The sequence below is a fragment of the Saccoglossus kowalevskii genome, chromosome 13 (assembly GCF_978046115.1).
Source record: "Saccoglossus kowalevskii chromosome 13, keSacKowa6.1, whole genome shotgun sequence".
Classification (NCBI taxonomy): Eukaryota; Metazoa; Hemichordata; class Enteropneusta; family Harrimaniidae; genus Saccoglossus; species Saccoglossus kowalevskii.
The window spans coordinates 13471137-13543225 of NC_140653.1; the positions used below are offsets into that span (position 1 = coordinate 13471137).

General features: G+C 34.9%; 1 protein-coding gene across 1 annotated transcript; it reads left to right on the forward strand.

Annotated features, from left to right (window-relative positions):
- The first annotated feature begins 30836 nt into the window (after positions 1-30836).
- LOC100367256 (somatostatin receptor type 4-like) lies at positions 30837-31877 on the forward strand. Its single transcript, XM_002732748.3, has one exon. The coding sequence runs from the start codon at positions 30837-30839 to the stop codon at positions 31875-31877; it is 1041 nt and encodes a 346-aa protein (XP_002732794.1).
- The last annotated feature ends 40212 nt before the right edge of the window (positions 31878-72089 follow it).

Below are 72089 nucleotides of genomic sequence, written 5' to 3' on the forward strand. Positions count from 1 at the left end.
AGGGTTGTCATAAATACATATTATCGATATCAATTCGATTTGTATAACTCATGGAAGCCCATATTAAAATAAATGGTTTGTGTAATTTATTGGACCGACCTTCCGCTGAAACTGTGAGTTCATTAGCAACAAGAAAAGCCTTCAATACATTTGTTTTCTTCCCAGAACATCACATATAGCAAGTGAACTATACAAGTAAATTTATGGATGAGACAGTATTAGCTTGAATATGCAAGGATTCGCTTTAATTAAATTTGAATGGAACGGACTTGAAATAAATACAATTTTAACTTTAGATGACATTGTGTAGTGAGAATAAGCACAATCTAAACAAACATATGTATTTCATCTACAAATGCAGTTGGTGATATGATTCCCAAGAATGAACGTCTACAATGCGGGGAATAATTCCAGTATTCATACCACGTCTGTGACATTAGTTATTTCATGTACTTTTACATTTACACACATGTTGAATTACTAACTTGTATCATGTGATTGTATCTGTGATTAGACACAAATAATTAGCAACAGTCTGAATTAGAATACAAAATGATTCTGTTTTTGGAAGGGTTATTTGCCTCAAAATTAACAATATTGAATGAACGAGTATCCCATTCAACATTGCCAGGTTTTGAAATTTCAAGATCGCGTTTTGTCTCCATATAAGCATCCACTGAATATCATTGAACAGAAAAAAAGTCCCAGTACATCACAATGTCGTTGTTCCATGTGCTAGGCATACTGAATAGCCACATACTACTAGAAACTATAAATAGATTTCAAAATTTAAATATGGACTGTTTATCTACTTACCAATTGTTGTTGTTAAATAACCGCAATCGTAATGAACCTTTCATTAATTCACTTCCTTATATAATCAAGTCACAACACAACATACCTAGTCAAGAATGTGTACTATACTATACCAATCCTGTTGACTGAATTTGCCTGAAACAGGTGGTTATTTCCAACTCCCAGAGAGTCTCGTACAATACCAAAACCAATATGAACATACCATATTTTTGTTGTAAATGTTACATATTCATTTTCGAATATTTATTTTTATGTACCTGTTTTGCAAGTCGTTCAGTAAAGCACAACAATATTTAATACATCCGAACAACCTTTTAAGAAAGTGGATGTTATGCTTTTATATGTCTAATATGTACAATATAATCGGCACAACTAGGTAATCAAATAATAAATATAAAATATTTATAATAATTTAATGAACAATAATGTAACACCTTAAATTGACAGCGTTGTGGCTCCTTTTTAAATATAACGACCTTCGTTTTCTCAGCGTTAATTATGAATTTCCACTCATTACAGAATCCTACATCAATTAGACGCTGTGAAAGAACCACAGAGTCGGTAAACATAATTATATCGTCAACATATAACAGATTAGAAACGTCGTACATTTCTTGGGTTAACTGTACTCCCTATAAAACAACCTTTGATAAATAAACAAGCTTTCGAACAGTGTACTATTTCACACCAATATTATAGTAAAAAATAGTTAGAAATATCCCTTTCTAGTATAACACATGACTTTAAATCTGTGTACAATGACACACCATGAAGTTCACTGATTTGAACTTTATCAAACTTGTGTTACTGTGTACTACACTAAAACGTTCTCGATACAAATCTCTATGTAAGAATCGGATTTATCACTTTTTTTATGAAATGGTACGATGCTACATCGTGACCAATCAGCTGAATATATAGTTGAACAACGCCCTTAATAAATCGATTACATTATTTATTACAAAATCGACCCAATCTCTGAATGAGATGTTATCACTTTTCCTATACCTAAACTGATCATAGAACACATTTGATCAACTGTTTTTATACATACATAACAACGTGTTGGCATGGATAATTTGATTGACATTATATACCTTTAAATACAATTCGAGAATGTCTACATGGTAGTGGTGATTCATCCTGATTTGTTTTTTCGAAATTCTTAGCCGTCTGAATACCAACAGAATAAAAAATAATAATTTCCGTGTTATTCGCTCCAGGATTTAACGTTGATATTATTGACGCAAATGTTATGTACGATATCTGATTTTTAACTCTCACGAGGTATTAGTATGTACATTGCGTTGTCAATAATTATATGACATGGTTCTTTGGAAATTCAGGCATTGAATTCCCCATCAAGCAAAATTTCTGTTTAATCGTTAATTTCAGCAGTAAAATCAGCTAATATATTTTCAAGAACTGAGATCTTATTGTTTTCTACTGCATAACAAAAAAATGTATCATGCATGGCTATATTAGCACCTGCTATAATTTCATTATAATTACCTACACTAACTTTCAAGTCCTGTCTGTCTGTTGCTCCATAATTGCATTCTGAAAAATTGAAGTTTGAAATTTACAAATTTGCAAGAGCTTAATTTAATTACAGCACATTTCATTTATAAGCTGAAACATACTAACTAAATAACTCAAAACGTGGCTGTATGTAAATAATAAAAGGTATCATTTTATTAAAATGTCGGAATTTCAAGTGATATAGATATATTTATTTTATTATATTTGTCTACAAAATCACTGCACAACTTGAGTTTACAGTTGGTCGGGGAAGTTTGAGATTAAAGGCTCCTAAAGGTTTGTTTTGTTCCTTTTATAAAACTTGCACACTATGTTAGCGTCTTGCTTATCTACAGAATACAATCTGGTATTGTTACAAGTGTGCCTATCCTCTTGTAACACTGTTCTAAACAATGTGTTCGCCACACAGCCACGCATTCCCATGTATGTACAACTTCTGTCACTATTCTCCGAGATATAAAACCACCGGGACGCTACATAGTGCAATGAAATTGAATGAAAACTTTTTGTCACATAACAAAGCACTCTGTAACTATAGATTTATAATAAAAGTATAAAGATAAGCATGGTTATATATATACGTTATTATAGTACCGAATTATAATTACATAATTACAGTAATATAAGAAAGAACTAAAAAAAAACTATATCCAGTGCATTGGGCCATGTAAGGAAGAATGTTCTTACACAAGATTTATGTTACACTATAAAAGTTCAGTCTATGACCGTGTTGCGAAATATTAAGATGGTATATTGTAGCAATAAGCTAATGGAATCATTCCTGTCATATTAAAAGCACTCAAGTATGTACAGCCGGAAACGATGCAAATGATCCTGTCTACAAGTGAAAAAGTTAAAAGATGTTCCAGCGGATCAGCTGGCGGTTTTTCAAAGCAGACAATGGTTTACCTATAGCAATATATTATTGCAGTCTTGACATGTTATCTCGAATGGATGTTAACATTCTATAGAAGTCCTTGTAGTGGGGCTTTACCGTATACATACAATGTTAATTTACACTATATATTTATTCATAATGACAGACTTATTTCAAGCGAGAAACCAAATAATCGCTCGAAGAACCATTTTCAGTGTTTCTTCGTTGGATATCTCACGAATTTGTATTTTATGCATTCATTTTCCCCAGTTAGTTTCCAGTCTACGAAAACTGTAATTAAACCGATATAACTTCAGCAAATCGTTCGCGTACGCCTAACAAATTCCGATTTTTTGTTGACAGGCAATGCCAAATTGGCGACACCTTGTCACTGCACGCTGAACACTTGAAGTTGAAATTCAATCTCCATCGTGTCTCAGTGTTATGAATTTACAGCATAGTATTTTCATTTTGCCTACACGGGGAACGTTATAAAATCAATCGCAATCTAAGCAGTTAACTTCTTCAAATCTTCGCTACTTCAATGCAATTACAGTAGATTGATTTTATATATTGAGATATTCTAAACATACAAGTGGGACATACTGGAGTACTCAAAAGTGGCTGTACGTAAACAATGGAAAGTAAATTTTAGTTCAAATATTTATGCCTAATTGTGATGTTTATGGTGGGGGTAATCGTCATTTCAATATAAGTTTCTACAAGATCGATCTGCCGTCCACAACTTGAGTGTTACAGTTTGCCATATAAGTTCTCTAAAAAGTTTCTAAATTTTTTGCTTCATTTCAAACTCTTACACTATTATATTAGTGTCGTGTTTAACTATGTACTACAATCATACGATCAAGCCTATCCCTGTAAGTATAATCTTCGGTCAGCATTCCCCGAGTTTAAGAAAAATAATTGATGTAAAAACACCTGGACGCTCTTTCTAGATAATACATCTCCTAGATACTATGTAGAACAAAACTTTTGGCCACACAAAACGAGTCTACCCAGTTATAATAATATAATGGTAAGCATAAATATATACTAGAGATGCAAATTATGTATAGCAATGTAATGTAAGAAAGTACTACAACAACAGCAGTATCCAGTAGTATATTTAATCCTGAAAAGGAGGGATGTTTTATGCATGGTTTTGGAATATATATAAACGTTCAGCCAATAACCGCATTTGCACAAAGTTGAATGATATATTGAATCGATACTATAATGGAAACTTTTCAGTTTTATTAATGGGGAACTGATACTATAAATGGGGCCAAGATGGCCACCGCAATTAGTATGCTAATCCGAGCCAAGCCGCTCACACCATGGCGAAACGTCCCGCGACAAGTAACAATCATGAGTTTAAAATGGCGGCTAATGTATGCAAAATGCCTGTAAATGTAATGTAAAATGTAAACCCCCTAGATGTGTATTCAATCTACAAGGCCTGTTGGTCTACAGACAGCATTATCGTTACGCAATTTGTCTAACCAAGCGATTTTTAAAACCAGACAATGATGAATTAATACGAGAGATGTATTAAATGAATTAATACGTCATTTTATCTCGAGTCGAACTTTAAATCCAAGGAAAGTCCTTGTAATACATAAAATAAAAAAGAAATATAATTATGTATAGTGACGGATTTATTTCAAGTGTAAAACCAATTGAACACTTTTTTTTTTTCATTTTTTATCTCGCCAATTTGTATTGTATTCTTTCTGTTATTGGACAGTGCTATCCGCGTCATTGAATACGTGATTGATTAATAGGACCCCGGGTACGAGGACGGTAATTAAACTAAAAATCTTTGGCGACTGCCTAGCAGATACCGATTTTAGTTTTATGTGGAATGGCAAATTGTTGAGTATGTGTTAATGTATTCTAATATAATTCTAAGTCAAAATGCGATCCCCGTCGTTTTTCAGCGATTGCTAAATCTACAGTATAGTATTCCCATTTTGTCTACACAGATACCGCTTTAAAATATTTGCATTATAAACTGTTGAAATAAACAAACCTCCACGACCTCAACGCAATAAAGGTGTATTCCTTTTATCATGTTAAAAAACAAGTAGAACATACTAAATCACTCAAGAGGTGGCTGTACGTATATAATAGAAAGCATAAATTTACTTTAAAAATCGATACCAGAATTTCCATGTAATTTACGATAATTTCCTTTCGTTTGTGAATGTATGTTTTGTAGGATTAAGCTAAGGAGGCAGATGTGTAACACAGAACAATTGAACAAATAATCACAGATAGACTAGCTAATAAAGTTCGTAAATCCTATAACAATTTATTGTGTAAAAACGCGTTTTTCTTCTCAATAACACTACATGCCGAAAGAAACGTATCAACATTTAGGTCATCCACAGTATATGCTTAAAATATGTTTACCTAGTTGAGCAATAATAGATAAAAGCCATGTACCAATTACTATAACTAATTAACCCGTATTATTTATAGACGCTAACACAGATCATTTAATATCACTAATTGCAACTTCTAGACAATAGTATGCCTTTGTTAGAAGTTGTTAAAACATAGTTATAAAGTTCTGCTTATATCAACTGATTATCATTTGTTGAGTATTTTGTGTAATGCGATTTGCATAATTGTCTAATAATGGTAGTTAACAGTGAACTTGCTTAGTTACGCCAATAAAGTCTCTTTGTAACGCGTATTTATATTATTCGACAATTGTAATTTATATTGTATTGCATTTCTGCTGACACTGCACATTTGTAGGCAACATAACAAACCTAACTTTCCCGACACTCAAGTGAGTTAAAATAAACAACAACTTCGTCTCTTGCTCACACCTGTCATTATATCGCTACATAAGGGATTGCGAACACTAGCTTATGTTTGATTTGCAGTATGTTTGTGAACATAGTATTTAGACAATACATGTTAAGCGACGATTAAGAAGATTAGGTGACATACTCCACATCTGTAGACATATATCTCTGGTTATGAAGCCAGATGGCTGGTGCGAACTATTTAAGTTTAGTATTATTTAGTGTCACATGGTCTTTTGAATCTGCTCCAAATCTGAGCCGTATAAATGACAATTGAGCGTTTATGGTTATATATAATGGATGAAACAAATATTTTATTTACATTGTAATCATTATGTAAATATTTTTGTGTTAACTTGTGATCGGCCACGGTTAGACATTTATACTGTTCCGATTCCAGTGTCAGGCTGAGGACTATGATTATTGTGCCCACTAGTCGAAATACAGAATAATGAAGCCACCTCACACTTTCAGCACTATTCGAAATTGTGTAATTTTAAAGAAAAACAAAACTCACGAAGACATTAAACACATTAAGTGTTTTTTCGGAAATGGATTATATTACAACACTACTTTTTTCAAATTAAACATTTTCACTGTTTTGGGGTAACATATTTATTAAAGTATTTATAAGCGTGTTCGCACTTTAAAAAAACACTTGTATTGTTAATAATATGCATAATTATGAAAAATAGTTTTCTAATGAAAACACCATTATTAAAAATGTGCAATACTACAAGACCTTTAAAAGTGCTTTTACTGAACACACGTTGTGTAAAGTGCCCCCACCAGTAACACGTATTAAAAAGTGTTCAAAAGTACATGGTAGACACACAGGCAAAATATATTAATATATAAACTTATCACTTCCACATAAACTTCAATTTAAACAATGTTGGATGAAAAACACGAAAGTGTACCAAAATTTACGATGTAGTTATTTTCCTTGCTGACAATTTATCACACGTATCATTTCTTTTCCTAACATACATACTTACATACCAGAACAGAACTCTTCTTCGGTTTCAGAGTCTGTATTTGTTGGAGTTCATTCAGTGAGTAGAGTACTATTCAGATGGGTCACTTTACTGCTGTGTGAAGTCATGACTTTTCTGATAAGTCAGTGGTAATGTATATAAATATATATAAATATATATATGGTAATATATATAAATATTATTTTCCGCTGAAACTTTAGGTTACTTGGCGTTAAGAAATGTATTCAATGCATTGTTTTGTTCTGCTAAAACATCATATAATTTTAAGCGAAAGTATTAAAGTTTTTGCAATAACGATTAAGGCAGTCAAGTTAGAATATACATGAATTCTCGTTGATGCAATTTGAATGAAGTAATAACTACAATTTTAAATTCAGATAACAATAGGTTTTGGCAATAAGCACAATCTATTATTCTAGACAAATAGATGCAGTTCATCTACAACTGCAGTGGCTGATGGGATTCTCAATAATGAGCATCTGCAATGCGGAGAATTATTCCAGTATTTGATGCGTATTCGTACCACGTCTGTGACAGTAGTTATCTTAAGCACTTTTACATTTACATGCATGTTGAATTACTGACATGTAAATGATAATTGTATCTGAAACTAGCCACAAATATTTATCAGTTAGAATTAGAATATAAAGTAATCCTGTTTCTTGAATGGTTATTCGGCTTCTCTGTATTAACAATATTAAACATGTATTACGTTAAAAGCAGTGTGTACATAATTGGAAATATATATTCTCAAAACACAATGTGTCTACCGAGATAAAATAACATTTATTGTGTTTCTGCATCATTTAAGACTATTCACGACAGCATAACCAACAGTGGCACAATCGAGTATTTTATTCATCATTGATAGGGTTCGGAATTAGAATGTCTATAATAACAACCGCTGAATATTGTTGTATATGAATACGTCCTAGTACATAACAATGTCATTATTTCTTATGCTAGGTATACTAAATTTACACATACTACTGGGCAATTTATGCCATGGGAATGTGGTTGGCGTTATTGAGTGCCGATATAATGTATAAACAACGGAAATCATTTATATCTACCAAATCAATTGTAGCTTTCAAATGCTGTTGTTAAATAACCGGAATCGAAATAAACCAATCACTTTCTGATTTAGTCTCCACACAACATGTCTATTCACGGATAAGTACGCCTCGTGCATTCAGGAAAAAATCCAAGCAGCCTCAATATAGACAGTTATATCAAACTGCTATATCCCACAGATATTAGTGACGAAAGATTAGTGTTACAGTTTAAAAGCGTAACTAAACAGCATTTGCAGAAATGTTCGAAAATGTATTTGTTTGTTAAATTATTACAGATTCTTAATTCATCTCAACAAATTTGAATATACCAGTCCTTAAATTGATTGTTTATTGTTATCTCCATGAGAATCCCGCACAATATCAAACCCACATGAACATACTTTATTTTGTTGTTGTAAACGTTACATCTTCATGAAGCGTGTACATATTTTCATGTGCCTTTTTTGTGCCTCTGTTGTCAAGTAGTTCAGTACAATCAATAGTTAATACATCTGGACAACATATGAACAAAAGTGAATCTTCTTACACATTCTTAATAAACTGCTATTCCACTTGAACATATATATTGTCCATAATCTCAGATGTCTAACCTGCACCATATAGGCATCAAAATTAGGCATTCAAATAACTTTAAAAAAAACATTATAATTTAATCGCCACCTTTTTAGCGTTGTGACTCCTCTTCTATACAACTTTCATTTTCTCAGCGTTAATTCTGAGTTTCCACTCATTACAGAATCGTACTTCAATTAGAACAACAGAGTCAGCAAATATTTTTATATTTGTCCACATATAACAGAATAAAGTTCTTGGGTTAACAGCACTCTTTCAAAACCAAAACACAAACTAAAAAGGCCAAAAACAGGATTTTGAACAGTGTACTCTGTCACACCAATATTATACTGAAAATATTCAGAAATACCTTTCTTTAGTTTAACACATCCGTGTACATAGATCTTACAACATTTTTAATATTTCCAGAAATACTGACACCATGAAGTTCACCGTGTCGAAAGCTTTAGCACAGTTTAAAAAATTCCAATGCACCTTTCTTTGGCAAGTAAGAATGAATTATTGTGTAAAACACTAAAATGTTCACGTTTCCTCCAGAAACCTCCTTGGACGTACGTCAATCATATAGTACACTAGTACACTCAGTCTATTTATACAGACTGTTTAAATTAAGTGTACATTAGCCGTTTATACTATGAATATCAACAGACTCATAGATAGTAAAACTATGTCTGATACTTTACTCCAGCGTTTAACGTTGACGTCTTATTATTGTGTTAATATAGTTCACAATACATACTCTATCTCATTTATAACTAAGATACGTTGCGTTGTAAATTATTATATGATCTGGTTCTTTGACAATTCTGGCATTCAAAAACGTGCCCATGTCATCTCCAAAAACAACAATAATAATAATAATAATAAACATTACTATAACCATAAATTATTTAATGAAAGAAACTGCTACGAAAATATAAACATAAATAAAGGTATACTCTTACGCATGGTTTTGTGTAACATTATCAAAGTTCAGTCAATAACCGCGTTGCAAAATATTGGGATGATATATTGTAGCAATAACCTAATTGAATCATTCCTATTTTGTTAAGTGCACTTATGATATGATAAACCTATACAGCCGAGAACGATCCAACGAATCTTTCAAGCTAGAAACAAATTCGAGGGACATTACTACAGATCAGCTTGCGGTTTTTCTAAGCAGACAATGATATACCGAAAGCAATATATTACTGGGGTCTCGACCTTATTTATCTCGATTTAAACTTTAGATCCCATTGAAGTCCTCGTAGGCTTTACCGTATACATAGAATTTTAAACATAACTACATATTTATTTATAGTGACAGAATAATTTCGAGCGTAAAACCAAATGATCGCTCGAAGAAGCATTTTCAGTTTTCATTCGTTAGTAATCTCGCCAATTTGTATTAGATGCATTCAGTTTCAGGGAAGCCGTACTCGTGTAATTGAATACGTGACTGTCGAATGGTTCCCAGTGTACGAAGACGCCAATTAAACGGAGATAACTTTAGCTAATTTTTCACGTACGTCTACCGATGTATTTTGATGCCAAATTATCATCTGTGTGTAACTGCATTCTGAACACTCGAATTTGGAATGCGTTCACCATCGTGTCTCAACGATTTCCGGATTTACAGTATAATCTAAGTTGTTAAAATATACAAATGTCTACGAACTCAACACAATTACAGTTGTTCCGTCTTTGACGCTAAAATGCACTCAAAATACATATTGAAAAATATAAATTTATTTAAAAGATCGATACCAGAATTTCCATGTAATTTAGGGTTATGATCATATAATATAAATATTCACGCAATCTGCACTGTATACCTTGAGTTTTAGTTAGTCAGAGAAGTTCAAACTTGAAAGCTCCTTTCGTGTCGTTCAGTTTCTTATGAAACGTTTACACTAGGTTGATGTCTTGCTTATCAAAAAAAGACTACGAAATCGGGTATTGTTGCTAGTGTATTTGTTCGATTATAACAATATATTATACATTATGTTGGCTACACAATTAAGCCTAACCATACGTTTAACATTTCCGCAATCATGCCCTAAGGCGAAAAAATGCAACATCAACAACATCTGGACGATCTTCTACAGATACACACACCTTGTATATATATAGCGTGCAGAAATCAACTTCTGGTAAATAACAAGGTAAACAGATATAATATATGTAACTGGCACTGTTATATGTGAGAAAGTAAAACAAAATTAAACAAATTTATTGACTCCTGGAAAAAGGGAATTTCTTTAACATTTTGTGTCACAATATTCGAGTCAGAAGTGACCGCATTTGATGATATAAATAACCTAATAGAATCATTCCAGTTTTGTTAAGTGTACTCATGATTCGACAAACCTGGGCATCGTATATAGCGAATATACCATGCAAAAGGAAGGTTTAAAAAGCGTTCCAGCAGCTCAGCTAGGGGTTTTCAAGCCAGACAAAGATATATTCTTAAATATTATCTTGTATTGGCCTTTTTGTTATAAGTGTGTTACAAATTGGTTAATTTAGTAATTTCATTCAATTACATTCTTTGATGCACCGTCTTAAATGAGATAATTACTCACTACTTTATATCATATTATTGTTCAATTAAAAGTACTGAACTAAACACCCATAAACGCCACCGCCGACAAAAGATGCTAAACATATAACAAACTCCCCTAGAAACAAATTTTATGAATAGCACCTAACAAAGAAATCAACCAAGAATCATGACAACAGGTGAAATTTTATTACGTAAAAGATATTATACCATACCAGCATTCAACCAACGGTGTCATGCATTTACAAACCATTATAAAAAGAGTTGAAACAGAGCCAATCATAATATTTTAACGATACATCAGTTAAAGCAATTGTTTATTTGAGAACAAATTTTATTACAGATGTGCTTTAAATAAAAAAATTAATAATTCCACTCAGTGAATGCATGAAATGATAAATCGTTTATAGGGGACCCTTGTGATTAGTATTGACCAAATGCGAAGTATTCATGCAAGTTTAGGAACAGCTTTTTGAATCCAGTGTACGTCACTCGTGCACAGCAGTCTTTTGTGTTTTATAGCATCCCGAAAGGAACATCACACTGTAAGTATTTATTCAGTCTTTGGGATTGATGTTCTGCGGTTATCTGCTAACTCTAGAATATATAGAATATATTACGAGCCTAGACATTCGATTGATACGGTGCTAGGGTAAATATTGCATCATAACGTATTGATATATTCATACAATTTGTATAAACAAAAGACACAAAAAATACGAACGAGAGCTGAAAGACTGTAGTTAGAATAGCAGGGAAGGCATAACTATGAAATTCAAAATGAAACATATTTGGATTACATTTCAATGAGCCAGACACAGTACAAACAGTGTTTTATTGTACGAAGTACTGTACAATGTTACAATTTTGACAAAAACATTTCATACAATTGTGTAATCGCATTTTGTCAAATTGCTTCAGTCGTCGACTATGAACCGTATGTTTCTACCACCTTTTGTGATTTTGACTGATATATGGCGTATTGCCACATGTGTAAGATACACTCACTCTTTTCAAAATATTTGACATGCTATATGTTTTGTTGTTCTTCCGTTAACTGAATATGTCATGTGTGTGTATCCATATTATTACTAATATAACAAGGCATTGATAACATCTAATACTATTTCCACTTACGTGATGTAAACTTGATATTGCCCATCCATATATTGCAAACCAGAATATAGATTAGGCTTAAATCATGTGATAGCAGCGTGTATCATACTGAACTAATCAACTAAGTTTTAATTATATCTATTGCATTGCTCAATCCATTTCAAAGTATTCACTTCTCTCATGGCAACAGAATTCTCTTTTGAAAGACGGTGAGTCCTCACAGAGAGACGGTCCCTATGACCATCATCACATCACATCTTATCCTCTGCTACAAATCGTAGAATGCAAAAATATTTGATTGATAGATGATACATTATATTAGACATACATCTTGAACAAAAAACTATGTCTGTGTACAAAAATCCATTATTTTTTTTAAATATATATATTTCATTTTGTTGAACATTATTCCGCAAGGTTGTACATCATGTTTGTTTGTTTTGTTAACACTGTATGGCGCTATACATATTATCACTCCTCCGACATGAGTTGAGCTAGTAAAGCAACAAATTAACAACCGTCGAGTGACATCACTCCTCAGCTATGTTTAATAGTTATTTAGGACTACGATTACCAAATATTATCTTCTATATCTCACATATCAAGACGTTTTGTCGTTCGAATCGTATCATCCAACATGCGAGGTATGGATTCTACTCTAAGCTGCAAGCTTCCCCAAATTCATTAGATTCCTGATTGTGATCACCAAGATTGACATAACCAATCAGCTTCACAGTTGTCTTGTCATGTCGGCTTTTCGTGTTCTTTTATAGTGAACAGGACAACATGTGGTCTGTGCATACCTATTATCTGTGTTGTTTGCTTTGCATTGCTCCAGGCTGACAAGTTGTAGTCTGCAGAAGTTCTTATTACGAGCTAACTTGTCCCACTAAATACCATTCATTTCTCTTCTAAGTCTGTCATACTGTTGCGCGAAGCCATGTATGAATGTACTTCACAATTTCATCTTCTCGAGACTACATTTCTCAAATATCGATGTGCTTGATTAACACACTTTATCGGCTGTTTTGTGTGTCAATCAGCTTTTAAACTGTACTGATGAATTTTGCACTGCATTTGCCGCCTCTCTATAATATTGGTCTCTAGACTACGTTTATACCTTCTCCAATTACACCTTCTCTGGAAAGACGTGTATTCTTTCGCATATTTTCCAGTACAGACTTCCACATTTCAAAGTCGGTAATAAAAAGTCAAATATAGGTTTGATTTTAACCGGCTTAAAACCATCCAACTTTGTTGTTGACTCATTCTGTCAATTATTGTTCATTAATATCATAATCAAATGAGGTAACATTCCATCAAATTCTAATTTATGTCTGTGTTTTAAGTACCCTTTGCCCGCAGTCATTGTTAAAAACATGTTTAGCATAAAACAAAATCAATTGAATAGCAATTCTCGTAAACATTATTAATAGCTATTGTAGTTTACTAAGAAAAGAGGCAATTTTCCCGGTCGCTGGCATCTAGTTTCAAAATGTAGTAAAATAATAATATTTAGTTAAGTAAAAGCGTATGAAATAAATATTAGAGACAGATGCTGAACATTAATATGAATTTTGACAATGATATTATTTTCCAAAATAAATTATATGAAAATTTTGTTAAATTAGTTTGGTTACTCTCAAGTCAATAATTGTTATAAGTAAGTGGTAATATATCTGTTCTATTTTTATAGAAGAACCTTTCCAAATAAAAAAAAAAATTCTATAATTTAAAAATATAAGAGGTAGTCACTAAACCATGTACTTTCACACTCAAGCAAGAGAATAGACATGTTGGTGAACTAGCCTTGCACTGTGAGTGTTTTATTGTTTACACTAAAGTTTTTTTCACAAATAAAAAAAAAGAACTGCAGACCACACTTCTTTATATTTATTAATGGGCAAGCCATGTTTCCACATACAAAAATACACATAATATATTTCTATTTAATTTATTTTATTTAAAAAAAAAATATTTTAGAGGCATAACAATACAACGACTAGATTTGGTGTCACAATTTGCTCCCAATTCATACTGGAATATTGCCAGCAATAATTAATAAAGCTTGTTCAGAAAAACATTTATTCCCGACATCATATTCAATGGCTAGTTCTCAGGATCTACAACAGTAAATAAATAAACAGAAATCATTTTGATGCGTGGTTTTTAGACGACACTGCCATATCGCACAGATATTCAACACCACCATATCCAATTTGGATTTGGCCATACCATTTCAAGCTGCAGGGTGTCTAAACAATGACTCAACAAACAATAAACACATCTTCCACCCACCACACACATTTTAGCCACAATTGAACAAACAAGAAAGCAACAAATATCATGCTGCATCTTGAAAACAACGAGATACCGCATTACAGCCAGTCATTACAAACATGACATGCTCCACCCCCCCAGTACACCCTACAGCATTAATGGTTCCTATACTCATTTGCATCTATGTACAACAAGCTTAGCCAATAGATGCACCTGACTCATCAAACTTTTGACCAACCACTCATTCTAAATATTGTTGAGTGAGGGCGCTATTTACTAATGAGAGGAATCTTTTAAATAAATTAAACAGATATACATAATATTTATTTTATTGGTGATTGGGTTTACCTTTTAACTCTTCCGCTGATACTATGGGTCACATCAGCATCAAGAAGTGCCTTTAATGCATTGTTTAATTCTGCAAAAAACATCATATAAAGTATGTTAACAATTGATATATTTGAAGTACATGCAATGGCGAATACGCAGTCAAGTTTGAATATGAATGAATATAAGGTTATTACAAAGATACCTCAAAATATGCACGAAGAAAGTACAGCTGGAGTATTGACCGACGCGCAGCAATCAACGTTGCAATCAATATATAATTGTACCTACGATACGACACAAATAATAATCAGAATTAGAATACACAGTGACGTTTGTTTAAATTAAAATGAAGTTTTATGGAATGGTTATTTTCTTCTCTATATTAAAGATTTTCAACATATGTATTACGTTAAAAAGCAGTGTGTATATATTATGAAATAATGCAATTTAATCTGAATTCCTCAAAACACAGTGTGTCCACCGAGACAAAAACATATTTATTCTGTCTGTACAATATTTCAGTATATTATCGACAGCATAGCCAACAGTGGCACAATTGAATGTACGAGTATCTTATTATTATTGTTCTAGCGTGGATCCAAATGATTGCTCAAATTTTACAAATTTGTATTAGTTTTTTTTTCAGGTATTTACTTTAAAAAAAACCGACATCAGAATTCCCATGTAATTTATGACAAAACAGTATTTGGGTCAGTATTTTAGTTTCGTTCAGTTTCCTGCAAACCTTTAACACTTAGTTAGTGTCTTGCTAATTCCCACAATACGATCTAGTATTGTTGTCAGTGTATTTGAACAATTAAGCCTACCCATGCATTTAACACTTCTGCTATCACTCTCTGAGAACAAAACACGTGGTATATAACACCTGGAATTCCTTTTCAAAATACACATCAAAGAAACACAAACTTTTTAGGGAAAATACCCGGATATAGAAGTTACTATATCTGATAAATGTATATTTATATCTATCTATGTAAGAAAGTACTAAACGTACTGGGCTTATATACGACATGTCACAGTATATGGTTCAGTTATTCACTACATTTGATGATCTGTTGAGGAAATAACCCAATAGAATCATTCCTGGTTTGTTAAATGTTAACGCAGCAAATCTACCAAGGAACATAGAGATTTAAATGATGTTCAAGCTCAACTGGCAGGTTTTCGAACTCGATAATATACCCTGAAGCACCATAATACTCATTCGATGAATACAATTAAAACACTTTTATGGGCATTTTGGTTCACTTCATGAAATAAGTGTCTTCCAAATTAGTTCTTTGATGCACCGCCTTAAATGAGATAATTACTCACTAATTTGTATCATATTAATGTTTAATTAAAACTACTAAATTAGACACCTGTTAGGAAGTTGTTAGGAGTTTTTTTATGCATATTTACATTTCCAGCGATATTCACTGTCGCATCTCCAATGTGAAAGTTCGTGATATGTCGCCAGCTGAATTAGTTTCCTTTGTCATGGTATATGTTTAGCGAATCGATTGTTCAGTACCAGCTCTCATTGACTACGTTACCCGTATCATTATATAACATTAGTAGCTGAGACAATGAGCACATTAATTAGTCACAGCAGGTGGTCGTCTAATCATTTCCACCGGCTTTGAACTTGGGAAACTGATATAGCTTAATTGATCTCAATCGCCAAGGATAGTAACAGCGGTTTTTTATTTCATAATTAATGCCAACCAAACATGGTAACCAACATCCGAGTTGTATTGTCTTCATTTATCTTAATTGCCAATTATTGTAACAGTGGTTTCCTTTTCATTAATTAGCGCTAATCAAATATTGTAATTAATATTCGAAGTGTATTGTTTTTAATTACAAACACTGGCTAAAGTGCAGCTGGCGCATGATAGAAGTTAACCCTTAAAAGAGTACACACAACGAGTGGAACTGGGCTTCGGGCAGCATACTGAGGGCAAGGAAGCGGAGGCAGAGAGTAGCAAGCATTACGACCCGGTCGCTCAAGCTAAACTGCAGAATTAAACCGTTTCTTTCTCACTCCTGGTCCGAAACAGAACTCACACCAACCCAATCCGACTCGAAACCATCACCCCGACACACCCATAACCGTCGCTGACAAATGATACGGACAAATATAACAAATAAAACACAACTCCCTAGAAATACACAAGACCAAGAAATATACAACACTAATTAGCAACATGACTTTACAGTCAAGAGAGCAGGTGTTTATTTGATACGTGAGATCAATTTTAATACGCGAGAGGTAGAGGTAGTCCATGTAAAACCAACGGTGTCATATATTTACAAACCATGATAGGAAGGTTTTAAACGGAGCCAATCACAATATTTTAGTTTAAATAGTTATTCTTTTCAGTCAACGAGGTCGATCGGGAATTAGATGCATAACATGAGACATCGTTTTGTGGCTATCTAACTATCCATCTTATTACTACTATAACAAGGCAAGGCATTTTTAAAATCTAGTACTTGTTATTTCAACTTACTTGATGTGAACTAGATAGTATCCATCCATCTATTACAAACTAGCATGTAGATTAGGCTTAAAACATGTGATGGCAGAATGTATCTTGCTTCTTTATCTATTGCCTTGTCAATCCATTTCATAGTATTCACCACTCTCATGGCAACACGTCTCTTTTGAAAGACGATGACTCCCCCCAGGGAAACGGACACTATGACATCTCATCACACATCTTATCTTTTGCTGATGAAAGTTAGTTTATACCTCTGATTGAAATAAAATATAATAAATATTAGATCATATGGAATGCAACAAATATTGATTGTGGCTAATACTAGTATATTATATTATATTAGATATACATCTTAATACGTCCAAACAAAAAGATAAATTCTTTGGCATACATACATCCATTATTGTCTTTTTAATATATTTATATACTGTCACATATTGTTTATGGTACTGTGTACAATATACAGTTATACAGGTTGTTGAACCTAATTTCTAAAGGTCATACTTCATGTTTTTTTTTTCCGTAAACACTGGATGGCGCTATACCCAATACTACTCTTTCGAAATCCGTTGAGCTAGTAAAACGGCTGCAAACGAGTAACACGACTCCTTAACCTCAACTAACTGAATTCCTTTTTTATTAAGCAATAACTTTGGAGACAATAAATGTGCGCATAGTTTTATTGAAGAGATTTTGAAGTAAATACTTGTTTTAATGTAGTTTGAAACACTATAGACGTATGTATGATGTTTTATCGGACGTTTGAATTTAAGCGGTTTGTTAAGATTGTATCGAATCGAAATCATTATATCTGCTTTAATTTAAACCGACATTATAACTATAAATGGACTATAAATGGAACCCTAAACAATAGGGATTAGTTCGTTACGCGTCCTGCTGCTGTACACAGCTCCGGTAATTGTTCAGTAAATTGATTTTTTCGGTGTACTTTCGGCCAATATGTCGAACCAAAAATGCATAGGTGTGACTATGAATATACTAGCCTTGATGTGACGTTACGATTGTGGTCCCAAATAGCGTGTACCTCATGATGAGTTGGCTAACTTGTCCAAACATTTAGTTAGTTTATAATCCAAATCTGCTTATCCATGTAGTGGATTCAGTGAAAACAAAGGAGTCTCAGTCAGGACAAGACTCTGAGAGCAAGAAAATACATTTATTTCCACAGCTTGTAAAACACTAGAAATATTCACGTGTCCGGAATATCGACCGTTCTTTTCTGCGGTCATTTTGCTTTTCCATTCAGTGTAACTTTTATTTGCGTTGAAAATAAAAACAAGAGTTTTCCGTTTCATAAATGAGCATGTATTTATTTTATGTTCGATTAAAATCTGTTGTGAACCAAAATGAAGGCTAGTTTACAGTGGTGAATACTGGGTTCCGGCCGATCGACAACCGGCTAGTGTCCCCCTAGTGTAACGTTACAGTAAATGTACTTTTGGGTAGATTGACGGCGGGTCTGCGCTGCGTCAGTATCACTGTCATATGCTCATTGAATTCGAATATGAACGACATGATTTTGTTTTCTATTACTCGTCATATAAGTCTGTCTGTATGTTTGATGTGTCAGACAAAATGGTGGTGAGATATTTTGACGAGTTCAGTTATTTGAATCCATAATAAATTATCATGAATCTTATTATTTATTTGATATTAGTCTACACCGTATTGTAATATTTGTGACTATGAATATACTAGCCATGGAATCGGTGGTGGTGCTGGTATATGGTTCGATATATTTTCATGTTTATTGACTAGCTAATAATATTTCGAACGAGATGCTGGTCACCTAGCTGGAAAACAATTCGATAAAAGGTCGCGAGTACCACGATTTTATGCGATATGATAAAATCCTCTGGAGAATCCCTCTTCGGAGTCGTGGATTATTTGAAAATAGCATTTTAACATTGTGTTTTATTCATGAGAGTGTCTGCATAAACCTTTGCCTATAGCATTCTGGTGTAAAAACAAATGTTTCAACTGTATGACTCTTTACCGTGGATATCATAACATGTAGTGGGAATATACGTTTCAACGTTTTATTTTGGCGCATTACCTGTGGTTTTGTTTCTCCCGGGGCAAGCCACTTTTCGTCTCGTTGACTTCGTGTCTGACATACTTGTGATTGCATTGAAATGCGTTTCCATGTCAAGTTGCGTGCATACCCAAATGAGGCATTGTGACACCCATGTTGAAAAAAAAAATCTGACGAAGTGACATTCGGACAAAAAATAAATCCAGCAAAAGTCAAATCGATTGAGTTGGCAGTTACTTACGACTTCCCCTTGAATGCATTTTTTTCTCAAATACATGTCAGAACATGGATATATTTGACATCGGTGAGGATGTTTTGAAAGAAAATAATAAACGTGTTAGAAAAAAAAATAGAAAATAATAACGGCGTGGCACTGTTTACTGCAAACTGCACTTAGGTTTGCTTTATAATCACAAAAATTTCATCACTCATACATGATTTTTATTATAACTCGTTTATACAAGTACGCTATATTGGTTCTTTTATACTGCTAAAATGAGTCGTGCAGCCGAGAAAAAGCTTGCACACAATTTATAACCTATCCACAGACAGTCGAAATAATAAATGGGTGATGTATGGGTCCCACAGTCGCGCGTATCCCGAGTTGTTCGGGGATCACTTGATGATATTTACGTACGCCCTAGAAAAAATATTAGTTACTTGTTGGGCGTACGTAAATATCATCAAGTGACTATATAACCCCAAACAATTTGGGATACGCGTGACTGTGCTATTACACTCAGTATACAAAATAAAGAAAATAAGAAAGGTACCGACTTCGACATACTACAGGCATGTCACAAATTATCCAATTTTCATTTCCCGGGACTCCGTTGTACTATAAACGGAAGTCATAATATTCTTATATCGATCGCTATTTTATTTGTGAACAAATTACAAGTACCGATATTCTGCCAAACTTTGAAAATGACGTCCGCTATCGATTTTGCCAACTCTTGCCATCATATGAGATATATTATGAATATTTCTATTGGCTGAAATTTGCGGTTCCGTGAACTTTAGATGCACAAGATGTTGGCAAGGACATTATTCGTCTTTATCGTGGTGATCGATTTATTACCATTTATATTTTTACTGACTACCGTTACCCAGATCCGGACTATATATGATCGTAGATATTTGTTTTTTTCGATATTGGCCATTTCCCCTTTGGTTCTAACCGTCATTTCGCCTGTTTGTCAATTTACCATGTATTGTTTGAAAGCAGTTTATTCATGTCAATATCGCAATGAGAGTGATGATTTATTGCGAATTCCCTCACAAAGGGTTTTCAACTTGTAGTTTTTACGCAGTTCATGTAATAAATATGCCTGAATACAAATCTCCATGCTCCATTTTTTAAATATTTGAATGTGTACTGCGTCTTCCGTGGTGAAAAACAACGATACAATGTAAGCGAGTAGCTTATTCAGCTGCGTTTACGTCTCTTGTCCGCACTGATTGTGAATTTATATGCGTGTCATCCCCACAGAAATCACACCATGTGAACACCAACCAACCACGAACACAGTTGTTATCATGCCGACATGTAAATTGAGTATGATGCGAATTTTCCTCCTTTTCACCGGCAAGTAAGTCGATTATTTTTGAGGGAGTTTATGTTCTATTTCGGTCATTTTTTTTTGTTTTCGTCTATGCCAGAAAATAAACAACGACGGAAGCGTGCGTTCGGACTTGAGGACTCGTCGAAATACGAATTTAAATACAGTTTAATCTGCTTTCCGGCCTGAGTAACGCATGATATTTCATCGATATCGTACACTACAATGTCACTCAATTTATGACTTGATTGCTCCGGGCGAATTCTGTAACAAGCGAATATAACCCGGAACCACGGTCACTAAAAAAGACCGTGTCGAAACTATAACGTCTACAATGTAACCACAGTGACTCAACCGTGATGTAATGGATCTGAGTTCGCTATATTGAATAATCTGTTTGTAAATGTACCCAGAGGATTACGATGTTCTGTAAACACACTGTGCTGATAACGAGAAACTAATTAACACTAGACATTATGCATAGCCACTCCCCAATAAACGAGGATTATCTTGTGATAATCAAGACATGGGCCTTTAAGAAAATGTTAACAGTGATTTGCACCTTCCTTTTTTAGACATGGGTCACTCACTCAATAGAAAAGGGATTGTCAATTTCAAATTACAGTGCATAAACATCCAATGCACTGAGAATAATTATCTTAAAAAATGAAATTGATATTGTCTGGCATTTACCGGTTTTACTTTATAGTGCATTTTCGCCATAGTATATATGTGTGTGTCTCCCTCAACAATATTTGCTTCAAAATGTGCGCTGATACTGCATATGCTGACATATTTGCTGGCAACATAAACCAACCACACAGTGACGAACGAAAATAATATTTGAATTAAACTCTCGCGCACAAAAAATAAAATAAAGAACAACTTTTTCTTATTATTTTAATTCCAAAACAACTGATCCCTTGCTCTCACCTGTCGAAATTGTGTTTCACAAAACAATAACAATAGAAACATCGGCTGAAAAACCGTTTTAGGAAATAATTCCGAGCGGGAATTTTACATTACTACAGAAAGGATAACGGACACAAGTTAATAATGTTTGATTTGCAGTATACTTGTAAATATAGTTAAGTAGATAATAAATTTTAAGCGAAGATGGAAGCAGAAAGTTTAGATGACATATTCCTTATTTTTGGACATACATATCAAATGGATGTGCACAGTTTAAAAGAATTATGCTCAAAGTTATGGTGTAAGATGAGAAATCCACCCTGGCTTGTCTGAAATGAACAGGAACTAATAACATAAATATACTATACAACACAATTTAAACACCTGGATGATATTTACAAATATATTTAATCCAGTGTCTAAAAATTGAAAAATGCTTTGTCTAGTGTTAAACACGCAGTAGGATATGGAGACATCAGTAGTTACGGTATTAAGGCAGTAAAACAGTAAACCGTTCTGACAAACAATACAAAGATCTTGTGACAGCAGTGTTTACATCTTCAAATATGTCACTGGCTCCATAACAGTAACCTAACAAATATTTAAGTTTAGTATAAAAATGTATCACATGGTCTTTTTGTTCAAAATCTCAGGTATATACATTACAATGAATCTTTTGAAATATAACAAATAAATTATACCAGCAGACTAAAAAAGAGCCCACATGTACTTCTCTATTAATGGCTCAAGGAAATTTAGTTTTTACATTGTAATACAATTGTAATAATAAAATACCGTTGTAAGAACATCAGTGCAGAGGTGACATATATGCCACACGTGTTGTGTAATTCCAATATACGTTTTTACTAATTTATTCTTGCCATTAATGTAACTGGGGGTGTATTTCTCCTATCATCTTGGTATTGGTTAATCATTGAATAGATTGATTAACTCAAATCTCTTACCGAGAAGAGCATTGTGAATACTATTGGCATATTATATATTTTAAAAGTCATGTCTAACTCAAGTTTTATGCAAGATGTATAAATCGGCGCTAATAGCGGTATGATATGAAAGATACCGCAATGAATGCCTGTGAAGATAGAAAAACAAAAACTTAACAAAACGTATAGTTAAAAGCTGTCACAGACGGCAACTGGTTTTGGATGAGTGACAGGCCTTGTTGGCGTTATTATAATGAAAATATAATGGGTAAATTGCGCTACCTACAGAGAGGTATTCCAGCTACTGCTTATTATCAACCCTAATCTGAGCCCACAGTCAATGCTACCTGCCATCTCTTTGAGTTACCGAAGACGAAGTCACTGACTCTTGTGTTACCGAAGGCGAAGTCATTGACTCTTGCGTTTACGAAAGTCATTGACACCGTACCTTTAACACACTAGCAAATAATATGCAAGACGAAGCCGAGCCGAGTAGACTACTTCGAAGAGACATTTGACTGCAAAAAATCGGTGATTTTCACATATTGCTGCTCAATCATTTCAATTGTTGTGCTATTATATGCACAGGTAGTTTGTAATGTTGTATTTTACCTTGAATATTTTTTACTGGTTTAGCTATAAAGTTATTGCAATTTCTCCCTTGCACATTATCACTGTATGTGATTGAACGATGATCGTTAGAAGGGGACGCAAAACAGTTATCAGACATTAAGCATGGTGTATGCAAGTATAGGAGATGCAGACGTTGTTCTGGCTTCATGGATTCTACTCTACTCATTGCATGCTAATATTACCAGAATATACACAGCAAATCGGTTTCTCAGTTGCATTGTCACATAAGTGTCAGCTTTTCAGTGTCATTTTATCTTGTATAGTACAACATGTCTGAGCTCACGCTCAATGTCGCTCTAAAATTTTGAAACTATTTGTGAATTGATGAAGAAAGTTAAGTCGTATAAGATCTTTTGTCTTACAGGGCCCCAAAATCAGAAGTAGGACGTCTATTAAATACTTCCTCATTTAGTTTATGCATGTTTAAATATTAATTTGTATCTTGTGAATAGCCACAAATGATTAACAATCAGAATTAGAATAAAAAGTAATGATATTTTATGGAAGTGTTATTTCACTTATCTTCATTACCTGAATTGAGCATGTATTATGTTAAAGGCAGTGTGTCATATTTGTGCATTTCTGTTTGTGTATTATGTAAGTATATTCTCCACAGCATGATCATGAATAGAAAAACTGAATGAACGAGCATTCCATTCACCGTAGCTAGGGTTCGGAATTAAAAGTCCATGTGTTGTTTCTATATTGAATACCACTGAATATAATGTAGGAGTACGTACATTATAATGTCATTATTCCTTGTGCTGAATATCCACACACTTAAGCAGTCGTATATCTATTTAATTCTTTTAAAATATTCCTCTCATTAGTAAATAGCACCCTCACAAGAATTAGAATGAGTGGTTGGTGAAAAGTTTGATGAGTCAGGTGCATCTATCTATATATGCAAATGAGTATAGGAACCATTCATGCTGTAGGGTGTACTGAGAGGGGTGGAGGATTTCATGTTTGTAATGACTAGTTGTAATGTGCTATCTCGTAGTTTTCAGGATGTAGCTTGATATTAGTTGCTTTCTTGGTTGTTCAATTATTTGTGGTGGGTGGAAGATGTGTTTATTCGTTGTTGAGTCATTGTTTAGACACCCTGCAGCTTGAAATGGTATGGTTCAAATCAAGTTATGGTGGTGTCTTCTAAAAACATTGCATCACAATTATTTATGTTTATTTATTACTGTTGTAGATCCTGTAAACTAGCCACTGAATATGATGTCGGGAATAAATGGTCTTCTAAACAAGCTTTATTAATTATTGCTGGCAATATTCAAATATGAATTGGGAGCAAACTGTGACACCAAATCTGGTAGTTGTATTGTTATGCTTCTAAAATATTTTTTTAAATGTCTTGAAACAGATGTAAATATAAGGATGTGGATTGTAAAATATTAAGATGAAATGGTGTCTAAGAAATTAATTTGTATATGGTAAATTTATTTTAAAGAATTCAGTGAAAATATTATAAAATAAAATAAATTAAATATAAATATTATGTGTATTTTCGTATGTGGAAACTTGGCTGGCCCACTCAAAATATAAAGATGTGAGGTCTGCTGTTCTTTGTTTTTATATTTTTTCATTTGTGTAAAAACTGGTATTTCACAGACTGCAAACAATAAAACACTCACAGTGCAAGACTAGTTCACCAACATGTCTCTTCTCTTGCTTGAGCGTGAAAGTACATGGTTTAGTGACTACCTCTTATGTTTTTAAATATTAGAATTTCATTTATTTGGAAAGGTTTTTCTATAAAAAGAGAACAGATATATATATCTACTCTTGCGTTATCGATTGTAATTTTTGATTTTTTTGTTAAATAGGTGAAATAAACCGTTCAGTCATGCACTATTTATTTCCAACTCCCTTGGAATACCATAATGAACCAATAGGATATTTTATGTTTGTTGCCAACGTTACATCTGTGTGTAACTATTGCTATGTGCATGTTTCGCAGATCGTTTCCAGAAGTGCATTCAATATTTATAGTACATCTAGACAAACTTGTTAACAAAAGTGGATGTTCTGCCACAATCCCAATAAACTGCTTTAGTTGATTTATTTTACTTTACACTTAAACATATTGTCTATAATCTCAGATGTCTATCTTCTAGAATATAATCGGCGATCAAATGACTTAAATATACATCATAATTTAATGTTATTCCTGTTCTATATACAACTGTTTCACAATAATATTATAATCAAAATAGTCAGGAATACTTTTGTCTATTTTAACACATTATAAACCTCACACTTGAATCTTACAACATTTTTCATTTTTCAAGATATACTGAAACTCTGAAGTTTCAGAAACAGACACTCGCGATGTACTCGTGTTGAATGCTTTAGCAAACTCCACGAGAATACAATACACTTTCTTTTTATTTTTTGTATAAGTAAATTTCAGTTATTGCGTATTACGCTAAATATTCTCGGCGAAAATCTGTCCAAAAACATCATCAATCAAATAAAGCACCCTCAGCACATTTATCTATTTTGTTTAAATTAGTACAACAATATATCTAATAGTGTGATCCCAATCTCTCATTCAATTTGAGGTTCATCATTCTTCTTATACATACTGATCCTAGACCATATTTGGCCACTGTCAACAGCAATTTCATCCTGATTTGTTTTCTCTACGTATAAATGCCGTTCATTATCTGAATATCGGTAGAATCAATCAGAATATAAAGTGTTGTCTAATGTTTTCAATTTAACGTTATTGACCCAGGCGTTTAACTTTCACGTTTTATTCTGTGAAGTTATTGACGCAGTCTGTCTAATCAAGAAGAATTGAGATGTACGTTACTTTGTCAATAATTATACGACCCTTCTTTAGCATTTCTGACATTGAATTCCTCATAAAGTAGCATTTCTGTATTGTTCAATTTTGAAACATATTTTCAAGAACTTATTGTTTTCTACTACATAGACAATAACCTCAATGCAACTACGGCGAATTTCATTTATACGAAAACTAAAACACTCAAAACTTTTTTATTTCAATTATCGATGCCTGGATTTACATGTAATTTTCGATAAAATTATTTTAAATATCTACACAATCTGAACTGCACTATATTTAGTTTTAATTTTTTTTTTAAACTTTCAGACTTAGTTAGTTAGTGTCTTGTTCGTCTACGGAATACAGTATGGCATAGTAGCTATAGATTCGAATTATGTATAACAATGTAAGAAAGTATACAACTATATCTAAAAAAATATCGAATCGTAAAAGAAGGGATGCTCTTATGCACGGTTTTGAGTACTAGTTTAGAAGTTCAGTTAATGTCCGCGTTTCAAAATTTTACGATGATATATTGTAGCACTAACTTAATGAATCACATGGTATGTTAAGAAGAGGAGTCGAAAGACGTTCCTGCTGATTAGTTAGCAATTTTCTCAAAGCAGGCAATGATATACCTGAAACAATATTTTACCATTGTCTAAAAATGTTATCTCGAGGCGAACTTTAAATCTCACGGAAGTCTTCGCACCGCCTTAAATGAAATAATTACGCATTACTGGTAGACTATTGTTAAAACTAGGGACCCAGAAATTCCGGCGACGAATGATACTAAAATTTAACTAGCACAACTCTTCCAGAAAAATGCTTTATTATTTGGCGCCCAATATTAAAAAATATTAGGAAAGTCCAGATTAATTGTGGAACGGTCAATGTTGCCCTTCCCTTAATTATCGTCCAAGGAAAATGTTCGGCAGTATTGTCAATCTCTGGAACTCGCACATGTAACCCGATGATAATTGCTTTTGTCTAAAGATAATGGTGTATAATACATAATACAAAATAATCGTATTTTTATAATAAATACAACAACAACTGTTATCCAATTGATAATAATTCGAAAGTTAATATTGTGTTGTTATAATACAACAATCAATTTGAAGCCCACTCTAAAATCTACATTCCCCCATATAAAAAAAAATAATTCGGAAAATTCACTGAATTAACCATTTTACAAGATCCTTGGTTTGATAGTTAAATTAATTTACATGATTCAAGTGTTCGTGTTAATTTCTGAAGTAGCGCTCTGGTTTACCTCAATATGTGTATGTGTTAATTTCTCAAAGTTACATATAATTTAATGCTAATGGGATCAAAAACTAACATAGAAAATTATGTTCAGTAAAATTATTTTGTTTTTGAAGCAGAGTTAGATGTCTTGCATATAACTGATCAAAATCGACATTACTATATGCATATTATAAGACTAATGTTACAGTAATACAATCGAATAATGACTAGTGTGTTAACCAAATGTGTAATATGACGTTATCGAGGACACAATATACATGCGTCAATATTCATTTGCATATCAATAAGGTCAGTAAATTGGTCATATTTCCGTTTCCATTTTACTAATGTATATCAAATATATAATAGATTTCCAGATAATGCAATAAAGTACTATTGTGTCAACAACTGTTTAAGTTTGTTTGTTGGTGTGCGTTATATTTAGTCGGGTTTATATTTGTTCTGATCGTTGACTTTGTATTAAAAGCATGAAACTTGGGGCACACTTATACAATTAAATATGCTGACCTTGTTGTATTGATGTCTTGTTGTCGAAAACCGCATGTCATACTCTCATTCTTTGATTTTTGTTTTCGATTTAAAACATTGATATGAGTCTTTTAGTTTCAAGTTAATAATATTCATAAGTAGACTGCATGGTGCACGTGGCTGTTTAATGTATATCAACACTATACAATTTTACAATACACAAGTAGATTATTGCAATGTACAAGCCGTCTGAACATTATATAAAGCTATTTTTTCAAGCCCACAAATTTCATCTAACGGAAAATATGTTCTAAAAAAGCTGGTGAACATAACATGGCTTAATGCATTGTAAAAATCGTACTGTGATTTTTGATTCATTTTCATCAATAAATAATAGATGTAGCTGAATACAAAATGATAAATACTCAATGTCAACAGAAGAGAAGTAGAAAATTGCAAATTTTGCTGTCACTACTTAATAATGGTGTCATGAATCATTGATGATTCACCATTACAAAAAGAAAAAAAAAGCAGTACATTATATTAGTCCTGCCTTTCTGAACTTGCACTCATTTTGCAGCCTTTTTTTGTTCGTACTACTCAGACGTCAGTCGTAAACTGAAGTGTAAGATGATAAGTTTACAGATGAGCGTCTCAATCATTAGGTTTCTGGTGTGAGCATGACGCTGCACGGACGGATTAAATAAACAAAACAAAACCGACGTAAAGACATCTATGAGACCCATAAGAGTCCTTGTAGCAATGCCACGTATATCGGTATAATACTTGTTATTGAAGACGAAAGCAAATTAAGAGTAAGGACAAACTCGGCTAAGCGTAGAAGAACGCGTGTAGCTAATTAGAGCACTTGACATTCATAAAGAATATTGTTTTCAACTCCTCGCTTGACGTTTGGTGCAAGAAACTTTAATGAATCAATTATTTCACTTGTATTAGTAAAATCTGTTATGCACATGGTAAAGAACGGTTGATAATGAACATTACTTTGCCATTTTAACGTGAAATTCACCGGGACAAGAACAACCAGAAATAATCGCGCTAACTATTTTGAGAAGCATATAAAAGCGTGAGGTACTTGGGTGTGATATGACCGATGACTTGGCATTGGATGATAAGGAACTAGCTGAAATGATATTATTAACTATTTTAACAATTGCTTGTATGTATGTAATGATGTGATAACATTCGAAGTGCTTCTAAAACAGTTTTCTGATAGCTGGCGCTGTGATTCACCAATGCATAGATCTTTGCGCCTGACTAACACAAGCTCATTTATCCATTCGTTGGTTCCCGGCGTCCTTTACGAATGGCAAAGAGGAGGCAGGTAGCTAGTAATCGCCACATTGTTCAACTGGGCCAGGATTTCGGCCCAAATGCACGTGACTTGAGTTCCGTTCTACGTAAACGTTTCTGTAATACTACAATAACGCCTAGTCCATTCATTCCGTCTGTTTAGACTTCTTATCTGAGATGGTTCTAAAAAAAACCTGCTTTATACAAGGAACGACCACGAGGGTGAGCGCTGACGTCAGGTTACCAAGGGAAATAGAACGAATAACGAGAACATGATGGACCAATCAGAATGCTGTAATCAATACTACTTACCGGCTTCTTGTGGCTTGGTGCACCATGACACTTGAGGTCCAGCCAAATTTATGCAGGCCGTATATCATTTACTTTTAACACTGGATGGCGCTATATCCATTATCACTCGTTCGGCATCCATTGAGCTAATAAAACAACCATTTTTGCACTATCAGGAACAAACGAAAAAAAAACATGTATAATTACCTAATTAAATTGTAAAATTGCAAATAATAAACGTTATGACTAATCAGTCATCGTGTTAAATCCTCTTATTTAATTAGCAATACTTTTGGTGACAGTCTACCTGTGCTACGTATTTTGGCAGGATATTCAAGTGAACAATATATGTACTGTGTTGAAGAATACGAACGCTTGAATTTAAGAACTATGTGAGCTTTAATTTACGAAATTCAAAATACATACGTACCAAGATGGTTGTCTTAAAAAAATGACGAGTTGAATAAAAACATAATAACAGTGTTCTGTGGCTTCCTGGTTTATACAGAGGTCGCTCACTCAATAGAAAAAATACAAAAAAAAACAAAACATAGTCTTTTTACATTTTCATCAGATAAGTAAGACCAGTGCATGAAACGTGTTCAAAACTGAAAACATCGTTAAGCTTTTGTTGACAAGCATTTTAAATGCCAAGACAAAAGGTAATATTATTGTGGAAATGTGAATTACACTGCCCTCTATCATAACAGCTAAAGTGGAGACCTAAAACGAAAGGCGGCCACTAGAGGAAGGGGGAAGGCGATGAGCAACAGTAGTTCATTGCCAGTAACCCATATGTATATATTCAAATGGAATCGTTATTAATTGTTCATTTTGAGAGTTATATTCACTCTGCATTAAAGACGCTGCAAGGCTTTGTGTACAATGAGTATTTCAGTTTCCATTTAAGAACGTCTAATTCTCGGGAATTGAATTTGCATTCTCCGCTTGTGAAACGGAAAATTTAATCAGTGTGGCCTTATTTGTATTTATAAACGGTGTATGTGCGTAGTAACCTGAACAGAACGTATTGCTCAACATAACTGCTAAATACAAGAGATACACTGGTATTATATCTGTGTCCACTCCGAACGTTTCTACCATGACGGGGAGCAGCATGTACAGTCCTTTAGCAGTCAGATTCACTAATATATCGTACAATGTCACCGAGGATTGGGATCATCACCACCTGCCCGAATGGATCTTTCACTTCTTCATGCCTTCGCTTTTCAGTGTAGTGTGCGCAACTGGGATAATTGGGAACAGTCTCGTGATATTTGTGTTTCTGAAGTACATGCCATCAAATATCGTGCCGAATGTGTATATCCTTAATTTAGCATCGACTGATTTGATCATTATGCTTGAGCTACCGTTCCTGACGTATTTTAATACGACCAGGCGTTGGGTGTTTGGGGATGTGATGTGTCGTATTGTGATGGGAATCGACGGGCTAAACGTATTTACAGGTATTTTCACTTTGGCAGTGATGAGTGTAGACCGTTACCTAGCAATAGTCCATGCCGTATGGTCTAAAAATCACAGATCAGTGACACAGGCTAGACTGATCTGTTTATTTATGTGGTGTGCTTCTATCGCTATAACGCTTCCGTTATGGATGTATGCCCAGACACAGACCTTTGGTGTCGATACTATGTGTAACGTTCTCTGTCCGGAAGAGGTGGAAAGAATATTCTCAATTTATTCATTTGTTCTCGGATTCTGCACACCGCTTATGATTATACTGCTTTGCTATTTACGAATTTTAATTTTCTTAGCAAATTGTAGAAGAAAAAACAGCCATGGTAATCGTCACTCAAAACTTGGAAAAGTAGGAATTCTCGTCCTATTAGCCGTTGTCTTGTTCATAGTATGCTGGTTCCCGTTCTGGCTAGGACAAATAATGGTCTTCGCCGGGAGAAACACTTTCGCCGTTAGAATTGTCTACTATGTCGGTCACAGCCTTACGTATGCTAATTGTTGCCTTAATCCACTGGTCTACATCTACGTTCGTCAAGACTTTCGGCAACATCTGAAAAAAATAATTTTTTTTCAAAAATGTTTGATTCGCAGAGAAAACAACTCAGCGGCTAGTGCGAGCAAGGAAATAACAGAAACAGCGCAGACAAGAAATACAAAAGTCTAATCTCTTTGTAATTGTGACCTGTTGACGTATTTTTAGACATCTCACACATCTCTTAATCTAATCTATACTGCCCACGTCGCATGTGTATATGCCAGATACGTATTTATTATTCATAACAGTGTTTATAATTAATATAACTTCGGTTGAATGTTAACGTTGCTATGGAGACTTATCCAATCACGACACTTAATCAAAACAAATTTATTTTTTATTTTTATGACGTTTACCAGCCAATATTTTCGATAAAAAAAATACACTAATTGATATTTCATATAACAACAGAACGGGTCAAACGCTAGTTGTATTCGCGGTTTGACTGAGTGGAAACGGATATCCAGTGAACAATCGTTATCTATACGCATTGTTTTTTTGGCATCAATATAATGATCAATGCCATCAATGTAATGCATCATTGACCTCGTTGGGTGAATCTATCAATACAATGGTATATTCAGAAACTTTCAATGATTTGACATAGGTTTGGCATAATTTCTTTTTTATTATAACAATAAATTTGACATGTCAGAATTGTGGTTTAAAACTAAAATATAGACAACGCTTGACCTAATTTGAAAACTCGATATACGGAAGCCTTTCGGAAATAAAATTACTTGCCAGTATCTTTATCCATAATTCACACCACTGTGATTTGTTGATAAATTACCCCAAGGGCGTGTAGCTACATGGATAATTATTTATAAGCGTTCCCAGAACTCGAAAGCGATCGATCAGAACAATAATCACAGTGTAATAAGTGTAATAAATACAATTTTCTAGGGCATGGCTAAGCAAAATCGAATATTCTGGATGCTCATTTATGTAACTCCTTATTTTTGAGGAGAACAAGTATTTTCTTGTAGTTTATGATTTTATTATAAGCACAGTTAGTTTGCAGATGGAAATCGTAGAACACAACATGACGTTATTTTCACATATACCCTCAAACGATGCGAACTACATTGATGTGGTTCGCACTGATCGACGCACGGGTAACTTATTTTGTTTTTGAAACAGAAGCAGTTGTCGTTTTTGTGATTACGGAAAATTCTGCATAAAATGTGTTATATTTGTATTATTTGAGCACTCTTTATTTACTGTATATTGTTGTATGTAACATGTGATGTCATTATATTAGAATAAATTCCATCTTGCACCCATTACCATTGAATCTCATTTCCGGTGTGCTATTTTTTCTTGATTGCGTGTATTGTGCAAAACATTTCCACATCATATAGACACTTATGAATGCGAGTGAAGATGTAAAAAGTGAGGCCTTAGAATGTGAAAATGTAGTTGTCCATAGTTTCGCTCAAAACCTACATGATGTTTTAAAACGGTCACAATATCGTATTGAAGTGTTTCTTGCTTCGATGCGATCTCTCATTCCACTGTTGCAATTTACGATGGGTAACACGCTGACATCAAATAATAATGAGGTTTTTCTCATTAGGTACCTCATTTCTGTATTGTATTAACAAAGCACCATTTGTGGTTTGTATTCTAATCGGGAGAAATCGATATGTTAAGCGGGTGTGCTGCGTATAGTCGTCAGAAACGTTAGCAACAGTTGAGTACGTTGATTCGACTGACATATAAAACTACCAGAAATATTACGATTTGATAAAGATTAAAACAATCCTTCTATGAGAATAGTATCAATTATGTTGCATCAAATTTGTATGATGAGAATCTTAGCGAACTCTGCCTAGCGCGTTCAACGATTTCTCCATGGATAGCGAAGACGCCATGTACACCATCAGTATAATACTAATTACTTTAGTGATGAATATTCATACAGATTATTCCTCATTAATGACCTAATATATTTAATTGAGAAAAATAGTTCAGTGCGAATTCCTCTGTGTATGCAGTTGATCAACTAAAACTCACTATCAGCTTCGACTTCGCTCGACTGATTTTCGCTATGATTGCAGATTAACCATAACCTCGCGTTTTGCCAATCTGTTTGTTATTACAATATTGCTAAGATGCTGCTCACAAGTCACGGTGACACACAAAGTACTTAATATTTTTTTAAGCAAACAAATATCACCCTATCGCAGTAAGTTACAGCGTGGAGTTATTGTGCGGTATTGCGCAAAGTATCAACATCTTACCTACGCTAATTTCAAATGTGGAACGATTACTTGGCAATGTTCATGGCGAGAGCTTTCCGACGAATTTCATCACATTCCAATCAATTCTTGACACTTTAAACCAATAAACGAAGCAATTAGATCGGTAAAATATATAATAAGTTCATGCATCATTCGGTAGACACTGCCGCTGTACTGACTTGCATATTTGGGACACCATCGCAATAACCTCATAATCATTTAACCTGTTTTTAGATGACGTGATTTAAAAAATATTTAATAGTGTAATGCCGCTCTAAATTAGCGACCTTCATTAAAAAACAGCGTACATAATAATACAATCATGTTATGTCTGTTTCGTTATAACGTTTTGTCTGGTAGCAAATGTATTATTTGCAAACGGGCACATTTATGACTTCTACTTTAGAAAACGATGATCCCGACATTATCAAACAGCGAAATACTACACTACGTGTATATGTTTGTATATGAGAGATAACTCAATGAGGTTGCTAAGAACTTGTTGCACGCAGCCGGATGCTCATGTAATGTAACGCGATGCATCCGTATGCGTTGGTCCGAACATCATCCCCCCACTTAATGTTTACTTCAGTTGCCTGTCCCTGTATTTTCTAGCGTCATCGACTAAATACAGTAATGTTGAAGTTTTACACGTCACCGTGATCAAGTGAGAAGGGCATTGTTATGATTTACTAGTACTATTCCTGCTCTTACGAGACAATCATACAACTGTCTAATTATCGTTGCTTAGATTCATAGGAGGAATACAGTTTTAGCACAAGTAAGGATCCAGATGTATTACAAAATCCACAACAGTGTGATATTTAAATAATTACACATATTTGTAAGGCCTTAGGCTCTGGTATCATCAGTATTATGGTCATGACCACCACCCTTTGGGCAGGCAACAAATCGTGATATTGAATGACCATTTATTTTATCACATCGAGCAGACATCCACTATGCACAAATACATCTATCATACATCACTCACACTCACTCTCCCACAATAACACTTATATTTGAAGTATGCAATATTATTTTATGTATTTAACATTACTCAATATTACAAGTTTACTGCTATTTTCAGCCACGGATACTTTTTTTTAGTAACCATGTTTTAACAGCGTGAACCGCTCAATTTATCGAGTATAACATTTTTTAAATGAATTGAGAAATTTTCAAACGCAAGTTATTTAACCACTCGTCAGATACAAATGCCGTGGAAGTGGCGGAACTTTTTAACGAACGTACTACACCTCTTCACAAGTCACACAGCTTAGAGCGTTTTCGGTTAGCATCGGCGACGTTTCAGTGGCGTCTTTGCCGTTCATTTACCTTAAACATTAAAACGGAGTATCTTACTTAATATTCATTATGGCACGTTCACTGTCTATTTCGAATGGCTAAAGCTCCTTCAAAACCTTGTAAGCATCCTCGAAAGAAACAGTGGTAGGGGCAGCACCAGTGTAGCGGACGACAATTTGTTAGCGCAGTATCGTTGCGCAGTAGTTTAAGTGACGTCATCCATGTGATATTTTATTTATTCAATACACAGTTCAACGGGCAACCCATTAACAAAACTGAAAAAAATAAACAATACATTAAGAAACACATACAAATACAAGAATAAACAGATATACATCGAAATGACAAAGTAACTAAATAAAATGAAAAATAATTGTACAGTACTGCCTGATTTAAAAATATATTTAGATGAAAAAATATCAATATTACATTTAAATGAAATGTCATTAAATAATTTCATACACCTTAAAAGTGACGAATGTTTCCCGCAGGTTTAAAAAATGGTTTGCGTCTCAAACACCTATTTGGAACATCAAAGTAAATATTGACAAGAATAATAGGGCAGTCATAAGAAAAATTAACAATTTCATATAAAAATAGAAGATTAAGAATAGTTCTCCTATTAGAAAAAGACGAATGTTAAAAAGTTTGCAATAAATAGGATAACATGAAATACTGCAATGCACACGTAACTTTCTACATCCATATTTAACAAATATAAATTGCTAATTTTCAATTTTGTTAGAAAGCCCTTTTTGATGAGGGCCATAAGGCCATATTGAAGAATAGATCTGACAAAAACAAGATACAAAGAAATATTTGCATTAAAGCTATAACAAGAACGTTTAATACAACCCTGAGATTATACCCATGTAATATCCACTTGGCGGGCAATATACCATGTAATATCCATCATGTGACCGAGTTTCAACCATTCACAGCATGCGTAACATCAGTGAGATGTGATATACAATTAGACTGCAATCCCATTACACCGCGTATAATTACCTTGCACGCTAATCCATATTGGTCATGCGGTTATCTTTAAATTATTCTCACAATAATTAAGGCCGCTTATTATTATCCACGATTGCGATTCTAATAGTGTTTTTTTGCGATATATTAGCTCGTACTGTGTTTTATTTATTTCACGAGAAGAACAACTCGTTATTGCGAGTTAGAAAGATAGTATCTCGCTAATTCGAGGTAGTTTTTATTTTCATAAAAGGAGTCATTATATCTTCATCACGTGGTAGTTTTTCGATTTTTCCCATTAGGAGAAGTAACACTTTTTTATTGATAGTCCTAATGAGGCTCAGTATTTATCAGACGATAACTGGCCAATGGTTGGGGTCAAGTCACGAAAGCACAGTGAAAGCTTTTATGAATCAGCAATATCCAATATGTTTGTCTACATTTTGTAAACCTATTATGTTTCATTCACGTTTAGAAATCCTGTTTCTTTTAGCTGCAAAACCACGCTTTTTCGCATGCATTCTCATGCAAGGCTCGCTAATCACACGGTCGACTTCCAATTTTCACACATTTACTGGCAGGTAATACATGGAACTGCCTATTATTACGCGATAACATGGCTCGGATTAGGATTTAAACCTAAATAATGGGCTTGGGTACGTTTAGTGGGATAACGACTACCTTGAGATTGAATTTGACTATCGAACTTGATTACTTATGACGTAAAAGTAACAATAACTTCAGTTTAAGTAAGGCGAAATTGACAGTCGAATCATCTAGAGTTAAAGCAAGCGATTACAAACTTTCTAAATAGGGAAGATTAATAAAGATTAATAATGCCACCATTCATAAGACACCATTTTTCCGTGCTTGTTAACACTTTTCAAATTTCGAGTTATTTTCAATATTGTTTTTCTGAAGCAAGATTTTCTCAAAGAAAGGCAAGTGAAATGGGCAACAACATATATAATTTGTAAGCACTGATGAGAAAATCAAAATAAATGATGATTGAATGTATGTTATCTGTTTTGACGTTTTAATAGTGGTTCATTCATTGTCAACCATAATTTCCCATGGCATATATTGATAACCTACTGTTTGCATGGCGACGAGAAGTTGAATGTGTTACGTAGCTAAACTCGAGTCTTTTATAATTCGTGATAATCGGACAGTAGTATGGCATAGCAGTTGGTTGTAATAATGAAGAGGAATATACGCATGCGCAAACTACTTTCCTGGGTTATGCGCATGCTCTAGGTCAATGCCCTGAAATTGACCTCATTTGACGCACATATTACGTTCGGACCAAACCATTTTCTCGTCTTGGATGTTTTTTTTGTTTGTTTTTTTCATTTTCTGTTATTTTTGTCAATGATTGAATAGAAAAAAAAAAAAACGAACTACAAATACTCCAAGATTTGTTTGACTTCATTACAAAATATAATCGTAACAATACAGTGCAATCTTGGTAGTCTAAAATTATTGTAAAACAACGGTTACCTGCGCTGATATGTGAAACGAACTGTAAAGCTATACTTATCTGGGCATACTATTGTTTTTTTTTTGGGGGGGGGGTTATCTTGGCCATCTACCCAAATCCAATCTGGCATCTAAGGAAATTATGGCAGCACTATTTGCAATACATTATTGAGATAAGGGGTTGTATTTCTTTAGTAACTTTGCAATATTGCCAACCAAATGACACACAGATTCGCATTGAAACCAGCAATTTGATTTTGAGTCACACCATTCTCAATATTTCACTCGCAAAATTACCTATGAATGGGCTCATGCATGCCAACCACGCGGCCTTTTTTGCCAAGCGTACCACCGAATGTAAATTCAATTTTCCGACGTGTGGGAGTATTATCAATGAAGTGAAGGATCCCGCACGGCCCATTATTACGCGATAATAGGGATATAATTTTATTGACTGCGTCTCGCCCATTATTGCGCACTCCTCCGTGCTTTGCCTTATTATCTTTCATTTCCTGAGCAATAGACTTTTAAGCGTGGTCGATGTATTAAATTAGATTTTGATTGTGCGCTTTGTAGAGGGTTTACATGTTTGTTTTTTATAAACAAAATATGCGGCTAGACTCTGCTACAACTAAAAATGATGGTTTAAATGTTCCCCCACCACCATGTTCCCCATGTCCTGCTCCAACTGAATCCGCAGTAGCCCGTAGGCTAGAGTATATATCTGCCAATGATGGATTCGAACCTAACCCTGATCTTTTATCATTTTCAGTAGGTGGGAGACACAATCGTCCTTTGGATAAATATGCTAAATTCACAATCGTTTACAGAATTTGTTTGTGTCATCTGTAAGATTTTTCATCATCTGTTACTTTTTGTGAGAACAGTTGAACAATTAACAATCTCTATATGAATGCAAGTATGGTGGTGGTTATTATTGAGCCGAATCAAACACACAGAAGCAAGTGTTGATTTACATGAGCAATATGTTTTCATTCACGTATTCGATGTCGCTCAAATAACCACGGCCATTTAGTCATACATGTACATTTAGATGATAGGTGTGTGTATGTGTGTTTACTTCTTTCATGCTTAAAGTAGTTGCACAGTAACAGAATAGTACACATATTTATTTGTTTCGATTTTCTATAACGTTTGACGTTTGGTTCATTAACTACGAAATCCAAATACTCGAGCCACTAAAATACCGTTAGAACAGTTGGCGGATCGCCCGAATATTTGCTGGTATGATATACCAAGTCTATATATACATCAACGATTCCAAGGTTAAAATATCCAGGAATGCTGAAGTGCGATAAAAATAAATCAATAAAACGAAATGAGATTTGTCAATAGCGTGAAATCGATAACTCCCCATATACCCACTTGAGGTGTTTTAACTAACTCCGTCTCTCATCCGTGTTCTGAATGTATGTTAAGAGACCGACATAAGGGCATGTGTGACGTAAATAAAAGTGGAAACCATAACAACACCTATTAGTATATAATACTAACCTGAAACACTGATCTACAACATGAAAAGAACAAAAAGGCTGTAGCTGTAAAACATATTTTAATTTAACTCATCCTTTCACAACGATACATGTATTCCTTTTTTGAGAACCATACATATGTTTGTACAGTGATTTTGTCAGAGCTTAAATTTAATCTTGTCCAATCGTGTGATTTGAAGCCCATTTTATCCGCTTAAATTTAAGACTCGGAAAAATACTAACTTAGCGCTTTTAGAAAATAATTTGAAATAGAACACGCTGTAGGCTCACTTGCTATCTAACTTGCATCGGCAATTTTGTTTTTCATCGGTAGTTGCATGGTTGTATTTTGTGGTTTACTGGATTTTCTCGCTCATTTCATATAGCAGTTTCTACTTTTAACATCGCTGGTTGTGTCATCAGTCACAACACTTTTTTTGCATGAGGAAAACGGTTTTATGAAAGCACACACATATTAATAAATACATTTTTACTTAGCAACACTTGGTTTATCAATCGAGCAACATAATGCACATTAATAAACATAGAAATGTATGGTAATATAAAATCAACCTATGCATAACCACACAAAATAAGGAATGTTCTTGTATCCTTAATATTTTGATTAATGCACTTAATCAGATATACGAGGGGCGTTCAATAAGTAATGCCCCTGACCCATTTCCCATGACAGGAGATTAATGAAACTTAACACAGTTATTAGTCTTTCTCTACATAGGAACCATCCAGAGTTATGAATTTCTCTCATCGTTTGATGCAGTTCTAGACAGCGTCATAACTTCAGAAACCAAGGCTGCATCATCTGGGCTATGCTTTCCTTTCAAAAACAACTTTATGGCTAAGAAGAGATGAAAGTCAGTGGGGGCAAGGTCAGGAGAGTGAGGGGGATGGGGGAGGATTTCTTAGCCACACGCCCGTGCTTCTGATCTGGGCGAGTTGTAGACCGGAGCGTTTTCCTGCAGGAGGAGGATACCTTTGCTGATCTTGCCCCGCCTCTTGATTTTGATATCTGTCCTTAATTTCATCAAAAGTGAAGTGTAATAGGTTCCTGTAATTGTAATACCCGTTGCCAGGAAATTCGTCATCACTACTCAGTCCTGGTACCAGAAGCGTGAGCATGACCTTGCCAGCGGAGGGTTGCACCCTTGCCTTCTTTGGAGGTGGCGAGTCCAAGTGCTTCCACTGTATTGACAGGGCTTTGGTCTCTGGATAGTGATGGACCCAAGTTCCAAATTTGACTCATCTTCTTGGCATGTCTCTAAATTCATCCTCGAGCACTCGACGCGTTCTTGCTTCTAGAAAGGTGTGAGCAACCTAGGAATCCATCTGGCAGACAGCTTATGCATATGCAAATGATCATGAATTATAGTTTCCACAGACTCTGTACTAATCTTGACCTCTTGGGCTATTTGTCGAACAGTAATGCGTCGATCTTCCAAAATGGCTGCCTCAACTTGATGGACAGATGCCTCATCAATTGCAGAAGAGGGACGGCCAGGTGTGGGAGCTGTTTCCACAGACTTCCGGCCATGTTTGAATTCACGATGCCAGCGTTTTACAAGGTCATATGATGGGGCATCATCACCACAAGTTTCTTTCATTTCATCAAAAGTCTGCTTTGGTATGCGTCCTTTCAAATACAAAAACTCAACTGGCTCCATTTCACACCTGACTCAGTTCAAACACCTGTAAATCAGAAACCACAATTAGTTCAGAGCTGTTTTTGCAACATAACCCATAGAGATGTAAATCATTACACATGCAAAATTTCATCTAGATCAGACAAATGGAAGTGGGTCAGGGGCATTACTTATTGGATGCCCCTCGTATAAAGCCTACTTTTAGTCTCAACATCTGGTCATGCCCGTTATGATTATTGGGTCTATGGCACTAATACACATCATACAATCATCAAAGATCAACATGAATGATGACCATTACGATTTGATACTTCAAGTATAGTCTGATATACCATTGAGAAACAAGACAAACCCAAATCGGATTTTTGGATGGTTAAATTTGAAGCATTTATCCTTCATTTGTTTTATATAAAAGACGAGAAAACATGCATATCAGATCAGAAATAAATAAAGAGCGTCTTGCTCAAACTGGAATGCCAATTACATTTTCACAACAATAATAATGCTACTTCTGTGGAATGAAGACTTTTATTTAATTATTTTTGGGGGTCTGAATTCTCACGGTTTCGGGAATTCATTCGTAACATACATGGATGGTAATTATTCAAAACGTGTATGTTTCACAAATCGACACTTGACGAGCACAGAGAAGTTGAAGTTGAGAGAACTCGAAGTTTCAAATATATGTGGCTTAGCACTACCAGATATATTCAAACCAAATATAATTTATAATAACAGAAACCCACCAATATGCTGATACCATAAGGGTATTATACGATACATGACGTCAACAATTCAACCAGTTTGTATGAACAAATCAGATCGCCGGGATTTTAATTGCATATTTTGAAGATATATTGATAATATCTAAAGATTGACCTCTAATATTAGATTTATTATAGTGGTGTAGTAATTTCCATATGTTCCTCACAGGAGTATAGTAATTTTCATTTGTTCTTGGCATTTGGCGGAAATTCTGTGCTTGGAACGAGGTCGCAAATATATCTGCAGCTTTATATAACAGACACGTTTTAGTCTAAAACTATCCGATATATTCAATATTGTATAAAACCACCTACTCAATCATGATGCCAAATATGCGCAACGTATACGAATGGTCACATATATCTGTGTAATAACTGTCTGATATCACATGGCCCCATCGATTTGGTGTGACGAAAGGGTAGCAGTATGTGGTGCACGACATATATTATATATTAAACAAATTGTTAATTGAACCAAGAATAAATGAATATCCAGTATAGTGTTCATTACAAGGACTCTCTCGTTAATTTGTAATTGAGCAGACTGAATAAGTAAATTCTGCTTGTTTTTGTTGAAAATGTTTTGACCACTTAGGAAAAATAAGCAATTAGTCGAAATTCACAAAACCGATGCTCTTGCTCATTTTATTTTATTTTTCTGTATGTTTTCCATTTTAAATTGTGAACTTCACATTTCATCAATTAGCTGTTGATCCCATTATATTCTGCTAAAGTGGATATCCTTAATCATTTGATGAACTGAACCGTGCAGATATGAACCAACCCTAATGATATTAATTTATGATGATCATCCAAAATTATTATCCTAATATTTTAATCAAAATATAAATTGTTTTTTATAATTCATTCATGAGTAAGTGCAGTAGACCAAGCAAGAGTACATTGCCATTTCGTCCTAATTAACTTTCTCCACAATGCATTTTTTTTATTACGCAGATGTATTTTGTTTTGGTTTTATCTGGTTAGTCCTAGAATATAAAGACATCGTCTCATGCGAATTACTTATTCATTAGGAAGTACATCGTGAATACTTCCAAACAGTGTTATCGACATCGAAACGGTCGCTGTGCAGTACATGTGAACTGATATGTATAAGCTTTCAGCTTCTTTACCTGTATTGATGAATTCCCTATGATAAACTCGGGCAATCTTATTCTTACTTTCATTTCAGTCTCTAGTGCTGCATTTTATCATCTTATAGTTGATTAACCATGAAAAGATATCTGATACGTATGTGTAGGCTCAATTGCCTTTTTCAGACACTCTATTGAATATTTGATGAGGTAACTAGCTTTTAATAGAACGCAAATATTTGTCATTAACACAACAAGTATTTCATCACGTTAGTGTACATATAATATGCGGTATACAACTATGATAAGTATAGGCATCGTATTATTCGGAAATTACTATGCGAAAAATATCATTGTTTCAAGTCAAGCAAGAATCATTCGGCTAGGCAGACTTTTTTGAGTTCTACAAACAATTCAATGATTTACAGAACAACATTCCTGACAGCACAGTAATCGCATTTACTATTATACAGCGGCATTTCACATCACACTAAAACGTATACAACTCGTGAAAATATATTTGAACGAGCGCAGTAGAACAAATGTGAATATTTAATATATAAAAAACGCATTTTCGAATTGAACAAAAAAATAATATTCCATCGTAGCATTATAGATGTCAATATGCGCTACCGGGGATCTAACTATCGGCTTTATATTTAATCTTATAACTTATTGTAAATTCTAATCTATATAAACAGTGCAAAAATGTTGCTGAAGACAAAATAATCAGCCACTGTAGAAGTAGTCTGTGTTGATCTGAAACTCGAGCTACAAAATATGTTCCACTGGCGACGTATGAGGCATGATGAAAAGATGTACGTCTAAATTGATTATGAGTGTCGCACGCTTGATTGAAGACACATCAATCGCTGCGTACCTCGAAGCTAAAAGTACCCAATGTTACCAATGCCTTACAGACTTCTCAGTAAATGAAGAACAAGATGATTGGAAACTTCTAAAACATCTTGATTGGGAAACACTCGTGCAATTTAAAATGACATCAACAAGAGTGTTTGAAGCAAAATTTCAATTTGTACAATATTACAATTCAAACAAAACTGTTTCTACAATGTCAGGATCCCTACTGTAATTTATTATTACTATTTTATGAATGAGGAACCATCTTTCTATCAGTATATTGTATTGATAATAAAGTGTTGTGATCATGAGTTCGGATATCCTACTACAATTAACAACTACCTAAGGCATGTTTGCCTTTGACGGTGGCATTGTCAACGTCTAATTTCCGGGATCGAATACGAGCCAGCTACTGGTCGTAATTAGTTACAAACTCTGAAAATACCAAATCATGGCAACATTATATATTACAGGATAAAATCAATGAAGAAATGGGAAATTGCGGGTTCAAATTGTCATGAAGTGGCGTCCCAAGTCTGCAAAACTTAATGCTCGAACCTTCTATTTACATATTTACCTTCTATCTATGAACATTTGAATGATATTGGTTGGATCGCCATTATCATACATATGTTCATGCAATTATATGCGTCCTTGTGTGCATTACTCTGATTTTGTTGAATCAATTGTTATTATAAATCAAATACCATTTTCCTATTGGTTGCATCAATATAAGACGTTACAGACACACCTTCATGATTAGTTCCAGATATCATGGACAAAAGTTAATGTTTCAATTTATCACTAAGGTGGTTTCTACCAAATATACGCTATAGAAGAGGGATATGAAAATGAAGAACGTGTTTTAATGTAATGCCGTTTGTTATGCCTTAGGCTAAATTATTGCTTATTGGTGTTAATGATTTTAAAATGCAGCTAACTAATTTCTTGTTTTATTGATACCGTTCTGAAGTCAATAAAAATTACCGTTATGACACGAGTTGTATCATTGTAATTGTATATAAATAATAATAATTGTTCAATTGTACATATTATGGATCAAAACTTCACCTTATTCACAACGTAAAGGTTGAGAGCGGCATTGACCGTATCCAACTTTTCAACTCTGTACATACGATCTTTGCCATATGACAAGACGGTAATCACCCTATCATTCGCTGCACACGACCTAAGGGTTAGATGTATCACTTCGCTGAATGTACACGCATAATAGTTACACTGACATGGTGAACGATGAATAGATTGTATGAAAATACCCTAAAGCAGATCAAATAATCATTCGCAGCGACATGCGATGTGCCTTCGAAATAATATACAATCTGAACACACAATGTCAATTTTGTGGTCGCAGTCTTATCCACCCATTTTTGATCAGTTCCATCGAATGATGCAATCACACACGGTTGTCGATATTTTGTTTCGTTTCATGCAATTATAATTGGAAGAAACGTGAACCATCTACGTATACGTTGCAAAAAGTTATTATATCTGGAAGTTTCAAATTACTAGCATATTCACATTTACTTGAAAGAATTATATTATTTCGAATTTCATTATTTCAACCACAATTCTATTAAATGTAGGTTTGCAAAAACTATGCTCGGTATTATTAATAAATAGATTATAAAAGGCAAACTGAAAGCGAATATCCTATTCAATCTTGCATTATAAATGATTTTGTTATTTGTAATTTAAAATAAAAGGGTGAATTAATTTTCCAACACGGTTATCATTCATCAATCTTTTACATTGTATGAACAACATCGATGAAAAAACAAACAATGTTTAAATCGGAAAATCTGTAAGTCTTAATCATATTCCCATACTCGTACGTACATATGGAGCAATTTACACAATAATTGCACGTGCGCAGTGAACGTACGTGATATTTTTTGATAATTATGAGTATATAACAACTACTTCATGTTTACAATAATAAGGGCCCAGGAATATGAATTAATGATAATGTCATTACTGAAATTGAAAATAAAGGAGTCACCACACAAATATTTGAAAAAAAATAAAATATGCAAAAAGAGTTAAAAATAGCATTTCCGAGTTTTGTCTTTTATTTTATTCATTTCAACGCTGGGAATTTAGACTGCGAATAAGATTACGCATTATGAACAATCTTTTACCGCAATCTCATAAGCTTCACAATATGCACCTGCATCAATATTGGTTCTGTTATGGTGTGCAGAGTTAAAACATAGACCAAAATAGGTTAACTGAACAATTATACAGTGTTATGGGTTATTAAACTATATGGTTACGTTTGTTGCGCGCAGCGGGGTTTCTTAGACTGATTCGCTATGTGTCTGACCAACACGTAATTCTCACAGCGCAGTCGCTGGGCATTGCGGTGTATGTGACACGTTTTCACGTTGCAATTAAAAAGACCATGTCCCAGCGTCGTCAGTTTAATTTCATTTATAGCCACCTAATATAAAGATGTTGTTATCATGTTTTCAAGTTCATGTATTATCTTTATTTATTCATATATGTTTTAACTGAAAATTAAGTAATGTAAAAGACTAAAAAAAGTGTATCCACTCACATTGTATCACACATGTCCATATGATATATGGATACTAAAATTGTTGCCATATTTGTGTACAAATATTTTTTTACCTTCAGAGCTGCTTATTTACACAGTGATGTTCGTTACTCTTTCTCACACGATCATGTTATACGTTCCATGTTAATTGTAATTCACAGCTACAGGAGTGAAATGAAATGATCTTAACATTATCAAGCATTTTGTTTTTAAACCGTGTTTTAAATTTATAAACTGTAAGTATTTTTAAACTATAAGTACACGTAAAAAGCGGGTTCAGTGGTTCATAGTAGAGTAACTTTGAATTCAAAACACGTGTGAACGTAATTTAGATGCAATTTTATATTATCAGTCCTGAGTCCCGATTATATATAATTTACTGGCATAGATTGACGGAATGTACCTTTAATGAGGGGATGTATGTTGGGATGGGGATTCGAAGTTAAATGATGATCATCGTGGTTTGGTGAATTATACTGATCATTCACAATGCGTTAACGTATAGATCAGCAACGGGAAACAAGAACATTCAACAATTACCCTAGATCAGATGTCGGAAAAACAATCCCCGAGCTACAAGACATCACTACTTCCGTGTAATGCCGTAATTAATATAATTGCCCGTTACCGAATGCGAATGATAAGATTAGAATAGTTGACTTAATGTACAAGTCTAGACAAAATAATGCTCCCAGATGAGTTTCACATATGGAAGAGAAATCAATTTACGGCTATTTTATATCACTTAATTTTATTCTCAACATACTCAATTATTTCATTAAAATATGTAGACTATCATTTTCATTTTTTAAGTTAAAATTATGGGTAAAGTATGACATCATAGCATCTGTTAAGACAATTAGGAAACAACTTCTAATGTATGTGTGGAGCATATTAGAATACCGGTTCAAGGCATACATATAAAATGGTTGTCATGACAACAACTGAAATGATTCATTTGTTTGTTTTTCTTATCAAATTCCTCATATATTTTCTACAATTTATCGATGGATGAGAGTTGGTTATACAGAGTATATAAAAACTGTTAACCAAAAATAGGAGACAAAAAGTGTAATTCAATTGTTAACGATTCTGGAAATATATTTGATTATTGCGTTATTGTAACATTGTAACATGTTATTATTATATTTATATACTTGAGTGATATTCACAGTGAAAATGTGAACTAATTTGCAATTTTTTTTTCTGTTTTGAATGGAATCACTTTCTTAGTTTCTTGCAAAATATGTTGTGATGTTTTATAATGGGCAACTTATACTTAAAGCGTGAGGGTCTTCACCTGCGCACGCGCGGAAATTTAGTCCCAAGCACGATAACAACGCACGCTAAAACGCAAAGACTCATGGGTAGACACTTGTTTGTAAACACTGACACGCTATGGCCATCTGACGTATGCGCAGGTGACGACTCCCCCGCTTTAAGTTGAACATTTGTAGAATGAAGAGTGAAAACAAGCTGTAAATTGCCTTGCCCTTCATCTGTGGAGCTCTTTCATGCGGGAATAATATATTAGCTTGGAATTTTCCTTTCAATATAAATCAGTTTATCAATATCAACGGTTTAACAATAACAACTAATTTTTGATGCTATGTTAAATTAGAGAAATTACATTAAATCTTTTGTCTGAGTGAAAAATAGATAACTGACCTGAATTCAATGGAATATATGCAATATAGACTGCAAGAACTCAGTAAAAATATTGAACTGTATCATTTAGGGACGAACATTTTTTAATGTCACATTGTAAGGCCTGATTATTACTTTTTAGAGGGGCGCCCACATAACTCACACTGCACAGGGGGTTCTTTCACTGCTAGGAGGGGTAGACATCAAGTTAAAGCCACTGGCTTTAATACATCTCAAAATAATTACAAGAAACAAAGCACAGAATAATATAATTAATAAATTCACTAAAATGGGAGATTGCTTAGTGAAGTGTGCATTGGAGTCTTGCTTGCAGAAGAAGGCTGTTATTTTTGAGGGCGCCGCTGATAGCAGGAGATGGCAGAGCAGTTCATACAAGTCTCACAGAATGAGGATTGAAGCCTATATCACTTGTCTCACAATATCGCAGCAGCAACACCCATGGTAGAACCTGGGTTTCCTCGTGAGCCAATCAGAATGTGGTATTGCCAGCAGCTCTGTCATATAGGCAAGTCAATAGATCGTAAACATCTTTTGTTATGTAAATCACAAGCACACCTGGTAGATTTCAATTGTCCTTCAAGAGTAGACTGGCAAAGTCGGGACTTCTTTTTTGTTTTACAAAAAAAGTAACTAATTGTTCTTTTAGCCTTTTAGCGTGATCGCGAAAACTAACCTGGCCGCTCAAGAAATCGACTGGACGCATCTGCGGGCATTTGACTGCTATTAATTATTCATGATGTCATTGATTATTCATGAGTGGGTGTGTGAAAGTTAACATGAGCTTTTAAAGTTGATTCGATTCAATCATAGAGATGGATACTTTTGTTCTATGTGCAAAGGCGATACTTTCATCCATGTTTACTGAAAACAAGTCGATTTAAGTCGATGTCGATGTCGATGTCCAATGTATGTAATTAGGCTTTCAAAATCGCCGGGACCTCAGTAGTGAAAGGTCACGTACATTAACATAGATAAGATATGTCAATGCTAGTCAGCAACTTTTAATTAGCATAATCACCGGAGTGATTTCCCATGATTACATGCACACTTCTATTTGCATGGTTTGAGGTACTAAGGCAAAAAGGATGGAATAAAGAATGCTGACCATTAAAATACATCATCAAAAGTGTTATTTATACTATCGTAATATCTGAATGCAGACACTAAGAACAAAAAATCTAGTGGTCATTATCTGCAATATCTGTTATTCTCTACGTACTATACTAAGTAAGTTAAGAAATTGTACTGACGACTCGTCTTGAACTGCACATCCTTGACTTGGAATATAAATGTTTTTTGGAACAAAGGAAATAATGTCATGCCACATAAATTCAAACATCTGAAATACGGAGATCTTTTTGTGCTTAGATTGTGATTGTGCTTAGAGGTATTTCGTGACTACTTGATTTTTACAGCGCATAACTCGAATGTTTGTTGTTTTGCCGATCATCTGTGACGTAGCAGGATACCTCGGACAACAACTGTGAGTGCCTTCTGATGTATTGACAACCATAGAAAGTACGTTTTCTCAGTATACATGGAATTACGCCTTCTTATGCTTTGTGATGTAGAGAAAAGGAACAAAACGCATGACTGTGTATGTGTTGTTAGCGAACATGCTTTTTTGTCAACTTATTTTACGACCTTGACATGCCCCCGATATTTTAACTAGATCATGCATGTCGTACAGGAAACTTGCGAGTATTGAGTTTTAGTCGTTACTATCTTGTTGGTTAGAATGACAAATACACCCAAGGTTTTGTGAATTGTGTAGGCAACATGTGTCTCAAGTTTGAACAAGCTGGCTATGTTCCCCCGATAGTATACTACTACGAAAATAGTATAAATAATAAACCACGTTTACCACGTACTTACGTATAACAAACATACATAAAAATTACATATTGTAATTTCGATCTAAATATTGCAATTTCTTGTGAATTATTTTTGGGTCATGTTTTCAAAATTTTGAGGCACATGCAATTTTTTTCATATAGTTTTAGTATAAAATCCAAAAACACGTATCCACATGTTGCGACTTATACTCTTGTTCCCAAGATTATCACTTGTTACAAGTTACTGTGTCGTGTAATATATGGAACATGTGCGCCACGTTTGAAGTATACACTTATTTCCCCTTGGGATTGTAGTACAAAAAAACAGATAGACACTGACACACAAACACACACGGACACACACAAACGAATGCGCGCGCACACGCACGCACGCGCACTCACGCAAACATTCAAAAATAAATTGGCAGATACTTTAGCATATCTAATTATAGACCATGATTTACAATTAGGAATGTTAATATAATTACTAATTAGATCGCGGTGTTCAGCATACTCTCAGAAGAATGTTTCGGTGTACGTGATATGTTTCATTGATGTATAATATTCGTCTTGTTATCAGAGTAATTACTCCAAACTACACAGATATACCTCACTTCACTATTACAGGAAAAATGACATCAGCGTTACTCATGTTCCATAGAGAAACCTTTCTGGTTCCATGAGCAGATTATAGCCAAGAATGTATTTTGGCTATTTGATGAATTGGTTGCCATGGTATTTCTATTTAACATGGGAATATTCATTCATTCTACGCAGAACACGGCAGATTGAAAAACTGACTGAAGATACACTGAAACACGAAAATATATTACCATTAAATATAATATAAAATGAATATTCCAAAATAAATAAATTACAAACTGAATAAAACCGCTCAAAATATTAATGACTGTACACTTTTTTTACATTTCATTTAAATGAGAAATAACGAACATTTTAAAGGGGCAAACGAATAAGTGAATTACGTCTTAGGGTGTACTGAACAGTGAAGAAATAAGAACAGTCAATATTGGGGTGGGGGGCAAATTTATACAAAAACAAAGCATGACGGATACGAGGTCGTTGCGGGATTGGAATACACAGTCAGTCATTCAAGTACAATGTGCATTGTGGGTAGTGTAACATAATAAATAACGTGATTTAGTTTCCTTGTCTGTGCGCAATTACGTAAATTACATCATGGCGTATACGGGTTCAATCATGTGCGTGTGTGTTATCACGTACAATTGGGTAAATATCTCCACGACACAGTGGTGTCGTCACGACAACATGTTATACCTTACTCAATATTTAAGCATGCCAGCTGCAGAGATTGCAATAACGGCACAACACATATTTGATTACTCGTTGAAAGAATAAACGAGGAAAAAAATCATTGAATATACTTTCATTATTTTGATTTCTTGATCGAACTGGGTGATGGCAATTTAAATGTCCTACCTTTTGTCAATTATAACACACGATGGCCATGTGCATGAATTTAGTCAGTGATTGTTCATTTTTAAACTTCGCACTGTTTTATAGTTTTATTAGTGTCTCGTTCATTAGATATTTTTTTAAATTTCTTGGAAAGCGATGTTGCATTATAACACTTGTTTCGAGGTCGTGATCAAGTCGCTCGCCACTGCAGGCACATTCCTCATCACCTAACAGCCATTTTCCTAAAAAGATCAACGCCATGAACTAAACAGTCGATTAGTACTGTTTAGTATCACCATAAAAAAACAACAAATATTATAATGGTACATATGAATCACTAGGGTTGTAACGTTTATTATGTTCTGACATGTATAAAACAATGGCCTGATAATGTCAATGTTGACACAATAACACATTACCTTGTCAAATCTGAAAACTACCACAGTGTTACAATATGTATAAATAACGTAAATTGATACGTACGATAAGATTCGTTTATATGCCTTTTTGTAATATGTGAACGTGGTGTGTACTTGATTGATTTATAAAACACCAAGTAACTGTAATAATCCGTGAACGAATAAAGCACAATCAAGTGGTATAGACTAGCATGCAGGTAGTTTCTGGTCAGTATGATATCATCTAAGAAATGACAATGATGTACACAAATACATGTGTTTTAATCTACTCCATGACAAGCAAAATAGTATGGGAGAGCAACACGGGCGTGTATAACTATAATATTTCACCAGTGTATCACGCATAAAAAGGCACGATTGTGTAGAATGTAGGCAAGTCGAATTTGCGTCACTGCTCGATGTATCTATATTTTATTTAACAATGGTTGCATATAGAACATTGCAGGCACTGCATGAACGTATGACCGTTGTTTTTGTGGTGCTTTAAAGTTAATTCAGATTCACCATTAAAATAAAATAAGTAGGTAAAATATAATACGAAAACCCATCACAGAGTACACGTGTTTGATCATTTAACACCGCTCTCGTTCGTGTGTATATTTCACAAAACTTATCAAAATCTCATTGTATACTCGCATATGGGGGTATTCCTTTAATTATTATAATGTTAAACCAATTTATGAAATGATTTGGTTTATAAGTTATAATCAACATTTCACGTAATACAAATTTTTGCAATAATGAAAAGATATGTGTTTACGCCCACATTTTAATATTCATATTTTATTAACATGAGCTCATTTCGTATATGACGTCATATTTGAGTGCTAAACCCACGCTAACTGATTTGTCGCCTAGATAATTGAAAAGAAAATCGAACATGCCAAACACTGGATTTGACGCGGCGAGATCACCTGTCGTTTGGCCACTCAATGTCCAAGCATAGTGGAATTTCTGAAAGAAGCGTGCGATGATTCTGTAATACTCGTGCTATACACCCGCTAATAACTTTAAAGTGGACCTCATTGTAAATAGGAATGTCTGTGAACAAAATTACGGGACTAAAAACATTGCATAATCCAACGCCAGCTACACAATATTATATCACTCAACAATTTCAAGCACTGCAGTGCAATTTCTAAAGGGAGATAACACTTTTGAATAATAATGGACGAGGTTTCAACAACTAACATGATTGGAATATAGCCGGGTGAAGACCAAACGACCGGTTGATTAATGGACGATTGAATCGCCACGCAGAACCGCGATTGTATTCGTTACTTCAGATGTCTAATTATCTCCAGACGCTGCCTCAAAACATAAAACGTACCAGAAAATAACTCAGTCCCCAAGATGAATGGTTAACCTTGATTTCAGTGGCACCATATTTTGATGCCATGATTCACCTTAAGCATCAATTCATGTCGTTGATTGGATAACTCCTTGACCCCATGTTTGTTTGTGTAGTATTCTTTGCCGGCTGGAAGCTTTAAGTTTCGTTCTGATTGCACTAAATTATTCTAAAAAAATAATTTGTGAATCTACGTATTGGGAGTCAGTTTGCTTGCTGTCGCCAAAGCTCCATCGCATCAATATTGACTGTGCCGTCATGTGCGTGAACTTCTCGCTAAACAAATCAAGTATTCGTGTTTGGTTTCGAACGATTTCGTATACTGAAGTGTTAGAGGAGTCGTCGCTCGACACAGTTCAATGCCAGAAGCTACATTCGTCGTGAGAACCCATAATCACGCTGCATTTCACAGCATGCATGTTTAAACTCTACATTATTTCGTTGGTTTGAAAATGTGCGTCTTTCACAGCATACAAATATTAAGTTATGTCATATTTGAATAACGATTCGCAACTAAGAAATTTTCATTGCAAATGAAAAATGCGACAATCAAATAACGATTGTTACACAAATTAACTACAATTAAATTTTCGCTATATAGCAGGAAATGTAATGTTTATCAACTTTTCTACAATAGTATATTTTTATTTAAAAAACAGTAATAAAATATGTATGCTGATGTGTGACGGTTTTGTTTGTTATTTATACATGGTATCACTACTTGCCAAATGATATAAAATGACGTCCAGCTCTTACCAGCAGTATATTCTATCAAGGAAGCACATATAAAAGTACTTCTTGGCGGAGCTTTTAAGATAATGCTGTCGTCTTGCTAGTTTGTCAGAACGCTGTGTGAATGGCGCGCTTGATTGCTGTTGGTTAGCATTCTTTTCTTCAAATGCAGGGATCTGTCGTGTCATGGACTGTTGTATTTAATATTATTGCCTATCTTTTCTGAATATTTGCATGTTATTTTTCACTTTAAAATGATAAATTTAGTATGTGAGAACAGGCTACGCATCGCCTTGTCGATCCCATAACAAACAACATTGAAATTACTCCTCAAGACACCACACCTGCTTTAAATTGAATAATTGTTTGAATAGTGATTGAAACATTCTCGTGTTCAAATCATTCTGAAATAATCGCAAAAACAAATTGAAAAATACAAATAACTTATCTATGATCTTAGTTAAGTGTTTACAGCAGAGTGACGAAAAACAAATATATTTAAATCAATGCAGATCAATTAACCATCTACTATCGACATATGGTACTAACAGAGTATTGATTATTGTGCCTACTGTTGTATCTCTATAGATCTGTATGTGACGCTAACGGCATACGTGGTAAGACCATCTGCGTACTATGCATTATCACCAATTCTAGACTGTCGTTGATTGCATAATGTTATGGTGATTGTGTTACTTATACACTTGTACACATTGTCAACTGTTTAATTGGCTTTATAGTGTTGAGGGGAATAGGTATTTATCGCTAGAATTATTCAATGTTATTGTAAACACTTTAACCCATCTGACACGAATTTTATGGAAATCCTATGTTTATTCAAACATTAAATGCAATTATTCCACTTCGAATGTTGAACGCACATTTAGATATATATATATATATATATATTTCAAGTTCTCATATTTACCATTGCATTTCGCGTACGCATAAAAGAAATTAGGAAGAATCAAATCACATAAAACTACATTGAAACATCGCAGCAGGTAATCAGTGTATTTCAAGCAATTTATTTGCAATGATTATTAGCATATCCGTCCTTTACATGAGCCAGACCTTCGTTATGAATGTGATTGGCGAATCAATGCTCATTACAACAACCAAAATAGACAGGAAGCAGGGCTGAGTGATCAATGTGCAATATGTGAAGGCCACGTTTGATATGCCTGCTGATGAAGTCAATCAGATAAAAGTATTTTTTTCCGGTTTTAACTTCAAGAAGGCAAATTGGCTGCAAATCATTAAGGGTGGCACTAAAAATATAACAATTCCGTGTTCAAGGTGAACAACTGCAACTGTCCCTTCTAGGAATGAAATAGTACGAGAGACGTAATAGTTATTTAAATAGCAATGAAACAGAAAAAAAAAAACGTGCAACTGTTTTCAGCTTCAAGAATGTAATACAAACAAGTACACAATGCGAGATTCAAACTCACAACTACGGCAAATTTAATGTTACACGTTCAGCGTTATGCTATGTACACTTAAACGATAAACGAGTAGCTTAAAATAACGTGAACGTACACCAATTTTTGATTATAAATCACATACATTATATATTTTCAATTAATATAAATGATAGCAGGATGAACAGACGCCATATGTATATCAAACCTGATCAAAAAATTCATAGAGGTCAGTGGCCGACTACTAGCATTGTTTTTACTGACAATATTTGGTTTTCGACACATGACCTGTATGAATGCAACGATCTATTCAGTCGTCAAAAATATTATGTAGATAACGTTAACACAGTAGGGTCAGTGCGATGATTTATTTGTGTATATGAAAGTTACAAATGTCCATGTATGTTTCTCATTGTTCTGTCCATATAATGCATTAGTAGCCATTCATTTGTTCATTCATATGAATTTGTGTTCTGTCAGGCTTGGTTAATTTAAAACAATACAAAACAAAACGTGTTACTGAGAACCAATGTATACAATGTTAACTTCGAATCGGTGTCGGTCATGAATTTCAAAGTTTGATTATAAATAAACACAAATAGATCACTGCGCAACATTCAGCAGCCATAAATACAATGAGTAGAATCGTGTAATAAGGCACCAAATTGAATATCATCAGAAGAAGTCTTCCCGCATGTAAATTGTAGTTGGGTTTGAAGAACAATTCAAGTCGGACAATTTCAGGCTGTTTTGACATTAGTATTGTCCTTGATGCGGTGCGTCATTATTTAATGGTTGTTCATTACATTGCACAATCCCCGACACTCAAGAATTGTGCTCTTATATCATCTACAGACAGTATGTATGCAATTGCTAGAAACTTACTCATGTATAATAATATATGCCAACATTAATAGTGTAAGTGTCTGAATGCTTTGTTCTGCCATTAGACATCCCAACAGGACACCAGAGTTTTTTTTTTAAAACACATTTAAACGTGATGACATCAGTTCCACCCAATTTTTTAAAGCTTCCATGAAGGCATTTTTATGGTATTTATATTTCCATTGATCACATAAATGGAAAGGCACCAGCAGTAACGTAGTCAATTGCCATGCATGCAGGGCTCTGTACACTCAAATTAAAGCGCGGCGGTGGTCGTCGCGCAGCGCGTGTTCGAATTCCATGTAAATAAACAATGTGTTTTACACGCGTTGTATACGTCGCTATGAGTCCCATATCGAACAGGACTCGGCACGACGACTGCCGCCCTTTAAATTAGCTTGTATTTGAAATATACGTGTTATTTGTATTATAATTCCAGTCACTCTCACACAGACACTAAATCATGACAAATAGTTTACCTAATAATGTAGATGAACGTTGTACTTTCTCAGCACAATAACGATGACCGTACAGGAAAAAAAATAGACTCATACCCTATATTTTAAGTTATGTTTGAAATCTCCTTGTCGATTCACGTAATTGACTAATAAAATATGTAGTATTGGAAATGCATTCAGATATATTATTAACTACAACTACAACAGTTAGCTAGAGTTCAGCGATCACATAGATTGCCATTTGCTCTTTATGTGCTGCCATAATGCGTGTATTACTTGACACCTTTGTTGAATGTTATTGCAACCTTGTTTTCTGTCAGTTATTTTCAATAAGAAAAACGAGTTTGAATTTTTAATAGTCTGTCTAGGACAAATCATAACCAAACGATTTATCAGTTAGTGGTGATTTGTTGGATATTGTAGAGGTTTAGTAGTTTGTACATTACATACTGCATTTCCTCCACTTAATTCGAAACTATTTTCAATGATATTTTTTTCACATCGCATTGTCACAGTGATGTCATACGAGTAATGGGAAGTGAACACATTTATTCAAAATTCAACACTGTGAAGTCCAACACGGCATCACGCTGCTTTTGAAGGTCTTAACGCTCTGCACTAAACTAAAAGCAGTCTTCCATAAGGTAACATGCTATTAAGCGTTGACCAAGCGTGTAAATTCCAATGTCGCGAAAAATAAAATGAATTATACCATACAAAATCGTTGTGCTATTTATATTAACGATCAAGACGTTTAATCAAGGATAATAAAAATAAATAGATTTTATTGGTACTGAAATTGTGCCATCTGTGCATATCAATCGTATAATGAACCATATAAAGAGATAGTTCACTTAAAACATGTATACCTGTTTCAGTCGAACAGTAAAACCTCGTATCATTTTACTGCACTGTGAAGATAACGCACATGCACCGCATGGTTATCTTTCGATATGTTGCGCACGTTCAATTGCAAATAAGGCGCCAAGAAAGAGTATTATTATTTTGAATGCAATCGAGTTATGTATGTTTGTGACATGGTTATTGGACAGCATTATAAAAAAAAAACACTTTAGCGTTTCTTGCATTTGATCTGTTAGAGAAAAAGCCATACATCAATGCCGATTATACAATATTGGACAGTGTGTCTGCATTCATCTTCTAAATGACTTCCCAAATAAATACAGTCGATTTAGAACGAGGTGAATTACAGGTGAGGCGAGAACAAGAACAGCGGCAACAACATTCTGGTTGAATCCCACAACAACAAGCATGTATTTTGTTCATTAGGATAAATCAACGAACAGCACAAGCAACATAAATTATAAACATCTTTAATATAATTTAATAATTTTTATGTCAATGCATTATTGCTTCTCATAAATGAAAAAAAACAATCGAGTGTAATGTAGCACTCAAAATATCAATAATGTACAGTGAATCTATAAACATTCATATGTGAACTGCTGAACATCGACATCGATAATATTAAAGATAATAATCAGAAAACTTCGTATCAATTCAAGTGCACCATGGGATGTATATTGAAAATTGACGATGGCCAAAATTAAAACTGTAACCCCAAAATAAAAACTGTATAACTCTAACAAACATTTGTTATATATATATATATAGTATAACACATTTTTGAAGGCCATGACGTCATAATAAATGGTAGAATTTGAACAACATACACAATAAAAGGTCACATGCTTTTAATGCGGGAAGGTGACATTTTAAAATGACAAATATTATTTTTCACAAAATATTGACTCAATTTGTTTATATTCATTCCCCCCTCGGCAATCTCATTTCCAGTATTTTGTATACGTTATTATATCATTTGTGTGGAATTATGGGGTGAATGATAAATGAAAAATTAAGTATATGTGGCATTGATGACCGTTTCTCAGACCGAGCACAGCATATCCAGCATACAATTTGTTTCCTATATATTGCAACAAACTAAATTATTCAAAAATCAGATATTTAGTACGCTTTGTATCACGGCGCTGTCAGCCATGATGATATTGAGAAGTCTTACTTTCGAAGAAAGACAATACAGAAGAAATACACATGCTAATATAATGTTTATTGATAAAAATGCAGTTCTTGAGTGAGGCGTGTTGGTACGGTATTTGTAGTGCTATATTTCATTTGATTTATTTATTTCGAGACACCGATTCGATAATGCGTTGACATTTATAAAACAAATGAATGATGTTGGTCGATTTATGATTTATGAGTGAAATATGTCTGACAAAAAATGACAAAGATACTACACAAGTCCAATCTGTCAGAAAAATTACATAGATTCCAAGTGTTTTTTTTTATTAAGATCTATTAAAATCGATACTAAAATATTTGTTATGCATACTATTTATTATTAGTTATTTTCTGATAAACAATAAAAGCAAAATATTTAACTGACATTTCACTTTACATTATTACACAACATTACAGTAATTTCAATATGGAAAAATTGATAGTCTTCATTACGCAATCAATACGGTTACGAAGGTATTCTAAAATAATTTCCAGCAATGACTACTCAGTTTTAACGGCTGATGACACCTGAGTATAGCCATGATTTACTTGAAATACCTCGGGGGAATTTTGTTCTAAGACATGCCGTGGACACTGCCAATGTTTGAACCAACATGTTAAATGGTAAAATGCGTGTTGAAAGGTCTTTCTTTTATGATATTTTTAACTGTAAATTCTCGTTTGGTAATCATCGATCCTAACTAAAAATAACGACATGGATGGATTGATTTCTTTCTATCTCCGTCGTTGATTGAACTGACACGAAATGAACGAGCTCTGTCCACAGCCACAGCAGGCTTAAATCTGCTATTCAAATTGAATAAATTTACACTATGTAATATAAATTGTCGCCAGCCCTGAGGAACATTTTAAATAATTTCAATCTCTATTGAGAATACTAGCTTAGGATCGATTTACAGCCCAGGGCTATAATCAGTAATTAGGCAAAAAGTTAAGCTTCATACATAATTTGTTTAGTCATAGTCATTCACCTCAGCGTGTGTATTTTATCAATGGCCATCTGTTTGGATATTCGAAATACGGGTCGATTTTATCACACTGACGAATGTGTCAACAACATGAACACAAGACAAGTGTGTTTTCGCTCTGAATCACATGATGTTAGCAGGCAACAAATACTCGTCCGATTGCATCATTTGAAAGAAGACTATCAGTTACCAGATGAAATAAACAAAGAACTACCATATATATATTTCTAATTTCCACATTGTACTTGTGCCTCTCCATGGGATTTTTGTAATCCGAAATTTCACCCTAAATACGTCTTCACAGGAAAAATAATGGTCATTTCGCGCTCTTGTCCAAAAAATATTTTGGAATTGTCAGTTCCTGTATGCTCTACGCGCTTCTCGTCCCCTTTGAGGCACTCATCAACACACAATGAGCACCAAATAAAACTTGTCCGATATCATTGCTGACACGTTTTGTGATGCAAAACACACTTTTATTAGAGCTATAACTATCTTTATAGATAAATAATGTAATGGTTGGGTGGCACGATGGCTACAAGGCTCGTATATGGTTGGGATAAAAAAAGCTGTACATTACATGTTATTTGAGGTGTTGATTTCTCTTTTGTTGGTTAAAGTGACCTACCTTTACTCTTGTGTGCTCCAAAAAAAATTATTCATTCACTTGTACACAAATAACGTGAGTACTAGGAAAGTCTATTGGAGATATTGCAAACACCAAAATGTAATTTTATAACGCGTCTTAGTATCATGAGATTTCGTAATAATGTTACCATAGCGACATCATGTTCGCACATTTGGTTCACACGCCATTGCACTATTGTTTAGAATCAATAACATTTTATACACTTATAATACAAGAATTTGTTTACTAATTGTATTTGCCTGAGGAGACTTTGCAAAGAAACATTCCTGGTAATCACGTGATCGTGCCAACGATTGCTGCACTGATTGGCTGATCGCATGTTTACTCTGCCGCGCCTTATAGATTTATAATAGAGTTTGTAATGTACATGCGCTGACTATTTGGATGAATAAATCTGGAATATCTGTAAGTATTCCTTTGAGTCGAATCTGGTATTTCTAATATTAAGTGTTATCAGACAAGCGAGTCGCAGTTCCCTGAACACAAGGCTAGTATTCACAACACTAATATCATGATCTCGTGTTATTCGATAGGTGTGCCTACAGGTTTTCTTCATGATAATTTCTAATCTGAAATATTCACAAAAATACAACAATATTAAAATAACATGTTCTCGTCTGATTTTCATCTCTAAGAGAAAATCACCTTGTAGCTGATTACATTGCAAACACAAACATCCACATTCCTTTCACGTACAGTCCTAGACAACAAACTATAGAGGAGCAGTCGCTGAGACAATCACTGGAACGAGAATTGTGACATTAGCAAACCAATTCAAACTGGGAATTATTGGATCAAATCTCACGTTCTCATTGGACGATCAATTTAATTTGGTACCACATGCTTTCCCGTAATTGGACGATAATCGTGCACACATTGGGGCCAATGAACGGACGAAATGACAAGACACGAGTCAGCAATATCAAGATTATATGCACAATTGTAAAAGTTTTTTTATAAAAAAAAACAAAAACAAAAAAACACAAATAATAATTCGTTTATGTTGAAAAAATCTGTGTCTTTTAAACAGAAGTTTACCTATTTAAGTTTATGAATGCGTTCTCGTAAGCTAACACTACAACACCTTTTCTCAGTAAGTTTTTTTAAATAAATGGCTGGTAAGAATTAATGGCCTGGTGATCAAAAAAAAAGATCCGAATGTGCAAATCGGATCTACGACATTTTGTCAAAAAACATTTTGTTGAAAATCAGTAAAATAATGACATTATTGATAATACTATCATTCACAGGACACCTAATGCACACATGTACATTTATCATCAAGGACCACTTTCTTGCAATTCCGCGCCAATCACCTGATTATTTTTATCAGTAGAAATTTAATTTTATACAACGTAAAATACACTTTCTATATGCCGTGCGTTCGGGCAAACCGTTAGGAATTCCTAAATGGAGTAAATTTGTGTAGTTTTCTTGATTTATTCTGCAGATATCGGTAAAATGTAGGTAGGGCTTTGGCAAAATTTGAAGAAGCAACTAATATTCTTCAACCTGGTATTTTTTAAATATTTTATTTTTCATTTTTTTCGTCTTTTCGAGTTTAAAAAATGTGAGCTGGCTGGAGTCTTCATCCCTTGTCTATTTCTTACACGAGATACCAGCCGATACCCCCCCCCCCCGCTCATAGAGACTCCGTATTACAGTTGATTATAGTTCCTGGGCTCCCTGTGGTACAAACAGTAAATTAACAACTAGCAGTAAAAGTTGGTAATACCTCATGAACACGTAACACAATAACAAGTTCAGACTGTATTAATGTCCGGTAAGTTCAAACGTTCACTTGCTCGACACTTTTGCTTCACTCCAAACAATCCAGAATTCCACTTCACAGCCTTCCACTCAGACTGCCCTCCATGATCTATGTGTTACGACGGCTCACCACTCACAGGTCATCTGGAAAAAGAGACAAGTACATTTTATATTACCTGCCGTTTCAAACACAACTAAAGTAACAATATATGGATGTATTCAACCGGGCTACCGTTCATGCACAGTTGAATGAACTACTAAGGAATGATTAAACTGAAACCTCAACTTACAGTTTCTAAGTGCTGGCGTCGTGTCCATCTCCCTCACCAAAGGGTGGAAAGTCTCGAGGAATATTGCCAAGCTGCAACTTTGGCAGACCTCTACTCTATATTCTTGGCTGGCCTACTACAGCGATGTTGCCACTGACTCCAACCAACTCAAAGCCTGAACGCCTTGCCAGTTGATAGTAAAATTACGAGTCACCACGAGTAGAATTGCAGAAGATGCTCACTCCTGGACAACTGATGGACAACTAACCACATCACACAGCATAATTACCAAGCACACTGACCTACTTTGCATCACAAAAGCATTTTTATTCATCACTCCAGCATACTCTAGTAAACTTCCATACACCCACCTGTAACTTGTAAGTGCATACCAATTTACACTTCCAATTTACACACGCATACCAGCACACTGCTAATTAAACTACAACCTGATTCATGTACACCTGTACACTGGTTACTAAGCAACAGACTAGGCACCATTAAGTATATTATTTGATGAGTTTATTCAATTAGGTTACTATTACATTACTATAACCTACATACACAAATGACTAAGCATTCCTTTCCCAAAGTTGCATATGCTTTTTCTCTCAGTAAAAACTTTCGACTTGCATACGCAACCGGGAATACCTCCTCTTCAACCTCGTACCCTTGAAGCAATACTGCACCCAATCAGTATTAGATGCACTTGTACACAACAGGAATTGCTTTGAACAATTGTGTAGCCGCAAGATGGGGAATAAAGTTAGTTTGATTTTTAGGAATGTAAAAGCTATTTCTTGGCTAGGACCCCATGTACGGTGATTAGGCTCATTCTTCTCAGTCAGATTATTCAGAGGCGCTGCAATTGCAGCAAAATGAAGAATGAAGCGGCGGTAATACCCTGCCAGCCCAAGAAAAGATCGCATTTGTTGAGGGGAGCTTTGTCTCCTTGAGGTGCTGCAGCTTATTGGGTTGGGGTTTGAGCTTCCCTCCGCCAACGACATACCCCAAGAAATCTAGGAGTTAAATCTGATTTCACACTTGTTTGGTTTAGCAGTCAAATTAGCTGTATAAATACATCTTCCAGTGTATACAGAAGGGCTTCCCATGACGAGGTATGCACCAATATGTCGTCAATGAAGTTGTCTATGCCTGTTGCTCCACTGAGCATACGACGCATAATTTTTGTAAATGATGAAGTGGCACGTACGAGGGCAAAGGGCATAATACAAAAATGGTACAAACCGTGTGGGGTGTTAAATGCCACCTTTCTTGACTCTGGCTTGACGGATACCTGCCAATAACCTTTGGTTAGGTCAAGTTTGCTGAAATAAGTATCTTGTGATAAAGAAGCAAATATCTGTTCTGGGTTGGGCAGTGGTTCAGCATCAAAGACTGTAATTCTGTTCAAGCGGCAAAAATCAATGAAGAATGTCACCGTACCATCCTTTTCTTCACCAGAACAATTGGGGAGGAGTATGAGAGTCAGATCGTTCTATTACTCCAAGTCGCTCAATCATAGACAGCTTTTTCTCCACGGTATCTTTCATAACATAGGGTATAGGGAGAGGTTTCTGCCTCACTGTCTCATCAGTTGTGAGCCTTATCTCGTGCTCTCCAAGATATTCCCTTCCTGGACATCTGTCAGAACATCAGAATATTTCCCCAATAGTTTCTTCACCTCAGCCTTCTGTTCCTCGTTCAATTTGGAGCTCACAACCACATCACGTATAGTTTGAGTTGGCTGTATGATGGATGGGATCAGCAACTCTTCAAAGGTATCATTATTCGCATTACCATTATCAGATTCTGTGTCCAAGAAAGCAGCACAAACAACCATTTCATCATTTCCCGCTTTGACTTTTTCCCGTTTAACATAGAGTTTTAGCAAGTTGGCATAAAATGTTTTCTTCTTGCCTGAACGATCAATCTTGTAATTAGTATAATTCAATCGCTCCAACTCTGGAAAAGGACCTTTCCACTGAAATAGGAGTTTATTATTATCAGTTGGAAGTAATAACAAAACCAAATCCCCAGCCTCGAAATATCGCTTACCACTTCGTTTGTCATAGTAGTGTTTTTGCTTCACCTGGGCTCTTCCAAGACTTTCTTGAGCAAGTTTTCATGTGTTCTCCAGCCTCTCGTTGAGATCAATTACGTATTGATATGCAGTACGCACTGATTAGTCCATATTTCTTTAAGTATTGACATTGGTCCCCTCACGGTTATCCGATAAATCAGCTCAAAGAGTGAAAATCCAGTACTTGCCTGTGGCACTTCCCTATAAGCAAATAACAGGGCGGCTAGATACTGGTCCCAATTGTTCGGCCTTTCTCCACATAGACAGTAATCTACTCACTTCCTTCATAAGTGTTGATGTAAACTGTGAACCTCGATCACATAATACTTCTTGTGGATCACCTATATGACTGTACATGTTCACCTCTGCTACACTAACAGTTTCAATGTTCTTCAGCGCCACTGCCTCAGGATATTGAGGTACGCAATCAACAAGAGTAAGAATGCAACGATTACCTCTCTCCATAGCTGGAAATATTGACCCAACCAGATCCACTGTTACACGCTGAAAGAGAGTTCCAATCAATGGCATTTGCCTAAGGGTACTCTGAGGGATTTACCTTTGTAGGACGTTCGATGACATGCATCGCAGGATCGGACAAATCTCTGAATGTCTGATTGAATACCTGGCCAGTAGAATTGTGTTATGAACTTGTTTACCGTCTTCTGGGTCCCCCAAGTATTGACTCGTGTGCTAGCTTTATTACTTGGTGCCGCAATGTCAATGGCACGACCACCTTGTAGAAACCATCTTTATTCTTGATGTGTGGCGACTTGAAATTACGGTACAGAATTCCATTTGTTAAACAAAATCTGATTCATTACCATTTGTTACAAGCATTTTTCTACATTCATTCAGCAGTTCCCAACAACACTTCAAGGTTACATCAGTGTTCTGCTCTTTCTGTAATTCGGCTACTGTTACCATTTCTATGGGACTATTCGGTACCTTTAAGCCTTGTGCGGGTTTATGCTCCAACATCGTCCGGGCTCTCATCTGTACCCCTAATACAATATCTTCTGCTGGATCACTACAGTCTTCAGACTGCACATCTGAATGTGAGTCTCCAGTCCAATTTAAGTCGGAGTCAGATGAGTCATGGACTCCTGGGACATATCCAAGGATAATGTCATAAACGGGACATCCACATCTATCCGAGCAAATGGAATCTTCCTTGCTGTACCATATACAAGGACACAGACCCTAGACTCTCCAGTTAGCTGGTCATCAGAAACAAGAGCTCGTCTTACCACTATACCACTATATCCACTATCTCTTATAAAAACTTATATCACTATCTCTTATACTAAAACTTCAACACCACTAACACATCACACTGCTACCGGCATTTTCGGACCCAGCACGCTGAGCTCTTAACAGGGAGTTGATGGTCACAATGCAATGCCACATGATCCTATTGCAGAGGTCATCCATTCATTTCATTCAAGCGTTATGGAACCCGGCAAGTCACCATATCATTCTCAGATGTGTTGGTAGACACTGCTGCTTGGGTTCCCTTACATTGAGACATGATGCCTTAACTGTTTTAGTTATTTTGTTGATGACAGTCCCGTGCAAAATGTCCCTTTCTATCACAAACAAAACAACCATTGCTTTGACTGGCTTGTCGTTGACGAGTTGGGGAGCTGGGGTTAACAGCTTTGCCTTGAGAGGGTTTCTTTTCAATACAGTTAACACGTCTATTTATCTGCTCAAACTTTGTACCCAGGGACTCTACAAACTGTTCAGCTAGTTTGGCCATATCAGCAATTAATTTGGAAGGGATTTTTTTTAAAAAGGTAGCCAAGCTTGGACCACAATTATCGATAAACTGCTCCCTCAGAATCAGATTTTTCAAATTCTCAAAAAGAGTTACGAATTTCAGACATGTGTATCCATCGGTCAAAATAGTTTTCTATTCGTGCAGCAAACTGAGTTGCTGTTTCAGTTCCATCAGGTTCTGTGCACACCTCGGAATTTTTTTACAATAACTATCTTCGATTAAATTATACTGCTTAAACAAAGCCAACTTTAGTGCATCATAATCGCTTGCAGACTGTACTGCCAAACGGGAGTACGTGGCTAGTGCTTTACCGGTCAGAAGGGTACTCACATTTATTGTCCAGTCTCTACGCTTCCATCCTATTGCTATGGCATACCTCTCAAACCTTTGAATCCATGCATCCAAGTCATTTATATCCTCATTGAATATTGGTAACTCTGGTGCATTAGCATACCCAGAGTCTCTTTCACCAACTAATTTCCCAATGCTCTCTATTTGCTTGCAACCGTAATTCTAATATATCCTGTTCTTGTTTCCTCATCTTCATAAGCTGTGCACTTTCACCCCGCGCAAATTGTTCCCTCTCTCTCACAAAACTTTTCAGATCCTCACCACCCAATCCCATCTCACGCCCAAGTTCCATCCACTTGTCCATACTGAGCAACACTGCAACTTACTCACCCTATTCTATAATAAGAAAGCAGCTTTTCCGAGACACCTGGATTCCAACATCTGTTGAACGGAGTTGGGATGTTGATGTTGATGCGCCATCAAGCATCTGGGTAATAAAACAAGATTGCAAAAATTTAATATTTTAAATACAATACAAGATCACTTGAGCTGGACAAATACAATAACAGTAACAATACAATAAATATAGCGCATCAAAATATAGTTACACACTGAACAGTTACTGCCTGCCAAACACTACATGTACATGCTGCCAATTTCTGATCTAATGTGTGTGGCCAATTCTCGCCAGAATTGTCTGGCAAGACGCACACTCAATATCAATAAAAGCAGAAATCACACCAGTGTGCGGCACAGAATTAATACGCTTTATTAAGCTAGTGGCGATTTATATATACAACGGGATGATGCTAAGGGAAATATTACTAGTTACATTAATACATACACAATCCATAAAACTGCATACAATTATAAGACCAACTAGGCTCATCAAAATTACAATAATGCGTGAATCATACATGTTATAAGTACACGCAGTAAATTAAGAACTAGCAGTAATAGTTAGTAATACAACCGGTTAGTCCTCATGAATACATCACACAATAACAAGTTCAGACTGTTCTAATGTCCGATAAGTTCGAACGTTCACTTGCTCGACACTTTTGCTTTACTACAAACGATCCAGAATTCCACTTCACAGCCTCCCACTCAGACTGCTCTCCATGCTCCTGTCATGAATTAGTTTTTGCGTATCTGTTAATCGACTTAATTAGCTAATTATTAGTGAATTGCTGTGTTATATCTGTCATCGTTTAGGCCTATTTGAAGTTTTGGACGGAACTCGACTCAGTGATTTGGAACTAATTACGAGATAACCGTAGCTATTCTGACTACTATTTCTGACAGTTGGTATCCGTAGTTATTAATGTAGTGAACGATTAATCAAAAGATATGACGTATTCAGTACTTAGTGTGATTGGCTTTATGATTGAAGGTAACACCCTAGAGTCTTTTTTCTGCTTTGTAATTGGTTAGAGTTTTGAAAATGAATAAAGTTGTTTTGGTTGGTCTTGGCGAATACTCCACGATAGACGCAGTCGAGAGACGCAGTCCTGTAGAGACTTGGGGCGAGCCTTGACGCAGTCTTGGGCGAGTCTTGGGTCAGCCTTGTGATAGTCCTGGAGATTTTCCCCCAGGGCGCTGTGTCTTATAGAGTGCTCCACAGACCGACTAAGACGAGAGCTGAAACGTATTTCGTTGTGTGTGTCTTATTTGACTGTAAAGTATAAGTGACTTCCTGTCGTAAGTATCTAGTTATTGGAGTAGTGGAGTTTTACCGCGTTATTGTACTTGATGTTTGCAGAGTATAATAATACCAGTACCAGTTGAAACCTCATCTGTTGGCTCCGTATTCGTATTTTATCATCGCCGCCAGGGAAGTCTTTCTGTTACTGTTACCATTTTGGTATTTGAACCATCACACCTATACTATACCAATTACGGTAATATTACGTTGCGTGTGACACTTCGCCGATCCCGCACCTCGAGGGGACGAGATATAGAGACGAGACGAGATTCCCCCTGACAAGTGTGGAGAACCCCGAGTCAGAAGAATTCCCCCCTGATACTCCATGCGTTACGACGGCTCAGCACTCATAGGTCATCTGGAAAAGGGACAAGTACATTCCATAATACCTGCCGTTTCAAACACAACTAATAACAATATATGGATATATTCAACCGGGCTACCATTCATGCACAGTTGAATCAACTACTAAGAAATGATTAAACTGGAACCTCAACTTACAGTTACAACGTCTTATCCATCTCCTTCACCAAAGGGTGGAAACTCCAAGTCTCGAGGAATATCCCCAAGCTGCATGACCACTTTGACAGACCTCTACTCTATATTCTTGGATGACCTACTACAGCGAAGTTACCACTGACTCCCAAAGCCTGAACGCCTTGCCAGTTGATAGTAAAATTACGAGTCACCACGAGTAAAATTGCAGGAGATGTCAACATCACACTGCAGAATTACCAAGCACACTGACCTACTTTGCATCACAAAAGCAGTTCCATCACTCAAGCCTACTCTAGTAAACTTCCATACACCCACCTGTAAGTGCACACCACTAACTTCCAATTCACAATCGCATACCAGCACACTGCTAACTATGACCTGATTCATGTGCACCTGAACACTAATTACTAAGCAACAAACTATACACCATTGAGTATATTATATGATGAGTTTATTCAATTAAGTGACTTTTACATTACTATAACCTTCATACACAAATGACCAGACAACACCCAAAATAGTGACAATTTGTCACAATGAGTAGTTATACATATCAACAAAGCCTACTCGTTGTCAAATTATTCCGCATTCACTAAAAACAATTTTACTTCAATAAGCAATAATAATGAAATTTATAGTTAAATATAAAGAACTATTCAAACATTGACAGAAGCAATTACAATATTTTGTAAATCGGGAAACGTGTTATTAAAAGGTAAGTTTAGTTTCAGTCTGGAAATTGTTCACTCTCTCAAACATTCGTAAGATATACAGATAAATCAACAGCTTTGTATCAATCATTGTATGGGTATAATGTTTTCTTCGATGTGCTGAAAGCAGAACGCAAAGGAATCTTTGCCACATGAATAAGGACTTGTTTGTATATGTTCCCTCCCGGCATGCGTTAATTACTTCTGCAGTTGCCACCACGTGAAAATTGTGTGTTACATACATTTCTGGAACAGTGAACATAATTTGCGGTCGTGCTGTAGAGCAGAAATTTTGCAATTTTGTGCTCGACTTATTCGATGGTGATTCCATTCAATTACAGCCTCGTTTAGTTCATTCTACGCAGAAGCATACACACAATTATGACGGTGAAAAATGTTTCTGATGAACGAATATTAGCACAGAGTATTATAGTAAAATGCTATTTATTAAAATGATGTCAGCTAAATTGCATGTTCAATGTGCAAACAAATATGTCAATAAATTCAACACACGAGCAGTAGACTAAACACGTTACCTAAGAAACAGCGCATAATATAAACAATACATTACAAATAAAAGCAACACGTCTCAAATATAGCTACAGATCATCCTTTAAAAACCCTGTAATATATTCATAGTAAAATAATTCAAAACACTAATTAAAGCGACAATGTGGGACTTTAATTACGTATACGCAAGGGTAATCAAAACTTGTGCTTTCAGTATTTAAACAAATGAAAACGGCAATCTTTGTAGTCAAATAACTAATTATTCCGATCAATTCAAACATACATTAAAGTTATAAATGCATAAATGAATAAATTTAAATATTATATTAGTTTTCAGGAAACAAAAATTGAATCAAATATTTATCCAACGATTCACGTGAGATATACCCACCATCCTTTAATTTATTAAAAGGTCCACCTAAAACTGAGCACAGTGAGTATACAACATACCGCACTATCGTGTGAAACACTGATTTTATTGACTTATGCCACAATAAAATCAGTCATTATCATTTCCCCAAACATCTCTGTATCTGTTTAATATAACAGTTTTCCGTCCCTGGGATTCCGTCCCTGAGTTGGGTATACCTTAAATGTTGTACGGCGTCACTGAAATACCCACCAATAACTTGGAGATTACTGTTGCTGATATGCTTCACACCATATAATGTGCCGAAAAAATGAATACTATAGTACAGCCTCTGATCCCGATTTCATAAGGGTTAGGCTTGTAATACCGGTGGACGTTCCATATCTGGTTACGTCCAAGAGAGTCACATCTTCGTCGACAAAGTCGGTGATGTTTGAAGGGTTTTGGTCGTTGTGCCGCGCATGTACGACAATTGTATTGATTTTGACATTGATTTTGACAATCCAATACGCTTTTCTAATAAGTCCGAGTTTTGAACCTGGAATCACTTGCACTAATTACCCCTTGCGACTTCTTCAATACCTCCCAATCACCAACAAATTTACCTAATTAAAGCTTGATAACCACTCACTTGTTGGTGTGCACAAGAGTCAATGTCGCCATCATTGTTTATATGAAACCATATGTCGCGCATGCGTGGCGAGACGACTTCTGCGCTGCTAGGGATATATTGCTTTGAGCAGTAAGTGTACCTAATACTCACAGGTGATAAATGTAATCCCCCAAAAATCAAGCTGCACATTTGTATCAGATCTAGTGATTTTTAAATGATTCAGAATGTATACAGCATACATAATCTTAAATGAAAACTCTGCTATAAAATGTAACTAGATGTATAGGGTACACAGCCCCTGTAAAATTAGTTTTGCAAATTTAAAACCAGTCAATTTTGAGTAGTAATGTTGTCTGTGTTTAGCAAATTCATGGTGCGAGGTGCACGTCTGTAAAACCACGTATAGGGTGTTTGAACGATTCATCATAATTATGTAATCGCATTTGAACCTCTGTGCTGTCGACGAGTTAAAATATTGTTGTAAAATATTGTTAGAGCATTGTTTGTTATACATTCAATCATTGGTCTGTTTTATGCGCTATAACCAGGGCGAACACAATTGCAAACTTTCAATTAAATTATAAAATAGTTTATTATGCACAAATACATGCATACTTAAAATCAAAATAATGGTCATACTGGCCCTAATGCAATGAATGAATATCGAAATAATGACAAGCTAAATTAGAAAGTTATGTTAAAATAATAGAAATGGTTATAAAAAACTTCCACTGGGAATATCCGGTGCTATGTGTGTGTGTGTGTGTGTGTGGGTATGTGTGTGTGTGTGTGTGTGTGTTTGGATTGTTATATGTTGCGAGGACAAAAATACAGATATATAGCTACTTCCGAGGACATACACACCTTCCGAGGACCTTTTTCATAGTCCTCGGAAAACATAATTTATATTAATAGTTAATTCGATTATTAATACGTTTTGCGTAGCTTAGGTTTAGTATCGGGGGAAGGTATGGTTCACGTTATATTAATATTAATATAATTGTACCATACCTTACCCCGATACTAAACCTAAGCTTCGCAAACATTTCTATGTTCAGTCACCGGATATTCAACTCTTGTTTAATTAAACTTAATTAAAATGCAATTCTCCATTGTATTGCATTGTAATTGAGTTTAATTAAACTCCAATTAAAACGCAACCCTATATAGGAACGCATTTTAATCGAGTTCATATCGCAACTATATTAAAAGTTAATTCAACTATATTAAAAGTTAATCCAATGAAGTCCTCGGAACATATTGCAATACAAGTATGTGTGTGTATGTGTGTGTACATGTACAATGTCACATTACCGAATGTTCTTCAATCAATATTTCAATGATTCACCACTGTGATTCACGTAGGCGTAGACTGGCGGAGGCA

Bases quoted from the DNA above. Each gene is read 5' to 3' on its own strand.
- LOC100367256 (XM_002732748.3), top strand. From the start codon at position 30,837: ATGACGGGGAGCAGCATGTACAGTCCTTTAGCAGTCAGATTCACTAAT.